The sequence below is a fragment of the Phalacrocorax aristotelis genome, chromosome Z (genome assembly GCF_949628215.1).
Source record: "Phalacrocorax aristotelis chromosome Z, bGulAri2.1, whole genome shotgun sequence".
NCBI lineage: Eukaryota > Metazoa > Chordata > Aves > Suliformes > Phalacrocoracidae > Phalacrocorax > Phalacrocorax aristotelis.
Genome location: NC_134311.1, coordinates 70,143,275 through 70,207,949, shown reverse-complemented (window position 1 = coordinate 70,207,949; position 64,675 = coordinate 70,143,275). Strand labels below are relative to the sequence as shown.

The 64,675-nt window shown below is 42.2% G+C and overlaps 1 protein-coding gene across 1 annotated transcript; it reads right to left on the bottom strand.

Moving 5' to 3' along the window:
• Positions 1 to 25,946: 25,946 nt before the first annotated feature.
• Positions 25,947 to 64,216, bottom strand: MTMR12 (myotubularin related protein 12). The gene is made up of 16 exons (XM_075078162.1): positions 64,043 to 64,216; positions 55,538 to 55,592; positions 54,192 to 54,331; positions 52,350 to 52,422; positions 50,972 to 51,102; positions 48,203 to 48,296; positions 45,535 to 45,658; positions 44,298 to 44,373; positions 42,402 to 42,508; positions 40,201 to 40,325; positions 34,591 to 34,669; positions 32,946 to 33,016; positions 31,753 to 31,925; positions 30,794 to 30,961; positions 29,731 to 29,892; positions 25,947 to 28,693 (listed from the first exon to the last, which is right to left on the bottom strand). Exons 1-16 carry the CDS (start codon positions 64,100 to 64,102, stop codon positions 28,118 to 28,120), a joined length of 2,214 nt encoding a protein of 737 aa, XP_074934263.1. The 5' UTR covers positions 64,103 to 64,216; the 3' UTR covers positions 25,947 to 28,117.
• Positions 64,217 to 64,675: the final 459 nt, after the last annotated feature.

The window sequence follows — 64,675 nt, the reverse complement described above, 5'->3', positions numbered from 1 at the left end:
CTCAAATGCTGAGTTCAGTTTTGGGCCCCTCAGTACAAGAAGGACACTGAGGTGCTGGAGCGTGTCCAGAGAAGGGCAACAAAGTTGGTGAAGGGTCTAGAGAACAAGTCTTATGAGGAGCGGCTGAGGGAGCTGGGGCTGTTTAGTCAGGAGAAGAGGAGGCTGAGGGGAGACCTTATTGCTCTCTGCAACTACCTGAAAGGAGGTTGTAGCGAGGTGGGTGTTGGTCTCTTCTCCCAAGTCGCTAGTGACAGGACGAGAGGAAATGGCCTCAAGCTGCACCAGGGGAGGTTTAGGCTGGATATTAGGAAAAATATCTTTACTGCAAGAGTGGTCAGGCATTGGCACAGGCTGCCCAGAGAGGTGGTGGAGTCACCATCCTTGGAGATGTTAAAAAAAAATGTGTAGACATGTCACCTCAGGGCATGGTTTAGGAGGCCTGGTGGTGTTGGGTTGATGGTTGGACTTGATGATCTCAGAGGTCTTTCCAACCTTAATGATTCTATGTTTCTATGATAATTTCATTTTTAGCCACGAAGCTGTGTCCCATTGCTAGTGCAGCCCCCCAGGAATAAATGTCCATGTATATGTACACACACACAGACATATACACTCACACCAGCATGTCCAACAGGGGAGTAAGTCAGGGCAAGCAGTGCGGTGATAAAGGTTCCTTAGCTGTCTCCCAAGAGGTGAAACAGAAGAATAATCACTTCAAGTGTATGTATACAAATGCACACAGTCTAGGTAACAAACAGGAGGAACAGGACCTCCATGCCCACTCAGAAGTGTATGACATCATAGGAGTAACGGAAACATGGTGGGACAACTCAAATGACTGGGGGATCGCAATGGACAGTTACAGGCTCTTTCGTAAGGACAGGCAAGGTAGAAGAGGTGAAGGAGTTGCACTCTACATCAAGGAACACCTTGAATGTATTGAAGTCAACTATGGTGATTGCGACTGCTCTATCAAATGTCTCTGGGTTAAAGTCAAAAGGGTCATCTCCAAGCAGGACCTCACAGTGGGCATCTGCTATAGACTTAACCACAATGACGAAGCTGATGAAGCAATATTTGGGGCACTAAAGCAAGCTTCTAGCCAACAGAACTTGGTCCTGATGGGGGACTTCAACTACCCAGACATCTGCTGGAAGAACAATATGGCAACTCTCATGTCATCCACCAAGTTCCTGGAATGTATAGAGGACTGTTTCCTGATACAAACGTGAGATGTACCAACCAGGAAGGAGGCGCTGTTGGACTTGCTATTCACAAACCGACAAAGCCTGCTTTGTAGTATCTTGGTCAGTGATAGCCTTGGCTGCAGTGACCACAATATTGTGGAGTTCGGGATCCTGCTGAGTGTGCTGAAGGTCAGCTCTAAGACAAGGGTTCTGGATTTTAGAAGGGCAAACTTCAGTTCACTCAGGGCTCACTTGGGAGGGATTCAATGGAAAGCTTCCATGGAAGACAAAGGAGCTAGTGAGTGCTGGGAATTCTTCAAGAACTCTCTATTGGGAGCACGAAGCCAATTTATCCCTGACAAAGGAAAGGGAAGTAAGCGGAGCAAGAGGCCCCTTGGATCAACCATAACCTCCTGGGTCTAGTCAAATCCAAAAGGGAAGTACACCAGAGATGGAGAAGTAGAGGATTATCCACTGAGAACTACAGGGGCATTGCCAGAGTGTGCAGAGATGCAGTTACAAAAGCAAAAGCCCAATTTGAATTGAAACTGGCTGTAGACATGAAAAGTAACAAGAAAGGTTTCTTCAGACATGTCAACCATAAGCAGAAAAAGAAGGAAAATGTAGGCCCACTGTTAAACGGAAAAGAAGAAACAATCACCAACAATGCAGAAAAGGCAGAGGTCCTCAACACCTTCTTCTCCTCTGTCTTTACCAACACTGTTGGGTCCCAGGCTTTGGGAACAAAATTGCCGATTGATCCAAACGCTGACCCACCATCAGTGAAGGAAGAGTTAGTATATGAACTACTACAGGAGCCTAACCCCCACAAATCAATGGGCCCTGACACCATCCACCCGAGGGTGTTGAGAGAGCTGGCTGACATCATTGCAAGGCCACTCTCCATAATCTTTGAGAAGTCATGGAGAACGGGGGATGTCCCAGAGGACTGGAGGAAGGCAAATGTTACCCCTATCTACAAGAAGGGCTCGAGGGAGGATCCGGGTAACTATAGGCCCATCAGCCTTACTTCAATCCCTGGGAAAGTTATGGAACAAATCCTCCTGGGGGCCATCACAAGTCAAATGAAGCACGTGATTGGGAAAAGCCAACATGGCTTCACTAAAGGCAGATCGTGCTTGACAAACCTGGTGGCCTTCTATGACAAAGTGACTTGCCTGGTTGACATGGGGCAGGCAGTGGACATTGTGTACCTGGACTTCTCCAAGGCCTTTGATATGGTCCCCCACAGTCTCTTCCTGGAGAAATTAATGTGTTATGACCTAGACAAGTCGTCTGTGCAGTGGGTGGGGAACTGGCTGACAGGCCGCACCCGAAGGGTGGTGGCAAATAGCTCCTTTTCCAAGTGGCAACCTGTCACTAGTGAAGTCTCCCAGGGATCAATATTGGGCCCAATGTTATTCAATATCTTTATAAGTGATCTGGATAACGGCATCAAGTGTAGCCTGATTAAGTTTGCTGACGACACCAAATTGAGTGGGGAAGCAGACACTCCAGAAGGGAGAGCTGCTCTGCAGGAAGATCTGGATAGACTGGAAGAGTGGGCCAGCAAGAACCTTATGAAGTTCAACAAGGACAAATGCAAGGTCTTGCACCTGGGAAAACATAATCCAGGAGTGCAGCACAGACTGGGATCCACCTGGCTGGAGAGCAGATCTGTGGAAAGGGACCTGGGGGTCCTGGTGGACGGAAAGCTCAACATGAGTGAACAGTGTGCTGCTGCGGCCAAGAAGGCCAACAGGATGCCGGGTTGCATCAAAAAGGGCATCACCAGCAGAGATACAGAAATCATTATCCATCTCTACTCAGCGCTGGTCAGGCCACACCTGGAGTACTGTGTACAGTTCTGGTCCCCGCTATACAAAAAGGATGTGGACAGGCTGGAAGGGGTCCAGAGAAGGGCCACCAAGATGATCAAAGGGCTGGAAAGCCTGTCATACAAGAATAGGCTGGGAGATCTGGGTTCGTTCAGCCTTGAGAAAAGGAGGCTCAGAGGGGATCTCATCACCATGTACCAGTACTTAAGGGGCAGCTACAAAGAAGATGGAGACTCCCTTTTTACACGGAGTCACATGGAGAGGGCAAGGGGAAATGGACACAAGTTGCTCTTGGGTAGATTCTGTTTGGACATGAGAGGGAAAGTTTTCACAGTGAGGACAGTCACCACTGGAATAATCTCCCCAGGGAAGTGGTTGACTTGGACACATTGGACACCTTTAAGAGTCATCTGGACAGGGTGCTGGGCCATCTTGTCTAGACTGTGCTGTTCCTAGAAATGTTGGACTAGATGATCCCTGAGGTCCCTTCCAACCTGTGATTCTGTGATTCTGTGTGATTCTGTGATATATATATATATATATATATATACATATACACATATATATATATATATATACACACACACACACACACACTCATCAGCTAATCTCAGGTGAGCTTTCAACAGTCTCAACTTCCCACTGAGGAGATGGAGTCCCTTGGCTCTGCCGTCACTGAGCGCCTTTCCAACCTTTATCCCTTTTGAATGCAGAACACCAAGAACTCAGAAAACTACCCATTGAGGCTAAATCACACATATGTTTCCAAACAGAGTATTTTATTCTAGAAGAAAGATGCTTACGATGCAAGGATGTTTTGTCCATTTTAGTCCACAATAAATATATTGCATTTGGCCATATTGAGATATATAGAAGCATACATGTACATTTTATGTAAAATATATAAAATACATGTATCTAATATATAAATAAAATATTTCTATATATAAAAATAGAAAAAATATTTTATATATATGGTTGGGGGGTTTTTTAGGTGTTTACCAAGAGCTCCAAGTCACTGTGTAGGTGACTTTAGCCTCCATTGTTTCCCACACCCCGAATTCTTGCATCATCTGCTGATGTGACTTGGTAACAATTCATTATGGCTTCTTCAAGATCACTGATAAAGAAGGATAGCAGATGTACAAAACTGACCCCAGGAGGTTCTGAAATGCTCACTCAAGTGTTTGCTGATCATTCCTCTTCTGTGTTTTGAGGCCTGCCAATCACAGTCCACTTACTGAGTGACATTCTGATTTTTTTTTTTACCTTTCTGGGTTTTTTAATTAAAATTTTAGCTGTACCAGGTCAAATGCCAAACCAAAGCTTAGGATATAACACCACTGTTACTTTTGCCGAATAAGCATTTGCATAAAGAAAAGATACCATAGTAGCATTACAAGAACTATTTTCTGGAAATGTCTTTTCTGACAAGTAATTGTACTCAAATCTTTGCTAATTTAGTCCTATGTGAGCCACTTGGATATTTTGCTGAGGATTAGAATCAAGATGACAGGTGTGTAATTAACCTGGGTCATCCCTTTTGCCTTCTTTCGACATAGTCACTCTGTTAACTTTCTGTTCTTTGGAACTCCCAAGATTTACCAAGAGTCATAATTAGAGATCAAAAAGAGGTTCAAAAAAGCTCTTTTAAAAACCTGTATGCAGGTCATCCTGGCTTACTTATACAAATTACCTAGATTTACTACTGCTGTTTAAATTTCTCTTAAAGTACACTGTTAATGGAAAGTATTTAATCTTTGCCCTGCATGATAATATTTACCTATTTCCCCAGAATACAAAGCTATTTATTGGACATATTTTTTAAAGGACTCTTAACAATTCTTACATTTCTCTTCAGTAACATCATTGTTAGAACTCACCTTGCACCTACATTCAGTTCCCTATTTTTTTTCTGTTGGCAAATATTTCTCATTGCCAATTACTTTTTCTTTAATTCCTATATTTAATTAACAGAGCAATATTATCTTCTTTCTTCTCAATACAAAGCACTGTTCAGGCTATTAAATTTATTTTCCCTTTCTCACTACACTAGCATGGCATTTTTACTACATTTGGGTTTTGTCCTGATGGCATTTTAAGGGTTAACTGATTGAAATTAGCAATTCTTAATTTATTTTTTTTTGGTTTGGGTCTTTTCCTTAAGGCCCTCAAAGGACTCATAAATATTTTCAGGTTTGTGAAGTTCACTTCTTAAAAGTAGTAGCTAGTTATATTATTGTTGATTTGTCCACTTTTCTGTTTTTTTGTTATGAAAGTGATTAAATTAGGATCATTTGTAGATTAATAAGAATTCTTAATTTTGTTGATCGATTTCACTTTTATTAGGATGAGGTATACTGTGAAGTTCATTATATTTGACAGTCACTTTTCTGACTTAGAAACTCAGGCTTGTGTGTTTACACAGACAGAATGGTATAATTTCAAACAAATACATTTTTTCATTACTAATTTCAGTTCTAATTCTTCACCTAATGAACCTAAACTGATAAGCTCAGTATGAATCAAATTAAAAATGCCTATAATTGAATTTTGAGCCAATTATTTTTTTTCACCAGTGTGATGCTGATAGACAAAACCAAAAATTGAATGAAGAGATCTCAAACAAGACACATTTCAGCACATGATTTCATTTGGTGTTCATCCCTTCTAGGCAACTGAGAGCTGGTGTGTTAGCGGGGACTGCTCGGCTTGTTGGGTCTCCACCTAGGAGATCCTCATGTACCAAGTCACAACCTTCTTACCCGCCATTTGTTTTACAGTACCAAGCTGCAGTTGAAAAATATTTCTGAGTCATATATGGCTTTAAGGAGTTCAGAAAGCTGTAAGCCCCAACACTGTGGTTTGTCACTGGCTGGTACAATGCGTGCATCGTGTCATTTGTGTTGTCACTGGGCTTCTCGCTGGGTACAGGCCCCCCTGCCTCCCCCCATCCCAATGCCAGTGGCATCCAGCCTGAAAGCTGAGGCACTAAGTCTTTGAAACATTCTGTTAAGAAGTAATAATGCAAAAGAAGGCCCTGTAGTCTATAAATAATTTTTGTTTGGCACGCAGTAAATTGACTTTGTAACGCGTCCTTGTTTGTTCTCAAGCCCACATCTGGCAGACTTTCTATTAACAGTTGTGGACAAGTCTAAGTTATCTTTACTAAATGCAGTAGACTTCAAAAGTAGCTAGGTTTTTTTGAACTGCTGCTAGCCCACTGGCAAGTTGAAATAAAAGGGAAAATAGCAAAGGCATGAATCTTAGGCTCTTATTTTGTGTTGTGCTAGTTGCAGTTGCCATGATTTACTTCACCATGGGAGCAGGGGTTACCTCAGTGACGTCAGCAGAAAAAGTGATTGACAAACCAAGCTCAAATGTCTGTTGGGACAGCATCTCAAGCAAAGAGTAACTTTATTTAACAGGTAAAGCAGGAGGTTGCATGCTATTAACTGTTGACAAATGTATTGTAACTTGAACATCACAAGCATGACATACAGCTGGTTAAAGCAAGAAGTTGTAGAAGTCTCAACCTAACAGATGTGCCAGGCTCTGAAACTTAAGAGGTAGTGGATGAATCCTAGTGCTGCTGCCACAGCATCATATCAAGATACTGCTGGGCAGATTTTACTTTTGAAGGACAATTAGATTAATAGCATGAGTATGTTTTGAATTTGACAGCAAGAATACAGGAGTTGTTTTCTAGACAAAGGCTACTGACTCTGTTACAGCCTCACCATCCCGTGGTTTCAACAGTCAATCTTGTTTACATTCCTGCCTGTGTCTCCCATTCCCTCCCAGTGAAAGTTTGCCACTCCCAATTATTCCACTAAAAACAAGTGTCAGGTGGAGCTGTGGCCTGAATCCCTCTAAGGATCTGACTTAAAAACAACAGTCAAAAAAAAGTCGTGTTTTACGTGTGTCATTTCAGGAATCTATTGAGAGGGCAGCCTCAGAAATAGGTGCCGTATTGTTACTGAAGCAGCACTGAGCTGGAGTAGAAAACATGGAAACCCAATGGTCAGGAGCAAAGGGAGACAGGAATTTCTTATGGCCAAACCGCCTTTAAAACCATACTGATTACAAACACGCTGCTGGAGTTCTAGAGTAGACATTAATGCCAGAAAGCAACTAGAAGGAACAAACGATCTTGAGATTCACTCTGTCCGATATTATCAGTGTGATCTCCAAGAACAGGATTTTCATGTCCAGTAAGAATCCAGATGCTGAAAGGGGCAGACTGATGAGAGGAGGAGGACCTAACACATATGGGACAAGAGAACTGAGCGGACTCATGTGTGATACCTGTAAGTAGGAAGAATCTAGAATCAATGATCAACTGACTGAACAAATCGTGTCTAGTACACGATGTAATATTCTCTTCCGGTTTCAGCTGCACCTGTTTTACCATACTGTTGTTCTGGTTACTAAATAAACCATTCACTAGCTAGTTCAGCCCACCTGGGACTTTCTTGTTGGTATTAGGGATGAACTTTGCCACACCAGCGGCAAATTTTTCTAAGTAAAAAGCACTTACTGGCACAGCTCCTTCTGCCCATACAACAATCCTTTGCTCTGTCAGCTTTTAATGCCCAATTTTAATGCCAGACATTGTTTAAATTATCAGTTTAGAAAACCAAAGTGTGCCAATATATCTTTTCCAATAAGCCTCTTTCTAAGTTTCTCCTTTGGGATGATTTAAGGATAATGTTTTAGGATTCTCAAAAACAGGAAGAATTACTACTTTCAGTGGCATAGTGCCAGCTGTTAACACGTAGCTCATGCAAGACCAGGTGCAGCCACTAAGTAATCAGATTTAACTTCAAGGGGCTTTAGGTTAAAAATTTAGTGCTGCTTTTCATTTTTGTATATACAAAACCAATAAATTCTGTCTTTTTAGAGACAGAGTGACAGGCATTTTAGGAAGACATGCAAATGCGTTATTCACATTTGCTCATTTCAAAAAGTTTTTCTTTATTTCAGGTATTTCCAGATCTTATTTACTCACCTCCTGCAGAGTTCAAATGATTGCTAGCTCCTAAAATCTTTGTATTATAGCAGCATCTTCCTCCTTATATCTGAGTCATAATGTTCAGTAGCAAGAATCTGTACTGGTAATTTTAATATTATAATTATAGTACTGAAATCATAAGGACAAATGCATCAGTCAAGGTGCTGTTTATAATGAAAATGAGCTTTAACTTCTACACAGAGGTCCAGTTCAACCAGCATCACTAAGAAAAGTGTGCAGCTTCCTTAACAGATATTAATTGAGTAAAGTGAATCCCATGAAGCCTCCACCAAAACTGCCCGTTATTCTGGCAAAATTTAAAAAGTTTTATGCAGTGAATTTTATACAAATTCATTTTTGAAAAACCTTTATTTCACTTCCTAATGTAACAAATGCTTTACTCTCTGTTCCTTATAAAGTATATAAATACTCATCAACTCATTAAAAAAATACATAAAGCCAGATGGTGCAAAGAAAATGTTTCCATGGGGTTGAAATTTACAAGATGAATGGTGATTAGAAGAATATTCTTGTTGTCTAATTAGAGAGTACTTGTGTTCATTCAGAAGTGCGTGCAGAATAAATGTCAATTACATTTGGTAGGTTTGCATCCTCTCGTTATGACCAAAGACCCACGCACAGAGAATCAAATAATAAGTGGTAATTTTAGAACAGTAAATGTGAGGAAAACAGAGCCATGGGGTCAGTCAGAGAGAAAAATAATGATTCCAGAAACCACTGGTTGTATCAACTCAGCAAAGTTGTGTTAATAGCTGGGCCAGGCAAAATGGAAGAAAAATCTATAAATATTTAACAGCAGCCACCTCTGAGCCTCTATAAAGACTGTTACAAAGGAGATAAAGCTGCATTTTTGAGTTACCTTATCATAGAATCATAGAATCATTTAGGTTGGAAAGACCTCTGAGATCAAGTCCAAATGTTAACCTAACACTGCCAGTTCACCACCAAACCATGTCCCTAAGCACCACATCTACATGTCTTTTAAATACCTCCAGGGATGGTGACTCCACCACCTCTCTGGGCAGCCTGTTCCAATGCCTGACCACTCTTGCAGTAAAGATATTTTTCCTAATATCCAGCCTAAACCTCCCCTGGTGCAGCTTGAGGCCATTTCCTCTCGTCCTGTCACTAGCGACTTGGGAGAAGAGACCAACACCCACCTCGCTACAACCTCCTTTCAGGTAGTTGCAGAGAGCAATAAGGTCTCCCCTCAGCCTCCTCTTCTCCTGACTAAACAGCCCCAGCTCCCTCAGCCGCTCCTCATAAGACTTGTTCTCTAGACCCTTCACCAACTTTGTTGCCCTTCTCTGGACACGCTCCAGCACCTCAGTGTCCTTCTTGTACTGAGGGGCCCAAAACTGAACTCAGCATTTGAGGTGCGGCCTCACCAGTGCCGAGTACAGGGACACGATCACCTCCCTGCTCCTGCTGGCCACACTATTGCTGATACAAGCCAGGATGCTGTTGGCCTCCTTGGCTGCCTGGGCACACTGCTGGCGCATGTTCAGCTGACTGTCAACCAACACCCCCAGGGCCTTCTCTGCTGGGCAGCTCTCCAGCCACTCCTCCCCAAGCCTGTAGCGCTGCATGGGGTTGTTGTGACCCAAGTGCAGGACCCGACACTGAGCCTTGTTGAACCCTGTAGAGTTTGCCTTGGCCCATCGATCCAGCCTGTCCAGATCCCTCTGCAGAAACTTCCTACCCTCAGCAGATCAACACTCCCGCCCAAATTGCTGTAACCTGCAAACGGGCTGAGGGTGCACTCAATTCCCTCATCGAGATCATTGATAAAGATACTAAACAGGATTGGCCCCAGCACTGACCCCTGGGGAACATGGCTTGTGACCGGCCACCAACTGAATTTAGCTCCATTCACCACAATTGTCTGGGCTCAGCCACCCAGGCAGTTCTTTACCCAGGAAAGTGTACACCTGTCCAAGCCATGAGCAGCCAGTTTCTCCAGGAGAATGCTGTGGGAAATGGTGTCAAAGGCTTGTTTCTTGCTCCTGAGAAATCAGCCAAGTGCATTGCAATGTCTGTTCTGCTCCTGGCAGAGGTTGCATACTCTGCTTGTACTGGATGGTTTGTACTTCTGAAGGCAGCCAGGAGGTTGTGATCGCAGTGAACACCAGAGGTTTTTAAGTTTGGCGCAGATGATAATACCTTCCATAATATCTTCTATCTAGGGAGCAAAAAACATTGATAAACATTTGTGAATTAAAAATGCAGACATCTCTGGGTTACGCCTCTCCCCAATTCATTCAGGAGTCAGAATGGAAGCAAGTCTGTGTTTGTTACATTTAAAGTTGGCTTTGAAAACATTGAATAATAAAATCTTGTGCAAGTCAAGTGTTAGGGGCCACTGTCTATCTTGCTATGAACTTCCTTGCACAGTTGTTGCCACCATGACCTGCTACACACCAAACACAGATTTGATTATGACAGAAGGAGAAAATTCCAAAAGACCTTTTTTGGAGGGGACACACTTGCTCTTAACTGTGGGAGTTCAGCAGTGATACGTCTCGCTTAGCAGCAAAGCACCCCACCAGCACTGGCATTTTTCTGTTTTGACCTGCATTCCAGGTGCCTCTGCTGACAGCAAGGCGGAAAGCTTGAGAATATTGTCCTGTGAATGTTTTCCCATAGGGTTAAAACAAGACAAATGCAGATTGACATTTTGGGGTTAATTCTGCACTGGATTATATCTGTGCAACGACATCTGTCTTTGGTACTGTAAAATATGTTATCACTAGATTATTTCGACGTGATGGGTATTAAAGAGATTTCACTGGCTAGCACTTTACTATCCATGCAAATATTTATTAATATATTTGATGCAAAAGAGTTGTTATTCAAATGGAAATCTCTTCATAGGGGATATGCAAGGAATTTTTTATTTAAATCTACATTGCAGACTACATTCTTAGTTTAAATTAAAGTAATAATTTGAATTTTTGGGACAAAGGCCGCTTAGGACATTACCTGCATAGTATAGATCAACAAGCATTTGAGGATTAAACACAACATTGTCTCTAAGGTTGGCCAGTTACTTAAAAACTTGTTGCTGTCCAGTTGAATAAGTACATTTTCAAAAGTACTGATTTTATTTAGGAGTTCATTAATGATCTGTAAATACATAAGAACTCCTGCTATGTACTTGTGTAGCATCAAATGCAAGGCTACCTGTACACGGCTAAGATGATGTACAATATCTAACCATGAGACACAGAGGGCTGTGATTCTAGAGTCTCCAGGTTTTTAATACTAGTATTTGTAGCAATCACAGTGGTGTCAAACAGAGCAGAAACCTGACTAGTAATCAGGAACTATAAGAAAACTCATGATAAAGCACTAAGTTTACAATCAGCCTTGTGGACCTAAAGCTTGCTCATATTTCTGCCTTTTAGTGGATTTTTTTTCTCCCTGAAGACTAGGCTGAGGAAGAAGAGAGGGCATTTGGGGCTTCGCTGTTGAAGCCAAAAAGAACTAAACCAACACCAGAAATACACAGTATAGCTGGAAGGTTATGTGGCTTTTTTTGTAGGCATCCTAGGCTGGGAAAGGGGGACTTACCAGGCAAAAACCTCACTGAGTCCAGGGTGAACCAGCAGCTGAGTACATTCCTCTGCATGCCCAGACATGCAGCAGCACTAGAAGAGAGCCAGTGAGCCTGACAAAAATAGCGTCAAAAAACTTGGCATAAGAAAAGTTCCCCAAAATACTTTCCTGTACCTGGGAGGAGAGGAAAAGAAAAGAGTGTAAAAAAAATGCTTGCATTGCTTATTCAGTTATATGAACTGCTGTCTTGCTGATGGCTTACTTTTGCATTATCATCTTTTTTTGTTTAAAGTACTAAGTTGCTGGAAAAGTTAGCTTTGAACAGGGCAGGAGAAGATTTCCTTTTCTCTTGAATCCATCTACCATATCAAGCCAAGACATTGATACCTGTCAGCCTCAAAGCCTCATGCTTAGACTAACAGCAATATGTGGCAAGTGCCCTTCGGATCGCTTTCCCATGCTGAGGCAGGTAGTTGCAAGACTAGCTACAGAACATAGCCTACCTTTTGGACCTCCCAGGAATCTCCCTCCACAACTACCGGAGGCGGTCTGATGCTCACAGCAATGAGCTTTGTCACTGGAGGCAGGATTAGACTTTCAGGACTCCAATACCTCCCCAGGGAGGAGAGATAAAAAGGATTACAGCTAAATTATCGCCATTTGCAATTTAAGATGGAGGTTAGAAAGAAAAACTTAGTGGAGAAACCCAGCTGATGTCTGGTAACAGAAATGCATCCTGCAGCCTAAGGAGGTGTCCCTGCTGTGGTCTAGGAACCTCCAAACAACACAAATGCATCTGCAAGGAAGGGCCTTGGCTGCAGCGGGGAATGAGAGAAGCTGCACAGTATATCAGTATTTTCACCTGCACAGACAGTAAGTCAAGATCTCTGTCTGGTTTATAAGTAATCTTTGGAAGAAAAAAGTAAATCTCCCTCTGATCTTGCTGAGACACAACAAATGACATCTGAGATTTCCATATTTAACACAGAATATGTCACACTGATCAGTCAGCCATCTGTATCAAGGTGTCCCACCTTGGTATGTATGGTCTTCTCTCACTAAATGTTTTCCTTAGTGTTTACTGAGGCACCAGCTTAATTCTCTTTGCCAAAGGATAAAACAATTACTTTACTTAACAGCTATTTACTACACAGTAAATGCTTCAGAGAGAAATAAAAAAAGAAATCCTTTAAAATCCCCCAAAACTAAACCTAGTAGTATTGTTCATAGCATAAGTTATGGAGCAGCAAATGCAGCTCTTGTGCTTCTGCAGAACAAACACACAAGCAGAAGACACTTAAGCTTTTACTGGACTTAAGTGCCAAAATGCACCTGTGGTTGAAATCCACCGAGGTGACGTCTCACTGCTTACAGGGCTAGGCACTGTGCCAAAGCAAAGAAAACACTCCCTATCCTGGAAGCATGGTCCCACTCTGAAACACAGCTCTGTAAAAGACAAATTTAGAACTTTCCCTCTTCTTTAAATCAAATGGGCTCTGTTCTCCTGGCTGCAAACTCTGCCTGGAACTGGAGAACCAACTTGGCCCTTCACTGTCAGTCATAAACATCCTGCAGCCAAAACCAAAGCATTACTTGCATCTGCATGACCAAAGGACTATAAATTGGCCTCAGATATGACCGTCATGTTCGAATATGTGTTTACGAGTCACTGTTAATATAAGGTTAATACAAGGTGCTAACTGTTTCTAACATCCTGTTTTGTGACAGGAGCTATTTCTCATCCTTTACTAGGCCACGTTGCTCTTAGCTATACTGCTGCAACTGAACTGAAAACTTCAGCAAATAATTTTTATGAAGGTGTACTCCAAGCTGACAGTCATAGGGACTTTATCGTGCCACTCACATCAGGAAATAGAGCATGGAATATACAGGAGGACCAAAACTGTTTAAGGAAGAAGATGCTTTTTTTACTACTCTCCATTGGCCGGATCATATTGGAAAGATACTGTTGCACAGAAGTAATTCTGAAGTTTGGAAATACATAGATAAATAAAACTACTTCAAAGTAGACTTTTTACTCTGTCTCTTCAGTACAGCTGACAAAAGTAAAAAAATGTTCAAGATTCCTAATTCTCCATCTGCCCGTTCCCCTTCTGCAGGAAGAGATCTTTCTTGATCTGGGCTGTTGGCCAGCTCTGAGTCTGATAGGTTACTCCAGTTAGGAAAAAAAGCACCTTTGATGCAGTTTGGTTTATTTACAAAAATATACAGACCTGCTTCTTTGAGTATACAGTATAAATCAAACTGCTGGAAACAATTTCTTTAAGCATAGCTCCTTCAACCAGCACTTGACCCAAGAACCCTTTTGTTATGCTTCTCTTACTAGTTATCCATCGAGTACATCTCAAAATCTGATCTAATTCACACACCAGAGTTACTGATGAGCAGCTGTGAAGCTATTGCCTGCCCCAGCATGGGACATACTGCTTAGACTTCCATAGTTCAGCAGTGAGGGTTTAGTGATAGCCATGGCAGGACTACTCACTTATTAACGCAACACACACCCTCTCACAGAAGGCCCAGGCTGATGTTCAGGAGACCTGGGAAACATGAATCAGTGGGTGATTTTAACTGAGCAAATTCTTCCTGCAAGTGTAGCTGTCTGGGGGGTACCTGCTGGCAAACCAGTAGTTAAGCTAATTGAACAAAAGCTAATATAGGTGCATGAAATACATTTTCTACACCTTTAAAACTCAGCCATACCTATAGGAACTGAAAATCCCACCATAAAAGCTTTCCAAAAAGTCACACAGCCAACAAGATGCTGTTAAAAGGTGCAACTATTTGTTTGTGGTGGGTTGACACTGGCTGGATGTCAGGTGTCCACTGAGCCACTCTACCACTCCCCTCCTCAACAGGGCAGGGGGAGAAAATATGATGAAGGGCTCACGGGTCAGGAGAGATAAGAACAGAGAGGTTGCTCACCAACTACCATCATGGGCAAAACAGACTCAACTTGAGGGAATTAATTTATTACCAATCAAATCAGAGCAGAATAATAAGAAATAAGAACCAAGCCTTAAAACACCTTCCCCCCACCCCTCCTTTCTTCCCGGACTCAACTTCACTCACAATTTTCTCCACCTCCTCCCCCTGAGCAGTGCAAGGGGGATGGGCAATGGGGGCTGTGGTCAGTTCATCGGTCAGTTCATCACATGCTGACTCTGCTGCTCCTTCCTCCTCAGGGGGGTCTCCTCACACTCTTCCCCTGCTCCAGCATGGGTCCCTCCCACGGGGTGCAGTCCCTCAGGAACAGACTGCTCCAGCGTGGGTCACCTGCAGGGTCACACGTCCTGCCAGCAAACCTGCTCCAGCGTGGGCTCTTCTCTCCAGGGGCCACAGGTCCTGCCAGGAGCCTGCTCCAGCATGGGCTTCCCACAGTGTCACAGCCTCCTTTGGGCATCCACCTGCTCCGGTGTGGGGTCCCCCATGGGCTGCAGGTGGATATCTGCACTACTGCTGACCTCCATGGCCTGTAGGGGGACAGCCTGCCATACCTAATGAAGAGTTTCTTTCTCCGCTGTGTCCATGGAAAGAAGAGCTAATCCTTGTTTCCTCGTTAAAAGAGTTCAAGCACATTAAACAATCTCTCTTCAGTCATGTGATTAAATTTACCTTTTCAACTGCAGTTCGGTACATTCAGATACTATGTAACTAACTGAATATAACTTTTCAAAATACATTTCTTGTTGCAGGTAACAGAACCTCTGAGAAATGCGAAGATATAAGTCAGCTTTTCCCTCTGGGTGCACTTTTCACCTGGAAAGACATTTCCCTTGTGAGGGTGGAGCTGGTAGGCAGCAGGTTGTGTATCAACAACTGAGAAGGAAAATGTTCAAGGGAATGAAGTCTACAAGTCTAGACAGACTATTAATGTCAACAGCCAGCACCAGCAGGGCTATTATTACTTTAATAAGATCCAAAGATTATGAAGAAACATTTATGTTTGGTCATTTCCTGCTGCCCAAGTGAGTCTGGGTCCCTGGTAATTATATTTCAGTTGTTTCCAGCATCCATTATTACCTGCAGAACTCCAGAGGCTTTGCATATTCATGAAGCCTCTACTTAATAGCAAGACATTAAGTAATGGTTTTACTATTACTGTATTTCATTTCAGTAACTAGCCCTTTTTATCATCATCTCTGCCAGATGGCTGTTCAGCTGCACTTTGAATCACAAAAAGGGCCACTGCCTTAGGAATAACACTAGGTGGATAAATATCCCTGAAAAATTATGGTCTCTCAGTCAGAATGGAGAGAGCTTCATCCTACACCTGAGACAGTTAATGGGCTGTGGATGGGCAAAGCACATCTCCCACATTAATTCTAAATAAAAATGAGAAGTAAATAAGTGAAATATGCTAAGGGGTGTGGGGTGTGGGGGATGTGATACTAACCAGTCAACTTACTATGTGTGGCTGAAACTAAAAAGAGAAAAGCAGGAATGCATCAAGAATCCAAAATCACTTTCCAAGGAATGGTTGTTTTCAGATCACAAGTCAGAACATGATTTTGTCTTTTCAACAGCTGCACTCAATCACTGCTTAATCACAGCCTGGGCAGCATGATGGTATTTAAAAACTCTGCCAGTCCAAACCAAATCACAGCCTAAGGAACTACAGGCCTGAAGGGCATCAAGGTGTGTTTGATGGCCATAGATTGAACTAACTGGTTTTGTTTACCTTCTTACTGTAGCAAAGAGGTCCGATCCAATGCAACTATACTTTAAATCACCTTTTGGGCTCTGTTTTTATTCCTTTGTTTTCTCAGAAGTGTTTGTGCATGTTATTTCCAACATTTCAGCTAGCTGCACGTTCAATGTGATTCCCAGGACTTCTCTACTTTTCAACAAGAGGGCAGCTCGAGAGCTAGGTTTAATGCACTTGTGGTTCCACCTTTCGCCTTGTCTGCTCTGAGAGTTCTCTATTGAAAGGGGTGTCCTTAAACAATCTGTTCCTGTTGCTTCCTTGTGCACCCCATGGGCTGATTTGGGTCAGCAAGCTAATCTGATAGAAAACAAATCCACAAAAGCCAAAATATGTATTTTCATTAAATTAGCTGGAGGCTACGTGAGACTAACAGCAAAGGTGGTGGGAGCGCACCACTGGGCACTGCACTCCCAACACAAAAGGAAGTGAATCCCACTGACTGCAAAGTGTGCTAGCTAGTGAGCCCAAAAAGCTCTGGCATTTAAGAGCTTACTAGTATTTATAAAATACTTGAAGATTTACACTCTTAATTAGCAAAGCTACACCTTAATTCTAGCTGTGTTATCTGTTCTTAATTGGAAATTTTCTTCACGTGGGAATAAAAAAAACAATTAGGATTATAAGTAACCTTTCAGAAGTCATACAAATGTCAGTTAATTTCCAGAAAAGACTGAATTTTGTCTCTTATGGTATAATGAAAAGTTTATTTCAGAACACAAAACCGAACATTACCCATACAGAAAAAAAGAAGGTGTGGCATTAAGAGAAAATTGGGATACCTGATCAACTCTAAATAAGCAGATTTTCCTATCTGGGAGTTACATTCCTTTTAGCCTGAAAAAAAGCAGATTTGATTCATGCCTGAGCTGCAGGTACAGGGGTTTTAGTTTCTTTCTCCCACCCTGATTTCCTTCATAACCACACAGGGCAGCTAACCAGCCACCTCTCCACCCACATGCACCAAAGCTTGAGAAACCAGTAGATAATTTTGATCGTATTTGACAGAAACAGATTTCAAAACTTACTAGATTCCAGCAGGCAGTCTGAAGATTATATGGCCTAACCACACCAAGTCACGTCTGTTTACCTGGTCCTGAGGAACAGAGACACCGAATTTGGTTTGTCCAGCACATTAGTAGCAATGACAAACCTATTAACTGCTGATGCAGCACATGACTTAAGAACAGGGAGGAACTGCATGGAGATGCTATAGTATGAGCAAGGGTAGGAAATGCTAGAAGAAAGGACTAAGCTGAGGGAACTTGTGGCAAGGCCAGACAAGACCATGGGAAAGCAGTCTTCACAGTTCTGCTGTTCACAAAATAAATTAACAAATGCACTTCCTAGGTATAATTATCTGCCTGCTTTAAGCATCCAGGCATAATGTTAAGGGAAGGACCTATTTAATTTTACTGGGTTGCTGAAATAAAAAACTGAGAAACCAAATGCACGCTGGAAGTGGAGCATCATGCTGCAATCGAGCAACAGCATTTACTATTGCATAGGGTTTCCACATGAGAACAAGGCTCCACAGTAGTCCTAAATGTAGCAGAAGCAAGCGTCCTTTGCCCATGCAAACACTTGCCAAGATGTTAGCACTCCTCTCTTAACATTGTCTCAGTCTCTATAACAAGTTCAAAGCTGATGCTCTCTAAAGTCAAACTTGCCTCCCAAGCAAGCCTCCCTGGGACTCGGAACTCTCTGCAGTCTCTACCACATTCTTCTAACACAGCCTGAACAACCCCCATTTCTACTGCCTTTGTACTCAACGTGGAGGTGCCCTCGCCACCAAACTCTGTGTCCACTCCTTTCCAAGACAACTCTGCTATCCCACCAGGTAAGCGTTCTGCCATCCTGCAAAAGGTGACAAAAAGCATTTGACACAAGTTAAGTTTACTACAAACCAAGATAAAAGGCCTGAGACCATAAGAAGGAGGGTTTTGACCCTCCCCCCCAGTTCCTCCTGGAAGAGCATGTTTAGCTCTGTATATAGAATGCTTTTTTTAGACTCAAAAGAGTTCAGCAATCCACCTCCTCCCGGTCCCAGAAAATAAAGTCCCTCCCACATAATTTCTAACTAGAATTTAGAGTTTACTCTCTTTTCAACAGAGTACCAGGTATTAAATACTGGATATGAAGTTTCCAGCTAAAGATTAGATTGAACGTAATCTCTGGTGTGACAAAACTAATCCATCATAAGACATCTAGAGCAGAAAGTATTCTGCTACCTCCTGAAGAAGTTACACTTCCATGCTTTGAGCAGGAATGGAAAAAGCTTTAACCAGAGCATTCCAATATTGTGTACATCTGTGCTGGTTTTGGCTGAGAAGGGATTAATTCTCCCCACCGCGGGGGCGGCTGCCCTTCCAGCTTCCCGCGCTCTGCCGCGTGGCGGGGGGGGGGGGGGGGCTGGGAGGGGCGGGGCCGTGGCGGGGGCGGCTGGCCCCGACTGGCCAATGGCAGGTTCATTCCGTACCACGTGACGCCGTGACCAGTACGTTAAGGGCGGGCAGTGGCGGCTGGGGGAGGGGCGGCGCGTGGTGAGCGGCTGCGGGGCCTGGGGTTTGTTTTGGCGGTTCGTTCCCTTCCCCCCCCCCTCCCCCGGGGCTTTGCGCCTCTCGTTGTTCTCCTTTACATTGTGTTTCTGTTGTTGTTGCTTTTAATTCTAATTATTAAACTGTTCTTATCCCAACCCACGAGCGTTACCCTTCTGATTCTCTCCCCCATCTACCGGTGGGGCAGTGAGCGAGCGGCTGTGTGGGGCTGAGCTGCCGGCTAAACTGCGACAGTCTTTTTGGTGCCCAACGTGGGGCTCAGGGGTTGGAGATAACAACAACTGCTGGTCAGAGCAACATGTTGTCCTTTTTGCAGTTGGTGTTAAAGATTGGTGTTGGTTTGTTTAGTCTGCTGTGTTCTGCTGTGACTAGTAACGTTTTGCTTACAAGATTTGTTATACAAACACTCGTTTTCAGCTTTATCTGGTATTTGGGGTTTTTGCTGAAACCTACTGTACTTTGGATACCAACTTGTTGAGGCAATTAGCAATTATACCTCCTCCTCGGAGAGATCTTATATGGAGGAAATACAGAATAGTACCTTTGCAACTTTGTTCTAGGATGTCTCTGCCTCTATTACAACAACCTTTTTGTATCTTGAACATCCTTGGGTGGTTAAGGTGCACTTATTGTTAGGTTTTGGGCATGTTGTTTTGTTTTGACTAAGCAACTTAAGAATATCACCCAGAAATCTGCCCCGAGGCTTGATAGTTACGAGTGGCAGGGCATGTGGGATAGCATGGGCAAATACCTAGGGCAGTGGGCACCCCCAGTGTTTGGAGTTTCACCCCCGAACAAGTGCAGAATCCTGAAAAACTAGTGGAATATTTGGAGAAAGTATGTTGTTACGCTGGGCACTCCAGAGAGACACAGATAACTGCAACGTGCTGGGGCCTGGCCCATGTGTGCCGAGCCCTGCTCAACAGTATTCAGTGCCCCCAGGGGGAAGAGAAGGTCTCTGGATTGAAATGCAAAGTGACTGGCACTGTAGACAATCCAGCCCTGAGGACAGGCACTGCAGCCACTCAAACCCCCAGGACAAGTACTGGAGCTGGCTCAGAGAATCAACCCGTACCAGTATCAGTTGCCCCCATACACAAGAAGAAACCTTGGAAGCGGGTGTCAACTCCTTTAGAACGGGATGATGAAAAAGCAGGGCTGTCACAGGGAGAGGAGGAAGAAGTCATAAATGAAATAGAGACCACCTGTCCTTGAGTGAGCTGCGAGATATGCAAACCGTCGTTCAGGTGAGCACATTGTCACCTGCCTGCTCCAGTGCTGGGATAACGGGGCCAGTAGCCTGGAATTAGAGGGAAAAGAAGCCAAACAACTGGGCTCCCTTTCTGGGGAAGGGGGCGTTGACAAAGCAATTGGGAAAAAACCACAAGCCCTCAGCCTCTGGAGGCGACTCCTGTCTGGAGTGAAGGAAAGGTATCCCTTTAAAGAAGATGTTACATATCGCCCAGGAAAATGGACAACTATGGAGAAAGTCATCCAGTATCTAAGGGAATTAGCTGTGCTTGAGGTGATTTATGGTGACCTGGATGACCAACAGTCATCCGAAGATCCAGATGAAGCCGAGTGCACACGACCCATGTGGTGGAAATTTGTATGGAGCGCACCATCCTCGTATGCAAACTCATTGGCAGTGATGTCCTGGAGAGGGGACGAGGCACCAATGGTGGCAGAGGTGGTTGGTAGACTCCAAGATTACAAAACAAATACCTCTTCCTCGCTCATCTCTGCTGTGGAGAAACTATCCCAAGAGGTCCAGCAACTCAAAGAAGGTAAGTCCTGCTCCCACCTCAACAGAGCAGTGTCTCAGCTGTTAGGAATAAGCATCCTTTGGCTCAAAGGAGAGGATACACACCACAGGCCACCCTATGGTTCTACCTGCGTGACCACGGAGAGGACATGAGGAGGTGGGATGGCAAGCCTACCTCGACCCTAGAGGCACAGGTACGTGAGCTGCAAGGAATAACAATCACTCAGGGAGGTTCTTCCAGGAAAGCTGCTCCTCCAATTTCCAGCGAGCAAGTCCCCAGACAGAGGAGTAGAAGTGCTGATTTTATTTCTGAGCTTAATAGAGAGACTCTTGGTTCACATTTATAGGAAGTCAGTTGTGACTGCCATGATCAGGACTAGAGGGGCCCTGCCTCCAGCCGGGTGGAGGAAAGGGATAACCGGGCTTACTGGACTGTGTGGATCCAATGGCCTGGCACGTCCAACCCACAGGAGTATAAAGCTTTAGTGGACACCGGCGCACAGTGCACCTTAATGCCATCGAACTATAACAGGGCAGAACCCGTCAGCATTGCTGGAGTGACAGGGGGATCCCAAGAGCTAACTGTATTGGAGGCCGAAGTGAGCCTAACTGGCAATGAGTGGCAAAAGCACCCCACTGTGACTGGCCCAGAGGCTCCGTGCATCCTTGGCACAGACTGTCTCAGGAGAGGGTATTTCAAGGACCCAAAAGGGTACAGGTGGGCTTTTGGTGTAGCTGCCTTGGAGACGGAGGAAACTAAACAGCTGTCTACCTTGCCTGGCCTCTCGAAGGACCCTCCTATTGTGGGGTTGCTGAGGGTCAAAGAACAACAGGTGCCAATCGCCACCACAACAGTGCACCGGCGGCAATATCGCACCAGCAGAGACTCTCTGATCCCCATCCATGAGCTCATTCACCAGCTGAGGAGCCAAGGAGTCATCAGCAAGACCCACTCACCCTTTAACAGTCCCATATGGCCAGTGTGGAAGTCTAACGGAGAGTGGAGGCTAACAGTAGACTATCGTGGCCTGAATGAAGTCACTCCACCGTTGAGTGCTGCCGTGCCAGACATGCTAGAACTTCAATACGAACTGGAGTCCAAGGCAGCCAAGTGGTATGCCACCGTTGACATTGCTAATGCATTCTTCTCAGTCCCTCTGGCAGCAGAGTGCAGGCCACAGTTTGCTTTGACATGGAGGGGCGTCCAGTACACCTGGAATCGACTGTCCCAGGGGTGGAAACACAGTCCTACCATTTGCCATGGACTGATTCAGACTGTACTGGAACAGGGAGAAGCTCCAGAACACCTTCAATACATTGATGACATCATCGTGTGGGGCAACACAGCAGCAGAAGTTTTTGAGAAAGGAGAGAAAATAGTCCAAATCCTTCTCAAAGCTGGTTTTGCCATAAAACAAAGTAAGGTGAAGAGACCCACAAAAGAGATCCAGTTCTTAGGAATCAAATGGCAAGATGGTCATCGTCAGATTCCAATGGATGTGATCAACAAAATAGCAGCCATGTCTCCACCAACTAGCAAAAAGGAAACACAAGCTTTCTTGGGCGTTGTGGGTTTTTGGAGAATGCATATTCCAAATTACAGTCTGATCATAAGCCCTCTCTATCAAGTGACCTGGAAAAAGAATGATTTCAAATGGGGCCCTGAGCAACAACAGGCCTTGAACAGATTAAACAGGAGACAGTTCATGCAGTAGCTCTTGGGCCAGTCGGGGCAGGACAAGATGTAAAGGACGTGCTCTACACCGCAGCCGGGGAGAATGGCCCTACTTGGAGCCTCCGGCAGAAAGCGCCAGGGGAGACCTGAGGTTGACCCCTGGGGTTTTGGAGTCGGGGATACAGAGGGTCCGAAGCCTGCTATGCTCCAGCTGAAAAAGAGATATTGGCAGCATAGGAAGGGGTTCGAGCTGCTTCAGAAGTGGTTGGGACTGAGGCACAGCTGCTCCTGGCACCCCGACTGCCGGTGCTGGGCTGGATGTTCAAAGGAAACATCCCCTCTACACACCATGTAACTGATGCTACGTGGAGTAAATGGGTTGCACTGATCACCCAGCGGGCTTGAGTAGGAAACCCCAGTCGCCCAGGAATCTTGGAAGTGATTATGGACTGGCCAGAAGGCAAAGATTTTGGAATATCACCAGAGGAGGTGACACGTGCTGAAGAAGCCCCACTCTATAACAAACTGCCAGAAGATGAAAAGCAGTATGTCCTGTTCACTGATGGGTCCTGTCGCCTTGTGGGAAAGCACTGGAGATGGAAGGCTGCTGTATGGACTCCTACACGACCAGTAGCAGAAACTGCTGAAGGAGAAGGTGAATCGAGCCAGTTTGCAGAGGTAAAGGCCATCCAGCTGGCCTTAGACATTGCTGAATGGGAAAATTGGCCAGTGCTCTGTCTCTATACTGACTCCTGGGTGGTGGCAAATGCCCTGTGGGGGTGGCTGCAGCAGTGGAAGCAGAACAACAGGCAGCGAAGAGGCAAACCCATCTGGGCTGCCGCACTGTGGCAAGATATTGCTGCCCGGGTAGAGAATCTGGTTGTAAAGGTACATCATGTGGATGCTCACGTCCCCAAGAGTCGGGCCACTGAAGAACACCGGAACAACCAGCAGGTGGATCAGGCTGCCAAGATTGAAGTGGCTGAGGTGGATCTGGACTGGCAGCATAAGGGTGAACTATTTCTAGCTCAGTGGGCCACTGACACCTCAGGCCATCAAGGGAGAGATGCAACATACAGGTCGGCTCGTGATCGAGGGGTGGACTTGACCATGGAGGTTATTGCACAGGTTATCCACGAATGTGAAACGTGCGCTGCAATCAAGCAAGCGAAGCGGGTAAAGCCTCTGTGGTATGGGGGATGATGGCTGAAATACAAATATGGGGAGGCCTGGCAAATTGACTATATCACACTCCCCCAAACCCGCCAAGGCAAGCGCCATGTGCTTACAATGGTAGAAACAACAACTGGCTGGCTGGAAACATACCCTGTCCCCCACGGCACTGCCCGGAACACTATCCTGGGTCTCGAAAAACAAGTCCTGTGGCGACATGGCACCCCAGAGAGGATTGAGTCAGACAACGGGACTCATTTCCGAAATAGCCTCATAGCCACCTGGGCCAAAGAGCACGGCACTGAGTGGGTGTATCACATCCCCTATCACGCACCAGCCTCTGGGAAAATTGAACGGTACAATGGACTGTTAAAAACTACACCAAGAGCAATGGGGGGTGGGACATTCAAGCACTGGGATACACATTTAGCAAAAGCCACGTGGTTAGTCAACACGAGGGGATCTGCCAACCGAGCTGGCCCTGCCCAGTCAGAAATCCTACATCCTGTGGAAGGGGACAGAGTCCCTGTAGTGCACACAAAAAGTATGCTGGGCAGAACAGTCTGGGTTCTTCCTGCCTCCGGCAAAGGCAAACCCATTCGTGGGACTGCTTTTGCTCGAGGACCTGGGTGCACTTGGTGGGTGATGTGGGAGGATGGAGAAATCCGATGTGTGCCTCAAGGGGATTTGACTTTGGTCCAAAACAGCCAATGAACCGAATGGCACAATGCGAACTGCTACATAATATTGTGTGTCACCTCTGTGTTGTATCAATGATATCAGAGTACGAGCCTCCCAACCCCTGGAAGATAGACTGTGAAACAAGCAAAGTGCAGCAGTGACGGAACGATGACTGACTCGGGATGCAGCAACCCAACGCCACACACACCACCTCTCCCACCCTGAAAGCCTGATACGGCAGATGGAGCCCAGAGCCACGGACTGGGTGAACTCAATGGGCATTTTAATGGACATTTTACAGGGAAGGTCCATGAAGTAAGGGAATGATGTCTGTGTGTTATGCTAAAGGATGGGAAGGATGTCTGGTGGTTGGTACGGTTGTATTGAGTGGTATGGGACCTGGGCATGGTGTAAATGGTATGGAATAAGGGGTGGAGAATGTGCTGTTTTGGCTGAGCAGGGGTTAATTCTCCCCACCGTGGGGGGCGGCTGCCCTTCCAGCTTCCCGCGCTCTGCCGCGTGGCGGGGGGGGGGGCTGGGAGGGGCGGGGCCGTGGCTGGGGCGGCTGGCCCCGACTGGCCAATGGCAGGTTCATTCCGTACCACGTGACACCGTGACCAGTACGTTAAGGGGGGGCAGTGGCGGCTGGGGGAGGGGCGGCGGCAGGGCAGCAGGTGGTGATCGGCTGCGGCGCGTGGGGTTTGTTTCAGCAGTTTGTTCCCCTCCCCGGGGCTTTGCGCCTCTCGTTGTTCTCCTTTACATTGCATTTCTGTTGTTGTTGCTTTTAATTCTAATCATTAAACTGTTCTTATCCCAACCCAGGAGCGTTACCCTTCTGATTCTCTCCCCCATCTACCAGCGGGGCAGTGAGCGAGCGGCTGTGTGGGGCTGAGCTGCCGCTAAACCATGACATCATTAGCCGAACACTTTCACTAGCGAACGCAGCCTTAAAGCAAAGCCAAGCAATCAAAGTACACATGCTGATCTTCAGGAAATTTAGGTGAGGCAGGGGTGCACCTGTGTTACAACATGACTTGGCATTTCATAGCTGCTGCTTAAGCTGTTAATGTATGAGACTTCAAGAACAAGTCTGTTGCAGTCTTCTAACATTCTCTTTAGGAAATACCTGAAGTGGCATGATTTTTGAATGTGTAATTTGCACTAGTGCTGGTTTTGTACAGAAGCCAGTAATTTGATTCCCTGGAAAAAATGGAAGTCTTAAATTTGTACTCTGTGACTCATGTATATGACTGATTTCCCAATCCATGCTCAATACACATTTGGTTGGAGAAATACCCTGCCATAGCGATCCCAAGAAGTTGCTTAGTTTAACACTAAAAGAACAATGTTCCCCCTTTAAATGGGGGAACACAAGTGCATTGCTAAGACCAAACTAACAGTGCTTCATAAAGCCCCAAATACTGACATTCTGCAGACACTTTCTAGAGCATGTTATTGACTTCCCATAGTCATCCTACTACACTACACTGAACCTTCCTCTTTCTTGAGCACCTTTCCAATAAGTGTAACCAGGTCAGAACTGCACAACTTCCTCCCCATAACAGTCTGTAAAAAGCCAGCATGTTACTAGAAAGGTCTTGTCACTGCAGATTGTCAAGTCTGCTATGATCTAAAGCATCATTTGCAAAATATGACCTTAAACATACTCATTTCAGGACAAATACAAAGTTTATTTTACTGACACTCTCCAAACAGCCCACCAGAGAGACATGACAGTATTAAAAAAAAAAACAAACAACAAAAAAACCTGTAAAGTTTCTAGCTCGCATTCAGTGTAAAACTTGGAGGTAAAAACAGAAGCCTGGAGTAAAAATATTAAGTACATTTCCAGTCCCACAGTGCAGAAAAGCAGTAGCAATGGTATTTACGCTACATTGGAAGTGTTCCCATGTTCAATTCCACATATATATTTCTCTTCTATATAAACATCTGATAACTTATGTACAAACAGGTTGTCCAACATCTCTTCTTTAATATAAATATGTATTCTTCATGACTGAAACATTACAACAGTTTGATCAAAGAACAGAAAACTCCATTTGATATTTTTTCAAATGGCAGTATTCAAAAAAACAAAACCTTGAACCCAAATGACCTTAAGATTATAGGTATTTCTTCACCATAAAAATGCATTACTTATTCAACATGCTAAGTACTATTGCGTACATAAGTCACTTGAACTATAACAATAAGGTCTGAAGGTAAGGTCTGAAGGACACGTGCTGGACAGCTTGTTCTAGCAAGTGCTAGCTGTAAGATCATGTTTCACAGAAGAATGCATAAGTACTAGTGTATTTTTAAATAAAACACTACAAACTCAAGTATTGTCCGCGCACTACTAAGACTTAAGGCAATCAAGAGTTGGGAAGCTTCAGTTTGGCATAGTTGTATTAAGCTCTCCCCCTTTCCCCACTAATACATTTTAATATGTGAAAAAAATGTATTTTTAGACGGCTGATGATAAAGTTTCACTATACATATTTACACAACTCAGTGTAAAGTGATTGATCAGTAAACCAGTTTAATATCCCCGATTACACTGAGCTGATCCAATTTAAGCAACAGTTTCTCCACCACCTAAGTTTTCCAGCATGGATTTCTAAATTGGTATGAGAACAGAGAAAATATTCAATATCTACCCTTCTCAGTGTAACTGATTTTATGACTTGCATCCATTCTTCAGGTATTCTAGAATTTAAGGGTTCAAAAGAGATTTTACAGTCAAATAATATTCAACTTTACAAACAGCAATTATTTGCAGCAAAATACTTCATATATAAACATACGCACAGTAGATCAAAGTCAACAGGTATTTCTTTATGGCTTTTTTTCACTGAGGTACTGTTATAATATCCAGCAACAGGATGCAAATGTTCATATGGTATGAACGCCACATTCATAAGCTGTGCTACCAACTCAGGACAAGTGGCAACAGACTGCAAATCCAGCTTCACTGCAGGACTACAGAAAAAGAGTCTTCCCTTCTATGTGGAAGGTCTCAGTGCAAGCAACATAAAGCCTCAAAGGCAACCGGCATAAATGGGAGAAGTCAAAATGAAAGCCTCACCCTATTAAAAGGAGAAAAATTAATCATCGCAAATTAGAATCTCACAGTCAGGCCATTTCTTACAATTAACAGCAAACATTTGGGACTTAATATTCTAAGGCAGCAAGGGCAGATAACACAGCAGCCACACAGTAAGTCTTGAAACATGTAGCTGAACTCTTGCATCTGATCCTTAATCTAAGCGCATGCACAGCCAGACTGCTATTGTAATACCACACAAGGTGAAGTGCTGGCAAGCCAAAGATGAACACTGTCAGAAAAGATGTTTACAAGCACATGACTTGAGCTGATGCCACAGTAGACATAAAACCCCTGGTGACCACAAGTTTATTCCTCAGCTGTAAATCATCTTCGTGAATGTACCTTTAGTTGCACCTTTCCCTGTTTATTTTGCACAGCAGGGAAATGCAGATGTGTTTAAGTTCTTAGTCACAGTACTTCCAATCCTAGAACTCTTAGCATAAGGGTTTTACATTAAGATAGCGATTGTTGCTGTATATATCTAGTATTCCACCTTTACATCAGAAAATAATGGGGTTTTGTTGTTTGTTTTTCTTTTTTAAATGAAGTGGCCATATGGCTACTCCAGCCTAGACTTATGTTTTTATTACACCTATGCTAAAAACACCTTTCTGCAATAAGCAGAGTGAAATGGAATTCAAATTATGCTCAGCTAATCATGGCAACTAGTTCCTTCCAACCAAGTTTTTTTTAACCCTACAAACCCATTGAACAGGCTGCAGATGCTTGAGTGAGTTCTTTATATGATACAGCACAACATTTAAAACTCAGAGCTTAGCTACATACAATTCATACTTTAATTTATACACACTTTATGACATATCACCACTTAGATCAACAAATTCATCATCCCTCTTGACCAGATCATCTTCATCTTCCAAGTCCTTCCAGGTGCTAGTGGGTAAAGCTGGTTTGATAGACTGTCTCTGAAGTAAAGCAAATGGAAACAAGGATGACAAACGGGCAGAATTTCTCAGCAGTGGAACAGAATGTACATCTCCAGAAAAAGCTTGACTATGTTCTTCATCCATTTTCACCTGCAAGCTTTGCACTTCTTCCATCAAGTCCAAAATCTTGGCAGCTGTGGCTATTGTACCACCACCATGAAGCTGGGCTTCAGGGATCCATCGTAAATACCGTTGTGCCCAGACTTTGATTTCAGGACCATCGATGCGAGGTAACAGAAGACCATGATAGTCAACAGGTTTACTATGCCAGCTATCATAAAATTCCCTGAAGCTACCCAGAGGTTCATATGAAGAATTTATGAACTTGCCAATTCTTTTACCCAGAATGTTTTTAATTAAGTGATCTGTTTCCTCCTTGAAGAATCCTCTCTTCGTGGAAGATTTTGTTTGTGTCAATGGCAAAGAAAGTTGTCGCTGATGCTTTAAGAGGAAAGAAAAGAAAAATATGCTGACAGAAATATTGATGGTACTTTAGAAAACATCTTAAGAGGAAGAAACATAACTTGTATTCAGAAAATACTGACAAGCAAAGTCACTTAAACACAGCAACTGCTTTGCTATATAGTATAAAACTGTTACTCTTCCATGGCTAATAAACCAAATACTTCACACAGCGTACTTAGTATTCCCAGATACCGTCCCTGCACTGTAACTATAGCAATGAATTAACACTGAATAAAACATTTTTCTTTTAAAAATGGAGAATACTTTCCATATTCAAGTATTAGACTTCCATGCTTAGTCTAAACTAGTGACACGAATCAAAGAGCGCTTGATTTAGAAGGATTTATCCAGTGGTTCCTCATTGCATCCCATGGCATAAGAGTTCCCCAATTAATACTGTAGATCATACTGACAGTATCTCACCTGAGAATGCTTTGTACTGAACAGAATTTAACCAGCAGGGATATTTCATTCAAAACAGGCTACCCCAAACAAACTTTTCTTACTGAATGTGTCCTACTTTCCAGTAATGAGGTCGCCAACCCATAATCCTCCGTACCCTAGACAGTTTTTGGTAGTGGTGGTCACTCTTCCCCTGCCTCCAAGTCCATGCACACTCTCCATTACACTCAGACAATATCAAGGAGGCAATTACAAACCTGCTATGTATTTCAGTTAGGTACTCCGTGGAACAACAAAATAAATTAACTTCAAACATGTCAGTGCAACTCACCTGGAAATTAAGTCCCACGAGTTACCACTACACTTGCACAAAAGTATGAAGAAAAAAACCCCCTAAGTTCACAGCTATGCACAGTAACTGTAAAATAGTGATTTATAACTGAGGTGGGTGCAAACTGTGTTCTTAAGATCCAGCTGAGTCTGAGGTATACATGTATTTTGTCATTTAAAAAACTTTGCCCCCAGTACTTCCACTGTGAACACATTTGAAATATCAGTTGAGAAAAATATTTTTATAATTTAAAAAAACAGTTAAGCAGCACATATCTTACTTTGAATCGTGTGGTTTTCCGTTGACTTTTATCCATTTTTGGCTTCTCTGCATAAAGAGGGTTGTTCAGGAAAGCCTGGGCCTTGGGGTCAAACTGCACAGACCAGTCCCACACAGTAAGAAATCTGAAAGGACCACTTTGTGACTTGAGGCTTTCACCACTCTGCCAAAACAAACAGGTCACAATACTGCTAGAAAGGAATTCAGACCAAGTCAAGGTGAAATTAAGAAACTGGCTTTTCACAGAAGAAACTGGAGTTGCATCAACACTTGCAATAGCTGACCATTATTAGATGCAAGTGAGTACAAACACAAAGACTATCTATACACTTCAGACAGCATTTCATTTCAACAATGCAATTAGACAGCACCAAGAATGCCTTTCACAGTTGAAAATGAGGTTAAATATCTAAGGAAAAAAAATAAAGTTTTGAAAATTGGGCAGGAAATACTTGAATTCTGCAAACACAGGGGCATGTTAGGAATGTGGAATAAACATCTCCAAACTTCAAAAGTTAACTGCAGTTATGCAGTGCTACCAGGTTAAATTTTATGATCAATGCTTTATATACAAGACAGTGATCTTTACTTTTTTTTAATAGTCTCTGTGCAACCTTGCAGAGGATACTCCCATTGCTTCAAGTTTCTTAGGCTAGAGAAAAGCATGAACCAAATGTAAATCAACATTCAGGACACGTTGATTTTTGAATAGGACAGAATATACTATACAAGAATTTTGTAGATAACTCATTCATCAGGACAGCAGGATGTTCCTCGTAGGTTAAGAAGCTCCATTTTAACTGAAGAGCAATAAACATGAACTTATAGCCACACATTAGAAGTAATTATTCCTGAGTTAATGTTCCTTTTGTCATCATAAACTCCTAAGCCCTGAACTTGACTCCTTACACCCAAAGTTGCACTCATGCACCCTTCAAGGCACCACCCTTCAAATAAGTATGGAAAAACATGCTGCTCAGGAATTTTTTCTTTTTTAGTGTTTGCTGCTTTTTGGTCAAACCTGCTCTCCAACGCATTGCATCCACAAAATAACAAACCCTTACCGTATTAATGTCTTTTTGATGTTGAGAGTTGAAGAAGAAAGTGCTAAAAATAGGCACATAGAGGCTGTCTGACAAGACAGTTAGGTAAGTTTCTGTGAACTCAAATGCTGGAGGATACTGTTGTACCAACTGCCAAACACAATTTAGGAGGAGCAGAAAAACAGGAGCCTAAGTAGAGAAGATATTGCATCAGTTTCAGAATAAAAGTATGTTACACTATGCAGACTATTTATTTTCTAGTGTTTAGTGTCTCCAAATACAAATCCTAAGGAAAGCAATCTGGTTCACTACAGAACTGCTGCATATAACTTTGGCTGAACTCTGAAGTATCATCTGAGCTACCCTTGGCCAATTGTTGACTGAAGAGATGGACACTTTCTAACCCGAATCTGCACACATTAACTTGCTATGAAAGTTGCTGTTATGCAGCCTGTTAAAGCTGGCAAAGCAAAACTAGTTTATAGCAATTCTTGATCAGAACTAGTAAGGTTACACTTTTGATTTCTATGCTGTATAGATATACATCTGTACATATCTGTATAGATAGATATCACAAATACATCTCATCTATTCCCAAAATATAAACAAAAATGGTAAACGTTGCAGTCTCACCACTCTAAGACAGTATAAAATTAAACTCTAGATGTGACAATAGGCAATGAACTTGCGTTATTTCTATGGACACTACCACCATTTAACACAGTTTAAAAGGACATAAGAAACATGCCTTTAGAAAGACTCCAAGATTGAAAGGGAAATTTTACATTTGTTCTCTTTAGTTATAAAGACATTGCTGAACTCTAAACGGCAAAAAGAGTGACACAATACAAAACATCAACCCACAAAACAACACAGAAAATTCAAGATCCTCAGAGTAACTGGTACTTCTGAACTGACATCTAAATCCCTCCTTATGCCGAGTAAACTTTTAAATACTAAATAAGTAAAAAAAATCATACCTCCTCTTTGCCACTTCTGTGTAAGTGGTTACAACGATCCAAAAAGCCATGTCCTCCAATTACCCACTCCTTCTGAATAAGGCTCTGAAACCCTGACTTTGTTCTGCTGTATGAATCCATCATCACTTGAACCAGACTAGATATTACGCAACACAGATCAGTAGCGCTCTCTTCTGCAGAAAAGCACAGAAACCACATTGTCTACTAAGCCATTCTTAAAACTTTGGGAAAGAAAGCAAAGTATTGCTAGCTTCACATAAACAAACTGTGTTTCAAGATCAGAGATACAAACAAATTCTTGCAAGTGTTATCGCAACAGAGAGAAGTTAATCCATGTTTCCAATATCTCTCTTTGTAAAAATGTAAGGTTTCTTGTACACTTACACTAGGGTAATACTTTGGCAATAAAACCTGAAAAAACCAAGCTTTTACTACTATAACTTTGACCTGTGTGCCCTTCAGTCTCCCACAATGCACATACTGCCCCTCCTGCTCTATGCTACCAGGCCAACTGTCTGCCCTTACCTCCTATTCTGCATGCATCTTTTCACAAGCTGTGAATTGCTTCTTCATGCAACATATATTCTTCACCCTTCAGTTGCTTTCTAGAAACATCTCTTCCCCATGCTAGGTTCCTCAAATGGCAGGGTGTGGCAAAAACAACAACTAAACTACTAATCCAAAAATAGCTTAATGGTTAACACTGAGTTTGGTTTTCCATGTGATTACTCAATCTAGGAAAACATGATGTGTACAGTAAGTGTATTCTTTCATGTATTTTTAATAAAGAGGCTACATAGTAATCAGTGTGTATCTAGAACATAAAAACATCCTTTTTCAAAGATTTTATATTCCATGTTCTTTGTGTAGGTGTGACCTCCTGCCCCCTTAAGTACAGCAAAAGGTCTAAGAGACATTTAATAAAATACATTAGGAAACAGGAACGCATAAACAATTTATCAGCAGATTTCTCATTCACAACATTTCTCAAAATCTGGAACTAAGCTTACCATGTTTTTTTAACTACAGGAAGCATTTCCATGAGTGTGAAAGATTCAGGTGTCTGGTACTTTGAATACTCTGGATTTTACCAGCCTCTACCATAATTATAAACTTACAGCTTAAGCTACATCTAAAGAAATTAAAAAGAAAATTTAAAAAAAATACATAGATAAATTTCATTAAATTCTTACCTATAAGGAGAACATTCGTATGCTGCCTTTCCAAACACTCAGCAACTTCTATTGCTTTCTTCAAGACTCGCCTGTTGTGGTACAGGAAAAGGTAAGTGAACTTTTTCATAGCATTTTTACAATGAAGTTTCCCCTAAAAGGGGTTAAAACATCATACTACTGAATCTTGACTAGTCTTTTAAAACAACAAAACCCATCCTCAACTTGTGTAAATAAAGAACTGTTTAGCCTCAAGAGCAAACTTTCAAGAGGTGTCTTAATTTGGACCTTGGTCATGCATTTGCAGTTATCTTTGTACTTTTGTAATATAACACTTTATTCTGGATTAATAGCACCCATCACACACACACACACTCTGAAGTATTACATTTGCTAAAAGCCAGATCTGTATCCTGGAAAGAGTCAATATCACCACACTTATGTTCTAACCTACTACATCTCTCCCATAACCTGGTTTTAAGAGACAGAAGGATCAGCAATCGGATCTCGTAAACATGCAGATGATGCTTATTCAGATATTATCATTACACAAGGAAGACTGAGTAGAATTAAAGATCATATAAAACCTGAATAACACTGTTGGTTTCTAGATCTAACTCTTAATAAAGTTGGTTATTTTCAGTAAAAGTCTGCACACGAATTAGGATTCTTGCAACTGCTTAGGTCACTAATAGAAGCTGATGGTTTATTTCCTAAGTGTGGAGTTGTCAGATTCTTTGTTCTAGCACTTAGAATAGCTGAGAAGGCATTCCTACTAGCTGCAAGAGCCAAGAACAGGCTGATTCAGGAAGCAACTGTATCCAAGTATGGAAATGACCAGTCTCAAAACAATGTAAGGATAGGAACTTCAGCTGGCATTTACCTTAAATTTGGTTATGTCAATGCATTTCTCAATATATGATCTTCACTAGAACCTCTCGTTCAACATACATTTAAATTCTGGATTAAGGAATGAATAACTCTCAGTATTTACTGATTGTTATCAAGACTAGAAAGAACTGAAGCTGACTGCAGAAGACTGCACAAGCTGATCACAGAATAAACTAGCAGACAACAGAGCTAGCACAAAGTAGCACTGAAAACAAATAAAACCCTCAACATTCCACTATAACAAGCCTTAAGTTAGCCAACACCATTCCAACACTTACTCACTGTGGACTGCTGAGAGAAGAAAAAAGAACTTGAGGAACAATCAGGAGAGGAAGGGGACAAAACTGAGAACAACTGTCATTTTATAAATCTTTGGTGGGCTAACATCTTGAATACTGCAGTTCATCCCGTCCTAAAGGATATTACAGAAGTAGAAAGTACAGAGAAGAATGGCAAGGCTAGTCAGAGACATGGAATAGGTTTCATGCAAGAAACAAATAGGATTCTTCAGTTTGGAAAGAAGGTGACTTAAGTGCAGGAGGGAAATTACTGGATCTATAGTTTTAATAGATTTGCCGGAAGAGTTGTAATTGGAATGATCTGCTGCTTCTCAAATCCTTTAATGTGGGAGGCTTAACACAAGCCTGCACTGTGAAAATACTGTCTCAAGTTGTAGAGGTAAGATACAAGTGGGACCATAAGTCTGTCTTAATTTTCTTTCCTACTGGCATTAAACAACAGTTTGAAACCCAGAACGTTAGCAGATATAGCAAACCTGATTATCTCTAGCCAGTTTGTGCTCTCCAGTAATGAAAACCATTTCACATCAGTTGCCCAGAAGTCTGTACTGTTATCTGCAAAAAAACAAAACGAAGAACTGATTTGTCCACATACATGTAGTACTAATTAACAGCCATCCATTGTATTACTCTTCAGCTATGAACTGTTACAAACCAACCAAGACTAAGGAGTCAGTAAATCCTAATCACTGTTAAAGTCAACACTCTACAACTAAATGAGGAAGTGAAGTAGTCCTGCAAACACCATTCAAGTTCTACAGCACCATAGGCTTTTAGAAGTATACTGTAGGTTCATAGCAACCAAACCAAGTAAATAAATCTGTTGACAAAATGGGAAAGGAAAAGAAGATCAATCAGAGGAGATGGTTCTTCCAAGTTCCAGTTGCCTTGACTCTAAAGCATGATCTATATAAAGCTTAACATAAGAAGGCTGGACGTTGAAAGTCACTACCATTAAAGACAGAAACACAAATGAGTTTTAGAAGGGGTTACATGAATTTATACAGTGTAAGACTACCTGGAAAAGGTTGTAAACAGTTTTCACTGCATCTGAAGAGACTTTGAAATACATCAACAGGGGAACAGGTACAATAAATCAGGAGGCCAAGTACAATACCACAAAGCCATTAAACTCTTACAAATTTCACTAGGGTCTTTGTTGCTGGTTAAACGCAACCTAAATCTCTATTGCTTTTATTTCTATCAAAGACAGTATTCAGAAACTGGAAAGCTCTCGCAAGCTGATAGAAGCAATTAGAACCAGAATAATTACCTTTCCTGTATAAGACACAAACCTTGAAGCCCAAGGTCTACAACAGCTCTGCTATTGAGAAACAACAGATATATACCACAGTCCCCCTCCTTCCCTATTTTCCCCCAGATAGCTTCAGTTCTGCATGTTTCTTTTCACCTTTCAATGTTTACTTCCAACATACACTCACTTCTGTCTTTTCTGCAGCTTGCAGAAACGTGCACAGGCATTTATCTTTTTGTTCCTGTAGCTGTTCTGCCTCCATGCCTGCTCATGCACCTCATTCTGTTCATTACACATTTAAAAAAAACATCTTTCTTCCCGTGATTCATTTCACACTGGCCATAGAATCTAGTTCTCCACAAAATAAGCATTAGAATGCATCTTCAAAGCTCCCTAAGTCAGTTCCATTCACATTAGATGTAGTTTTCTCCAATCTTTTCTGATTAACATCTTCAAATTCACTTCGAACCTTTAAGTATGATACCCTTTAAGGTACATATGCTACCATACTTCACGGTAGGTACACTTTAGTCCCCAGTTCACCTTCTTTCCACCTGAGTTTTAGAATATTCCCTTGCACCCAAATTTCGTGTTCCATTTAGCCTGCCATCACTATTTGAAAAACCTGTCCATTCTGAATCAAGGTAAAATAATAGTGCTAATATCCAGTCCTTTAAAACCCCCCAAAATACATGATCGCTAGGAAAAGGGATTTCTGTCTTTTTTCCTGCAGAAATAATAGGCTTTCATCTATGGCAGTAATATTTATATTCCATACTGAAGTTTTGTTTAGTTCTCTTACATTATGGACAGAAGAGTTTTACTCCAAGAAGTTAAGTAGCCACATTAAGAGGCTGTTTGTTTTGCTCAATTGAGCTCAACCACAATTAGACTCAACCACGTGTATACATACCTCTACAAACAACTGCTTGGTCTGGCAGTTCTCCCCCAGCCAAAGTCATCTCCAAGACAAAACAGGAACTTCTTTTTGAAGGCACAACAAAACACTTACAGCTTGTTTTACCCTTAAGTCAAGGTATTTTGCTTACTAACATCACAATAGACAGCCAGCTTTCCCTTTGTCCCTAATGAAGAAATACTCCACTAGGATTTGAGAACTGAACTGTTCCAAGATCTCATTTAAGGTATGTGGGGAAATGACATACAATGAGACTTGTGAGCAATCTAGCAAAACCAGCATCTGCCTTTGCAACATTTCAAGTAAGACAAAAAATTTAAGAGGATCCAAGCTTTCCCCATCAATATCCTTTTTCAAGCAGCTAACTACTATTGAGGTTTCTGCTTTACCTAATGAGAATTTTTGTAACTGAAACATCAGTCGGGGCATGTGTTCAGGAAGTTTGTTACATTGGAAGTTACCTAAATCAGGTTAACTAGGCAAGTATAGAATAAAAATAATGGTTAATGTGGTCAGACTTTGAAAAAAAATAGTAAGATAGTAAATTCCTCTAAGACATTAATACTTCTGCAAAAGTTACCTGAGTGGTTTTCTCACACTGCTGGTGCACAGTACTATATTCAGTGAGCTATAGTCTACTAACAAAAGCTTATTTAAAAAGCTCTCTGCTAGTTTTGGCTGAGAAGGGGTTAATTCTCTTCACTGTGGTGCCTGGGGGTCCTCCCCACCCCCCCAGGTTTTGCACCTCTAGTTATTTTCCATGTGGATGCTCACGTCCCCAAGAGTCGGGCCACTGAAGAACATCAGAACAACCAGCAAGTAGATCAGGCTGCCAAGATTGAAGTGGCTGAGGTGGATCTGGACTGGCAACATAAGGGTGAACTATTTCTAGCTCAGTGGGCCACTGACACCTCAGGCCATCAAGGGAGAGATGCAACATACAGGTGGGCTCGTGATCGAGGGGTGGACTTGACCATGGAGGTTATTGCACAGGTTATCCACGAATGTGAAACGTGCGCTGCAATCAAGCAAGCGAAGCGGGTAAAGCCTCTGTGGTATGGGGGACGATGGCTGAAATACAAATATGGGGAGGCCTGGCAAATTGACTATATCACACTCCCACAGGCCCGCCAAGGCAAGCGCCATGTGCTTACAATGGTAGAAACAACAACTGGCTGGCTGGAAACATACCCTGTCCCCTACGGCACTGCCCGGAACACTATCCTGGGTCTCGAAAAACAAGTCCTGTGGCGACATGGCACCCCAGAGAGAATTGAGTCAGACAACGGGACTCATTTCCGAAATAGCCTCATAGACACCTGGGCCAAAGAGCACGGCATTGAGTGGGTGTATCACATCCCCTATCACGCACCAGCCTCTGGGAAAATTGAACGGTACAATGGACTGTTAAAAACTACACCAAGAGCAATGGGGGGTGGGACGTTCAAGCACTGGGATACACATTTAGCAAAGGCCACGTGGTTAGTCAACACGAGGGGATCTGCCAACCGAGCTGGCCCTGCCCAGTCAGAAATCCTACATCCTGTGGAAGGGGACAGAGTCCCTGTAGTGCACACAAAAAGTATGCTGGGCAGAACAGTCTGGGTTCTTCCTGCCTCCGGCAAAGGCAAACCCATTCGTGGGACTGCTTTTGCTCGAGGACCTGGGTGCACTTGGTGGGTGATGTGGGAGGATGGAGAAATCCGATGTGTGCCTCAAGGGGATTTGACTTTGGTCCAAAACAGCCAATGAACTGAATGGCACAATGCGAACTGCTACATAATATTGTGTGTCACCTCTGTGTTGTATCAATGATATCAGAGTACGAGCCTCCCAACCCCTGGAAGATAGACTGTGAAACAAGCAAAGTGCAGCAGTGACGGAACAATGACTGACTCAGGATGCAGCAACCCAACGCCACACACACCACCTCTCCCACCCTGAAAGCCTGATACGGCAGATGGAGCCCAGAGCCACGGACTGGGTGAACTCAATGGGCATTTTAATGGACATTTTACAGGCAAGGTCCATGAAGTAAGGGAATGATGTCTGTGTGTTATGCTAAAGGATGGGAAGGATGTCTGGTGGTTGGTACGGTTGTATTGAGTGGTATGGGACCTGGGCATGGTGTAAATGGTATGGAATAAGGGGTGGAGAATGTGCTGTTTTGGCTGAGAAGGGGTTAATTCTCCCCACCGCGGGGGGGCAGCTGCCTTTCCAGCTTCCCACGCTCTGCCACGTGGCAGGTGGGGGGGCTGGGAGGGGCGGGGCCGTGGCAGGGGCAGCTGGCCCCGGCTGGCCAATGGCAGGTTCATTCCGTACCACGTGACGCCGTGACCAGTACGTTAAGGGGGGGCAGTGGCGGCTGGGGGAGGGGCGGCGGGGCAGCGAGCAGCTGCGGCACATGGGGTTTGTTTTGGCGGTTCGTTCCCCTTCCTCCTCCCTTCCCCCCTCCCCCGGGGCTTTGCGCCTCTCGTTGTTCTCCTTTACATTGCGTTTCTGTTGTTGTTGCTTTTAATTCTAATCATTAAACTGTTCTTATCCCAACCCAGGAGCGTTACCCTTCTGATTCTCTCCCCCATCTACTGGTGGGGCAGTGAGTGAATGGCTGTGTGGGGCTGAGTTGCTGGCTGAACCACAACAAGCTCCAAGACAAAAATACTTACTGGAATGCAGTTTTAACATATTCCCTTTTGCTTCAAGTAATATAAGACAATGATACAATTACATGATTGAACTATGCAATGCTTCCTAAGAGATGCTAAATGACTTAAATTCAAGCGTTCGCTTTTTTCCTATAGGAGGGTAAGTTACCAGAAACTATATGAAAATACAAGTAATTTTTTTTAGCTCCTAAGATTCACTGTGGATTTGACATTGTATTCCAGACAAAATCTTCAATGTGAAACTCTGCCAAGTATCTTGTACATCTTAACCTTCCCTTCAGATTGTCACTGAAATCTTCACTACATATTTACCAGAAACCATTCATTCTAATTTGCAATCAATAGCAACTTACCAGCTAAATTCCATGTACAAAACAAATAGGACTTGGATACTGTCTGTAGGCTACACTGCAAATATACAGTTCCTCAATGAAGATAATTCAGTTATGTCCAACACCAATAGCCACAGATGAACTGCCCCAGTGTTCAGCAAACCACCAGACAGAGGTTATTGCAACATTTACCCTCATTATCTTGTTGAAGACCCACTGTCCGAAATGGCCCAGTGGCACATTGCAGTTACAGTGGAACTTTTTTACGTCAAGAGGTAAGGTCAAGGTACTGTTTCATGACAGCAAAGTAGTTAGAGTCCCAGAAAAAGTCTGAAAGCCTAGACTGTACTTTGACATGGCTCCCATTTTTACTCCATTCAAGTGGACTTATTCTTTAAGTCTTTATTCTTTATTATTCTTTACAGTAGTTGTGTTTAGCCCTACAGCCAGAGTGACAGCATTCTAAGCAAGCTCATGCTTCCTATGTTTTGAGGTATGACTAGTTTGTAACAAAATCTAGGGCAAAAATTGATTAGCCTGTAGACTCAACTCTTGACATAGCCCAAAGGCGTCAAAGGTTAACACTTAACATTTAATTTCAGTGGACCACAGAAGACTGAAAAATCTCAGAAGTTTGAATCGAACTAACATTTAAACTCCATAGTCACTCTAAAAATAATTATCAGATACTGTGACTGCTTAGCAAGAGGCAATAAGTCTAAGAATTACAAATCTCCATTAACATGCCATTCAAGCACATTCTTCAGTTACCTATTTAAAAGTCTGCTTTTAACCACTGTCAAAAGCATGACACCAGTCAAGACAAGGACAGCACTCACGAGACAAAGTGTAACAGCATTGTTATGCTTTGCATCTCAGTCACATTAGAGACAAAAGACTAAAGTTTGACTTACCTATCAAAAACAGCTGTTTAAATCTTGTATATGCAGTCTGGATATCTTGCAGAGATGGAAGGCTGCTTGACAAGTCATCCATCTTCAGGAGCTCATAGGGAGGTTTGCTAATTGTCTTATAGATTCTAAATCAAATCATCAAGAGATTAAAGCCTTCTGCTTCACAAGTCAAATAATGCACCAACCATTATCACTGAAGGCAAAGTTAAGTGCCATGGTTTGGGAAACAGCTGTAAGATGTAAAGATACATAAACTGGAAAGCTAATGGCCTCCATGCATTTTTAAATACTGGCTGGAAACTTGCCTACAAGCTTATGACATGTTTTGCTGCTCTTAACTCTTACACCAATGAAATTATATTTTTGCATTTTAGTGCAGTTACGAATATTACAGGCATTACTTGATTTTTACTACTGCTTCTTTAGTATTATCTTCACTAGAAACAAAAAAATTTACTTTACTAACAGGCTATTTAGAGGTGAATCCAGAAAGAGAAGATGACAGAAACACCCAAACTTCCCAGCAGATACTTACAATTTTTCTTGACTTTTACCAACTGAATTACATTCTGATGCCTAGCTGCCAGGTCTGCTAATGAAACACATGAGTAAAAGAAAGGAGCAACCATTTGGATTCAAACAAGACAGTATACCTGTCTTGCCAGAACATCCCCTCTCATTCAGGTTCCAGAGCTCAGGTAAACATCAGCTTAGCAAATACCTCTGTTGACATGTTGGCTTTTTATTGTCAAGATTTGGGAAAAGCTGCTGTAGCTCATACTTCACAAGTGAAGCCTTGCAGGCACTTGCCCAGACAGGGAAGAGTACTTTGTTTCCTGTATGTTGTCACACAGAAGCCTGCTTTAAGTGAGAACTACAGGAGTCCACATCAGAAATGCATCAGATAAAATAACTGAGGGAAAGCCATAATTTGTCAGTTACAATACTTCTTCCACATAAGTAAAGAATTTGTGCTAGATCTGGCTCTAAACAACTTTTCAGTAAAAGAAGCTGTTTATTGTAAACATCTGCTGTGTGCTTGAGTTCAGACTACTATGATGAAGGCATGTTAGCACACCCTTATAGACAATTTGTAGATATATTTTTAAATATTAATGGTTAACCATCATTACTCCATAGCAAAGCAAACTGCCAATACTGCCCCATGTCCAGATGGCCTCAGACAAGATCAAAATACCAGTTGATACCTTGTTACAGCTTACCACTAGTTTTACTTACTTTCACACTATGAAACAGCATTACAAAGAGCTGTAAGTCACGTAAACTTCCCCATTTCAGGGGAGAAACAGAGGATCTGCAGGAAGGGTCAAAAGCCTTTCCCATGCAAGTATAATTTTAAAAACAAAAGAGGTTAAAAGCTTTATCAAGCTACTTTGTTAGTTCTGTGTGATTAACAGGTTCTCCATCTATGAGGAGAAAGGTGAGCGGTGAAGCAATACAAATGGTACATACTAGCCTGATCTAATAGCTTACTGCTAAGAGAAGTTCTTTCCAGGGCACCCAATAGGTTAAAAAAAAAAAAAAGACAGAAGAGTGAGAAAAGTGCAACAAGTCATTGCTGTAACTCTCAGCCAGGCAGCTGTGCTCTTCCCCTGTTAACTCTGGCATTTTTTGGACTGCTGAGCTACTTCAGCTCACTTAACTCAGCTGAAGCAAAGGGCTGCCTGCCACCACATCTGAAAGTAGCTGTAGCAAATGGCTAGATCGTCTTAGTCATTTCAGGTCACTTTAAAGGTTATTTAAGAACACAAATCTAGTTCTGAAAAGACAATAGAGTTCAGAGAGATTAAAACTTGTCTTGCAAATTCATGTTTAGAGATGGAGTCTAGACTTCATTTACTTGCAAACACAGTTGAGCCCATCAGTTAATGATACATTGACTGTACCTAAGACCTACAGGCTTTAGTCCTGCTTTACCTGATAACAAGCCACATTTTCTACAGAGATTCAGACATATATATATGTATTTCCACGAATAAGCCTTCATTGATGTTACAATCCTACACAACTGACCAATGCTATTAGGCCAAGGACTTAAACCTATTCCACTACAGAAAACTACTTTTAGATCTACAACTTTTTTCCTGATGCGTGCAAGCCTAAAGATATAGCATATATGGAAAAAGAGAAGCAAGGTCCATACCAAGCAAAGCGTTGTGGACAGAATAGCTATTACTGACCCATCCAAGAAGGCTTTTTGCATTTGCGAAGTGTTGTCATCCTGGTCTTTAGGAAATGCAGACATTTTGAGGAGAGCAGCACCGTTATGGCAAGACCAACACCAAATCTGCAAAAAGACATTTACCAGGTGATAAAAATAGGTAAACGCTCCCTTACAAAGTATTTGCTTAAGTGACTGAGTGATTACAAGAAATTTCTCTGTTGTGCTTTATTGAATTTTTGGTATATTCAACAAACCAACTGGTAGAAGCAAACTTCTACATTGACACCAAAACTACGTGCCTCAGTACACTGTTATCACTTGCAAGTTTTAAGTTTAAAGCTTTATACAGGCACAGGGAAATATAAAATGTCAGATTATATCAGAACATTACTTTCTCAACTGTGTGTAAAGGTGAAAAAACATTGATCAAAATGTCTATGGCCAAATCATGTTGGAAGATACACCAGAGCAAGACAGTTCTTATAAGTAACTCCTATATTAGCCTCAGTTTCTCCACACAGATATAGTAGTGTTTTTCTTGTAGTTCAGCCTTCAGAAAACTCACAATAGATATGCTGTCATGCGTTTCCACATGAGCTACACATAAAGGGTCATCTAGGCATATGAAATAAGATATTAAACAAGATAAATCAGGTTGCATAGTTACAGGTATTCCTTGTGGGAAGTCAGTCCTCAAAAGCTTCTTACTTCACTTTACACATAATTTCTTGACTCACACTTACTGCTTAGAGCTCTGAAGTTAATATTTAAACTTGCTTTGAAACTGGGGATGAAAATAATTTTCATCAGGAACATTACACAAGTCAAATCAAGAAGTTCAGGGTTCTGCGACCAATTTAGAGTAGCCAGGAGTTGCACCTCAGAAGGATGCAGAAACCTCAATCGTCAAGAGTGGAAAAATTGACTATATTGTCCTTTCACTACCACCTCAAACTGATTTAATATGGTCAAGCTATTTTGACAGTAGCTCCCCAAAAAGGATTCAGAAATAATTAGAAGACTTATACAAGGCCTCTGAACAACGCAAGATGCAATTAAAAAACCCAAACTTCTGTTTCTCTAACAGCCACTGTAATATGTCTGGTTGACTATCTGAGAAAAAGTGAACAAAACTATTTCGGAATTCACTGTCTGAACGGGCAAATTGGGCAGGACAGTACAGCACTGTCTTCTCAATGGACTGATTAACTTCAGAGCATCAAGGGAATACGGTTTTCCTTGGCAAACTTGATGGACATGCAGCAACTAAGGTGAGACCTCATAAGTGAGATACTTTGCTCGTTGTTTCTCTCTACTCTGCCTTACTGGTTCTTTACCTGTGGAATGAGGTAGGAAGCCACAGCCAGCTTGCTACAGGGTGCAAAACAGTATATTGAACTTTGTTTTCTGCTGAGACTGGTAGAACTAGTTTTTCAGCCAGGCTACTTCACTTTGTAAAAATGCTGCATCATCACAACCATACTACTTACCAGTACCCAAGTTAGGCAACTGAAGGCATTCAACTCTATCTGCACATTCATGATGTTCACTTCAATAACCAAACAGCAGTTCAAGCCCTACATCCTGCTCCAGCTGGATGCTAGGTAGTACTCAGTCTCATGAAAAACAGGCTGGTGGATAGACAGACTAGCAATATATGAAGACTATAGGACATAAGACATCTGATAAAAATGGGGCTGTGAAACCCCATTTTGCTTTACACTGTTTAAGGGGAATACAGAATACTTGGAGCACTTCTTACAGCACCTATTTCCCCTTCTACAGATGACTAGGTGTAACTGAACTGCTAAACTCAAGTTTTGAAAATAATATGCAGTAACATTTAAAATGCTTGATGAAATTATGCCTTCTCAGTAAGATTTCTTACTCTCAGTCGTGCATATATACTTACAGGAATGCCTCTGCCTTCATACTTCAAGATACTCTCTTCAGAAACGCATATGGGAACAACAAAATACAAAGGCAGCCTAAGATGACAAAAACAAGTTTCTTGTACTTAAAAACTGAACAATCTCCAAGCTCATTTTAATTATGTTCTAGCCCACGTGCTAATTATATATTCACTCTTACAGCTACAATAATCCTTCCTACTAGAGAATTATTTTGTCCTCAACACCCTCCCTTTGTTTTCAGCTAGATAAGGTATTTTCTTCCAATCTTGAGCTGTTCATTACTTTCACTGCAACATTCCCCTGCCTTTCCAAGGCTGCAATTAAGTCCTACATTTAATTGTAACATCTAAGACTGTCAAGACTGCTTTTGTTCTCTCACACTTCGTTGTTTCAAAATATAGCCTTGTACTATTAGATAACTAGTTGTTTCCAGGCCTTCTAAGTAGTTCACATCACAGTTCAAGGATATCATTTAATATACCATGAATTTCCAGAATCAGCCAACACTATTCACGCTCAAGGCCCATAGAAGCAACAAAGATAAGTACTTAACCTCAGCTTGGGTTTCGCAAGACAGTTCTAGAATAAATAGTTAAGACTCCTTTAAAAATTGGTGTTTGTTCCAAGGTCTGTAAACGTTTCAGGATTTGACTTTTAAACAACAGTAGTACACAAAGTACACACAGTAAAGAGTTCACCAATAGATACTACTTCACTAAACCAGTAGAAGTATGCATCTGTAACTTTCCACCAAAGGCAATGCATCAGCACATTTTGCAGACAGACTTTAATCCAGTTACTCTTTCCCACCCAGCCCCATAACCAAAACAATAGAAAATCTCAAGTGCTTGTAATTTGAAGTTTTACTAGAGTAAAGGTACATGACTGAGAAAATCTCATCCTAACCAGTAAGTATGACAAAAGCGTAGGTACCAGATTTACATATTTTCTATTCCATTTTAAGGTGGCATTCTCCACCACTACAGCTATTCAAAGCTTGACTGACCAAGATCCTGAATAGCCTGACCTAGTATTGAAGGCAACCTGGTTTGAGCAGGGGCTGTTAAGATGACCTCCAGAGGTCCTAAATCAAAGTATCTCATTAAACAAAATGGAAACCAGGTCCTAAAAAATCCTACACAACTGTCTAATGCTCAGCATCAAAGGTATCAAGATTTGCAAAAATCAGTGCTGAAATATATATCCAAAGTTCACTATTAACCAGGGCAAGCTTACTTTTCAGAGACTCTGTAGCCTTCATTAGTAGTCACTGCTTTGTATTTCACATTCCCTTTGGTCCGCTCCAACTCATCACGCCAGTCCTCAAGAGTATCAAACATCACAGTTTGGTTTCTTCCATCTGTCAGACACCAATAATGTTAACTTTGCAGACTACCAGTAATTCTAACATGAAAGCTTTCCTAAATCAAGCATTTACTTTTCATTAAAGTAAGCAAGCAAAACCTCTTGTGTACAGAAAGTCTTGAGTCAAAAATAAAACTCCTTTGTACAAAACACTGCTTCTGTCTGATCTTTAACAAGTCTTCCATCAAGTACTGCTTTAACTAATAACTTCAGGAATGGTTTCTCTTACAGAAACTAATCAGATCTTACAGAACTCCCATACAGTTGAGGCTGTCCTCACATCCAGCCTAAAACCCAGGACACTGTGCAACAAATACTATTGTATACTAGTGCAGCTCACTGGCATCTAATAATGTAGACTTAAATGAAGAATTAACAGTCATACCAAAAGCCTTTCTGCAATTTAGATATTGCATTTCATTTAAAAGTCATTCTTTCATCATGTGAGTTTTGCACAAATAGAACATTTTGGGCAAAAAGAGCAGAAAATTGATTATAGAAATTCAGCCTTAATCATTTCAGCTGAGAACTTTTCCTGTATTTCTCTTTAGCCACCTCAGCAACAGTTACAACAGCAGGTTGATTTAGCCTCTGCTCCTGTACAATAACCATATAATTTATGGAGTAAGGCCAATTGTTTTAGACACTTGTGATAATTAAGTATCCCAAAACATCAGCTAACACAAACACCAAACAGAGCTAGAATTTCTGCAGAAGATACAATGGCAAGTTGGAACTCTCCCCTTTAAGACAATAAGGTAGATGAAATATTTACAGCTGGAAACAGAACATTAGCAATGAACTCTAAGGAACAAGTTAAGATTGGACCATAAGAGGCATAAAACCCAATTTCTAAAGTCTACTTTGTTTGTCCTGTAACAACTTAATAAATAATGAGACCTAGGTATTTGTTATTTAAGATAGTTATTAAAATATGAAAGAGTTCTGGCACAACACTTCAAAGTTTCTATAAAGACTAGGCTTCTCCTGCATTTGCTGAGGCTGTACCTGGAAAAGTTAACAGTGTTTCTGATGTTTGTAGTTCAAACTGAACACCAGTTACAGATGAAGCCTGCAGAAACTACCTGAGCCAGCAATGTGCCCTTGCAGCAAAGGTGGCCAACATATTCTTGGGCTGCATTAGGAAAACCATTGCCTACAGGCTGAATGAGGTAATCTTTGTTCTCAGCTCCGCACTGGTGAGGCCATGCCTGGAGTGCTGTGTCCAGTGGTGGACTCCTCAGTACAAGACAGGCACAAGCCTGCTGGACTAAGTCCAGTGAAGGCCCATTAAGAACATTAAAAGGCTTGAAGCACCTGATGTAAGGAGAGACTGAGAGCTGGGATCATTCAGCCTGGAGAAGAGAAGGCTCAGCAGGGGTGCAAAGGGACAAGAAATGTTTCCAGTATGTATAAACACCTGTTTGGGGGCAGAAGCAGGGGAGGGGAGTAAAGATGACTGAGCTAGACTCAGTGGTATCCAATGCCATGCAAAAAGGCAGTGTGCACAAGCTGAGTTACAGCAAATCCCATTTAAATGTAATTATTAACGTTTTCACTATGAGCATAGTCAAACAATGGAAAAAGCTGTCCAGAAGGGTTCTGAAGTTTCACATACTCACACCTTTGAGATATTCAAAGCCCAACTAGACATGACCCCGGTAAGCTTGCTGTAGTTAACCCTACTCTAAACATGGGGAGATGAACAGGAACACAACTAAATCTCCAGAGGTTTCTTATAACCTCAATGATTCCATAATCCCATGACATAATTTGTTAAGTGCCCAACTAATAACTTGGGTACATCAAAACTTCCCTCTGTGAAAGGGACATGTATTCCTAAGAATCAGGTTCCTAATTCAAAACAGCACTGTTACTTCATTTTAAGTCTGAACTGTGAAATGCTAGAAAGTGTGCTGACAACTTTTTATTTTTAATTTTGCAGTTTAATATATTATTCAGCCAAGTTTGACCAAGTGGGAAGATTATGTACTAAGTTAGCTATAAGAGGAAGTCAGATGTCCACCGGGATCTTGCTATGCAAACCTATGCTTTTCTGCAGTTGCCTGGGAGAAGCAGATTGCATGCAAATAAGAGCAAAAAGGGAAATACTTTGTCAGATGCCACTGAAAATGTAATAATTTGAGAATTGAGAGCAGGAAGTTCACTGCAATAGTACAATAAAAACACATTGATAAGATCGGCAAAATATTTTCTAGATAAGAGCACTCTAGTCAGAGGCATATGAAAAGCATTTGCACATATTAATCACAGTAAGTTTTCAATCCAGTGATGCTACTCTTGCTTGGAAAATTTCTGTGCAGCTACACTGAGGGACACAGAAACCTGTAGCAGACAGCTACACATTTCTAGCAACAAGCCTAACAATGCATAATAAGAGAAAAATGATTCTTCTGAGGCTGTCTGCCAACAGGGCAGAGTCATAAGCTGACTAGAAACTCAGCTACTAAGTGTCCCAGACTGCTTAACGAGCTAACAGTATGCAACAATTACAACTCAAAAATAGAAAAACATTTACCTGTGTTGTTTGGGGCAGCTGATGCATAAGAGAACAGAAACAAGCGCTTAAGCAGCTTAGGAGTCTGGCTATGATGAACTATACCACTGACAATCTAGGAAAGGACCAAAAATTAACACCCAAACACAGACTGTCAGTGTAAAAAACATCATTCTTTTTACACACCCACCCACCCCCCAACACAAGTTTTAAACAAAACTGTTCAATGGGTTCTATCCCCAACAGATGAAAACTGACTTTTAGAAAGCTGCTTCTGTTTTCTGTAAGAGACTACACCTACTTGGTGTCCTGGTTTCGGCTGGGATAGAGTCAATTCTCTTCACTGTAGCTAGAACGGGGCTATGTTTTGGATTTGTGCTAAAAACAGTGTTGATAGTCCTAGAACTCAAGAAAAAAAAGGAGAGCTTACCACCTTTGGAGGAAGGGGCAGGTGACTCAGGAGGACTACAAGGATGTTGTGAGGTTATGCAGGGAAAAGATTAGGAAGGCGAAGGCCCAGCTGGAACTTAAACTGGCCGCCACCATTAAAGATAAAAAATGTTTTTATAAATACATCAGTGACAAAAGGAGGGCCAGGGAGAATCTCCCTCCTTTGTTGGATACGGAAGGTAACCTTGCCAGGAAAGATGAGAAGGCTGAGGTCCTTAATGCTTTCTTTGCCTCAGTCTTTAATAGTCAGACTGGTCATCCTCGGGGTTGTCAGGCCCCTGGGCTGGGAGATGGAGATAGTATGCAGAATGAAGTCCCAGCTGTTGAAGACGTGGCAGTCACCGACCTGCTCCTTCACTTGGATGTTCACAAGTGCATGGGGCCAGATGGGATCCACCCGAGGGTACTGAGGGAGCTGGCAGAGAGGCTTGCAAAGCCACTCTCCATCATTTGTCAGCAGTCCTGGTCAACCGGGGAGGTCCTAGATGACTGGAAGCCAGCGAATGTGACACCCCTCTATAAGAAGGGTCAGAAGGAGGATCCAGGGAACTACAGGCCTGTCAGCCTGACCTCAGTGCTGGGAAAGGTCATGGGGCAGATCATCCTGAATGCCATTATGTGGCATGTGTGGGACAACCAGGGGATCAGGCTCAGCCAGCATGGGTTTATGAAAGGGAGGTCCTGCCTCACTAACCTGGTCTCCCTCTATAAGGTGACCTGCTTAGTGGATGAGGGGAAGGCTGTGGACATTGTCTACTTGGACTTTAGTAAGGCCTTTGACACTGTCTCCCACAGCATTCTCCTGGAGAAGCTGGCTGCTCACCACTTGGACAAGTGCACTCTGCACTGGGTTAAAAACTGGCTGGACGGCCGAGCCCAGGGAGTGGTGGTGAATGGAGTCAAACAGTTGGCATCCGGTCATGAGCGGTGTTTCCCAGGGCTCAGTGTTGGGGCTGGTCCTGTTCAATCTCTTCATTGATGATCTGGATGAGGGGATTGAGTGCACCCTCAGTAAGTTTGCAGGTTACACCAAGCTGGGTGGAAGTGTCGATCTGCTGGAGGGCAGGAAGGCCCTACAGAGGGACCTGGACAGGCTGGATCATTGGGCTGGAGCCAACAGTGTGATATTCAACAAGGCTCAGTGCCGGGTCCTGCACTTGGGTCACAACAACACCATGCAATGCTACAGGCTTGGGGAGGAGTGGCTGGAGAGCTGCCTGGAGGAAAAGGCCCTGGGGGTGTTGGTTGACAGCTGGCTGAGCATGAGCCAGCAGTGTGCCCGGGTGGCCAAGAAGGCCAATGGCATCCTGGCTTGTATCAGCAATAGTGTGGCCAGCAGGAGCAGGGCAGTGATTGTGTCCCTGTACTGGGCACTGGTGAGGCCGCACCTTGAATGCGGTGTGCAGTTTTGGGCCCCTCAGTACAAGAAGGACATTGAGGTGCTGGAGCGTGTCCAGAGAAGGGCAACAAAGTTGCTCTGCCAGGTGCACAAGAAGCTGGGAGGGGACATGGCTGGGACAGCTGACCCCAGCTGACCAAAGGGATATTCCAAACCATATGACATCATGCTGAGCCTATAAAGCTGGGGGGAAAAGGAGGAAGGGAGGGACATTCAGAGCGACGGCGTTTGTCTTCCCAAGTAACTATTAGATGTGATGGAGCCCTGCACCTGCCTGCCCATGGGAAGGAGTTGATGAATTCCATGTTTTGCTTCTCTTGCAGGTGTAGCTTTTGCTTTACTTACTAAACTGTCTTTATCTGAACCCACCGGTTTTCTCACTTTTACTCCTCAGATTCTCTCCCCCGTGCCAATGGGGGAAGCGAGCGAGCAGCTGTGTGATGTTTAGCTGCCTGCCAGGTTAAACCATGACACTTGGCTTAAAAGTATTATATCTGTTCAACTTCCAGAATTACTCATTATTTAAATACAGGTAGCAGATTTGTAGTTTGGAGTTCAAATTAACCTGTCAAAAGGACCCAAGTTATCAGGAAAATAACTAGTTTCATATGAAAAAAGCTGAAGTCTAACATGTAATAAAATTGTGTCATAACCAGAAGAGCTTTGCATGTTTGCCTGAGCTGAAGCTAATTTCATGTAGTACTCTCAAGCTCCAGTCTTATTCAAAGAGCCAGTGAATCTGATCTTTTTAACTGCTATACATAATGATGTTTAAGTGAGGCTAGCTAGAAATCAGTCTTACTTCCTCTCAGTTGGGAATGATCAGAAAACACTTCAAGTTTAAGGGATCTTTCAGGGTGAATTTCATCCTTCCCTCATCCCCAACTAAACACCCAATGCTAAGCTTAAAAAAGGAAAACAAATTAAACTGCTATACTTACTCTTTTCACTTCCTCTTCTTTTGTGTATCTCAGGCAGAAATTAAATACTCTAAGGTCCTTACAGTAGATAATTAGCTTCTCCGGATATTTTCTCAGTTGTCCAGTTAGAAGTTTCTTTTTTTCATCATAAACTGCAAAATTAAAAGGTCTAACTTAAAGAACTTTGCCATCAGTTGATAAAGCTATCATGCTTAACTTTCAAAATTCTTAAGAAACTAACACAAGCCCAAGATTTAGCAAGTCAAAACAAGGATCCTACAGACTGGGAAGCTCTTGTGCTAATACACTCAACTTTTTTGGTTTGGTTTTTTGTTGTTGTTTTTTTTTACCCAGTCAAACTACTTACTGCAAGGTAGAAACCAAACTTGCAGCAGGCCAGCTGCTCAGTGATTATTTCTGTTCACCTTCTGACTTCACACGAAGTTCAAAGTTTTGAGATGCATAAAGAACAATTTAGCAGTTTTGCCTGACGGAAAGTCCCCAAACAACTGAGATAGAATTCTAAGTTCCTAAAAAATTTTTTTTTTTTTAGCTACCATAAATCCCTCAAGAGAGCCCTTTGTTCAGTTCTGTTTGAGGATGTATCATTTCACAGCTTCAGGTGCTGCCAGCTAGGCCATTTTATATGAAACTAAAACCACACTCCACTAGTCTCCCCCGGTCCACTCCTTCATGAATCCACACCACCATTCATAAATACTCTGAATACTCTAACATTAGTCCAAAGTCAAGCTTCTCAATGAAGCCTTCCCTACTACTTACAAGTTACCAGCCCCTTTCTCATTTACCTTTTTAGCAATACAGGCGTCTCCTTAAGCCCTGTTGCAACACTCATGATTGTACTTAATAGAAAGTGAGGTTTTCTAGCTCCTTTGATATTTTGAAGACATAATGAATATCGTAAAACAAAGTTCCCTTACACAAACAAAAGTTATTGTTTGGCAATTTGGTACCTGTACTGCTCTGCAGTGCTATTGCTGAAATGAAGTGAATACCTTCATATTTATAGAAATAGTTAATACACTGGAATATCCTTGTGCACCAATCTTAATCAGAGACTTTTCACAGTATGCTCTTCTTTGCTTTGAATCATGGCATTTGAAGGAATTGTTCTGTCTGTCCCAGCAAGAAAATTAATCAAAATGTAGCTTTGACAAGCTTGAGGGATAAGATTAGATTCTGATAGATCTCTTATCTGTCATTTCATCATTGACTATAATTGCAGGTGGTTTTGCCAGACTACCCAATCCTAGTTTCCAAAGTGACAACTCTATCAGTTTTCTAAAAAGGATGTATGTGTACAGACAAAAGAGCACCAGCACTGTAAGAGACTGGGAAGTGTGGCACATGTTAAACCAAGAGGAGAAACCTGACCTACCTCCGTAGATTTGGTCTACACATTGCAGGGTTATGTCATTTTCTCCTACGATCTTATTCTTAAATTGTGGCTCCTAGAACAAGAAAAGAATCCTTAGAAATCACACTACTAAGCAGTAGCACCTTCTCACAAGTAAAGGATGTATTCACTACCTATTTTAATATCAGCATTACTTCTTATAAGCTGTGTAAGGTGGAACTCTGAAGAACACTTATACAGATGGATGCAGGTTGCACAGGCATAGTTTATAAACTGCGGATCCAGTTTTATTTAAATGTCAACCATGCTTGAAATGTAGATAGAATTTTTACTTTTCAAATAGCTTCAATGCATGCGTTTCTACTGAGAGTCACTTTTCAAACTAGAATCATGGCAGTAAACAGGAAACACAGTAACTTGATGTAATCCAAGCCCTTTTATGGTGTTTCCTTGCTATGGGAACCTGGCAGGAAATAGAAAGTCTCTTAAAAGAAGTAGTATCCCAAGCATATTCCAACATAACAGCCAGATTTTTCACTGGGTAAAATGAAGACACACAAGCCAATTCTCTTATCTACTGTTTTGCCAGGCTTGAAGTGATTTGGGGCTCCCTTGCTTTTCACATTTAAGTGAGGCTACAATTAAATGTTGTTATCTTAAATATTACCACCAGAAGGCTGATCTACACCACATCAGCAAATTACGTTTTACATTAAGAGAACTGTGAACAGAGTTAACCTCACTCCAGTTATTTCCAGGTCTGCACTACTCTGCATCAGGTGGCTAATACCTAACTTTTGCTAAGAGAAATATAGTTGACTTGGCACGTAGTAACCCCAAGATTTAAAGCTAGTGATGGAAAAGAAATTAGCATGGTCACTATAAACTTTAGCGTAAATCTCATGTCATCTGTGCTCTGCAGCCTTGTCCCAATTCCGGAAGGTCCAAAAAGCTGTATTTTGCTGAAGAATCTTTCATTTAATATTTAAACTCCCTGAAATTTCACCCAAGAAACTTCCAATTACAGCCAACATGTGTCAAATCATATTCTTCTTCAACACCAAGATCACCTGGCAGTCAAGAGCCATTAACTAGGCTCTCCTTCACTTTTATCACCTAAATGGGCCAGACCATTTTAGATGCTTAAGCACAACAAAAAAGGTGTGGTGTTACCACTCCCCTTTGGCAGCTCAATTTGAGCACCTAAACCAAAGGAAACAGGATTCAACTAATTTCTAAGATTTGGGGACTTTTTAGCTTTTTTAATATTTGCCAGCTCGATAGTACGAGCTTTTTAAATCTTTGCCGTCAACACCTGACTTTGAATTGAATAATTGAAGCCTTACTGAGCCACACAAACAATTATCTAGAGCATTTCCACTGAATATCAGCTTACTCAGTCTTGTGCAGCCCTGAAATGGTTCTGTAGATGACTTTGGGCAACAAGTCAGAAATATGTTGCACAACATTAGAAGTATGTTTGACATTAACACTTCTGCAATTGCCACTAGACAAGCGGTCAGAAATCAGGTTCAAACAAACTATTTAATTTTCAAGGCAATTCATTCTTTTAACTTGAGCTTCACAAAATTACCAACTCACAAGACACAAAGAGTTATAAACTATGTCTAACGGACATGTCCACATACAGGCTTGCACCATTTTTACTTAAATAGTCATTAGAGCTTGAGGATGATCTGTATAGACCAAGCAGATGGAGACTGATTAAAATTAGCCTGCAGCCATTAAGACTTATAAATCTATACTCATTCTGTATCCTTATATAAGGGTAAGACACGATGTCAGAGACACTGTATATCTTCAGATCCTGTTTGGTCATAATTAGAAGACTTGTCTTCCTACATTATGATCTGAAGCAGAATCGTCTTCAAGGAAAGCAATCTTGAAGTTTGTGCACACAAGTTTCCCATAGGTGCCTCGATTTGACCCATCTTCTTGTATATACTTGTATACTGTGCTTGCCTCGCAAAGCAGCAGTTCACCTGTATAAAGAAACACTGATATGCAACATAACTGACATTTGTAATTGAAATATTTTAACTGTTATCTTAAACTCAGCATTAACTTCCTGAACAGCTTTTCATAACTGTAGGCCTGAAGATATTTTATCACTGTTACGCAAAAACACTAAGAGGCACCTCCTGGAATCATTACATTGAGAGCCTTCCAGGTTATTAACAATACTCAAGATGGACTGAACACTGTTCAACTGCACATGTTTAGGAGCTCTGTAACCAGAGGTACCTGTATCATGGCTGACTCTATGAAGTAGGGGAACAGCATGTGGAGTTGGAAAGAGCAACCATATGAGTGTGTACTTGGAAAAAAAACCAAAGCCCACCAAAGAGTAGTTAATAGAGTCAATAAACAAGTAGAAAACTGTTTCAGTTTTCCTTACTGCTAAACTCTAAGAATGCTGAAACGTTTGAGTTGATTTTTCAAGTTCATCACAGTTAATTTTTCATAGCTTTGACAGAAGATGTTGCATATTTTACAGGTCCCAGAGTATTTTATAGTTCTCAAACACAAGTTTGCATAAATAATGGTCAATGAAGTTCTAATATGAAAATTAGCAGGAACTGAACTTCAAGTTTAAGAAAGTAAAAACATGTTTTAATAGGTATAATCTGCCAGACTCTCGGTCTTTCCTATGAAATGCAGAAAACCCAACAAGAACATTACCAGTTTATTCCAAGCTTTTGCTTGTATTTTATCTTAGTAAAATAATCTTTCCTGATCTTGGAAAACATTTTTCAAAAAGAAACGATTGTAAATAAAAAATCATAACAGTGAATGAGGTAACAAAAAGGCCTACATAACTCATAGTAGAAGCAAAGCAACTAAAAGTAAGTTTCCACTGGTTCTTGGTCTTCTGTTCCCAAACAAAAAAAACACCCAAATTTATCTTCTAAGAAATAGCAAACTGAAGTATAGACAGCTCTCCATATGCACCTTATCTGAAGACACTGTATAAAAATTGAAATTTGTATGTAGTAGAGTTTTTCAACAACCAATGAAGATACAGATATTTAAAACTTTTCAACCTGTGTGGGTTGTTAAACCAAACCTTAATTTTACTACTTGGGACACTGATGTCACATGAGTGTTTGCTGCAGAGATGGGAATATTTAAATATTGTTTACATTATTAATTTATTTAATTCTAATGATACAATATACAAAAGTTACCTGGTAATAAGTACGGATTTACTTCCTTTTCTATGGGTTCCTTTATGTGTATTTCCTAAAGAGAGAAAGAGTAATTATTACTTTGTAAAGATAGTACCTTCAACACATGCTGTAAACAGCACCCTCCCTCTTAAACTCCTCACATTCTAGCAAACAGGAAAATTAAAATTAAGGAGAAAACTTCCTAAATTAAGAAGAATAAGTTTGCCATGTGCTCCTTCCACTACAGGTCAGCAGTCTGCTAGCTAAATAATTAAGTCAGTGGTTCGATACCCACAGTGTCAGTTACATGCAGTTGTGGACAAAAAAAAAAGGAAGTGAATAATTTGTATAAGTAACAGACAGATAAAGCATTACCAATACTTTTTAAGTTCTCTCAGCCAGATTCTTGGTCTGTCCTGTGAAGTGCAGAAAACCCAACAAGAACAATACTAGTTTTTCCAAGCTTTTACTTTTATTTTATCTCCCAGAGTTCGTTCATAAGCTTTTCCATGTATGACTTAATATTTGTTTCTAATGTACCCTTCACGGTTTTGCAAGCTTCATCCTTCACTATCTGTTTCTGATTTTCTTGCATGTATTATTGCAATCAAAGTACGAAAGTTTCTTAAACAGTACTACCGAGATTATAGGGAAAGGGATTTCAGAATATCAAAGCCAAGAAGTAAAACCAGTCACAGGATATCCTTTAGTTTGAACCCAATTTGCTCAAAACAAACCTATTAAATTCTCAGTATCACTTATTCTAGCCTTGCGACACTGACAGTTGGGCTAAAACGTCCAGCTGAGATACTATTAAACTAGAGGACATGCTACACCCTTCCTGCTCAGCCAGTTCAGGACTTCCTCCTCTGAGTCCGAATCACTTCACAATCATCGGAGTCTTTCTGGAAAATTATTAGTTAACTGGACCCACCCCACAGCCCCCTCCCCAGGCCACAGCAGTAAGCAGGCTAATTTTAGTTTGTCACCAGCATCCAGAGTCAGATAATGCAAATCAAGGCAAGCAATCTAAAGGAGACATAAGCAATAACGGTTTTGCTGGATTAAATACAGAGAAACAAAAGCCCTTGAGAGCATAAAAATAATTCGCCTTTGCCATTCATATAAACACTTGCTCTCAACACTCGTAAGACCCAAAACAAAGCTTGAAGGCTGCATAGCAAAACTAAAACCATCAGGAAACCACATCATGAAAACAGAAGTTACTGAAGTCAGGTCGAAAAGAGGCAAAGGTTATAAAATAAGTGGTGGTGGTGTGAAGACAGAAATCTAACAACAGCTGGGCATTAATGCAGAAAACAACACACAATTTGCTGCCTTTGACATCTAAGCCTGGATGTTGTACAAGTAAATTTTAACCAAAGTTCACTCTTGGCAGCTAAATAAGTTACTATGCAAACATGGCTCAAGCTGAACACTGCTGCATTCAGAGAAGAAATGCATACACATTTTCCCAATGTTGTCTCTTCACCACTGGTAGCTCTAAGCTAAACTTTGGGTTTAATAGTGCCTTTATAGCCGTGCCTTCTACTACCACTACTTGTGTGCAACCAAAAGCAACACTGTTTGCTCACAAACCATATGCCAACAATCACTGCTACAGAACAGTAAAGCAGTATACTAACTAGGTGTTTTCCCAGTAACTTTTATTTTGGGAGATATGAGGCATGTAATAACTGCTGCTCACGTATACACACTCATTGAGCGTTCATACTTATTGCTATGAGTACCAGTGTTATACTAGTGTTGGCAGATAAGACCTGAGCAAAAAAACCACAATTTGACCCTAAAGAAGTTCTTTGAGCTTACACATTTGTTAAAATGTAGAAGCTTTTGTAACAGGCATCATAGAGGCAAATAATTTTGAACAAGTGGTTTGCGGTTTGGTTACAAGGTAAATTGGTTATATTCTGAAAGGAATCAGAATTTTAATTACATAGTATCCCAGCAGTATAGAGACCTCAGTCAAACACTGAAATTGACTTCTAAACTCCAGTTTTACTCTTCCATTTTCTTACTATAGGCAGAACTCCTATGATATACAACAGCTTCCAAGAGCTGAGCCTCCAGAAGAGTTCCATTTGAAAGTCAATATCTATATTCCTGTAGTAAAATCATAAATATTTTAAAGGCAGTTTTTGTACATATACACTAGGGATAGCTAGAATCCAAGCCATGACCATTGCTGAAGAATCCATACTGCTGGACTCATTTTCCAATGGAGGATATTAAAATACATTAAATTCTAATGTCATATTTTGCATTTGCTCTCTCAAGAGAGAAGGCAAAGATGTTTATGAAGAAAAGTTATTAACTCACCGTAAGTCAGTTAAAGTTGCGTACAAACCCTTAAGTTTAGCTCTATATCCATTCTGTTTCAATTTTATTTTTCTAACAGGTTTCAGTTTTGGGGGAACAGTCTTAGTCCTCACTTTAGAGCCTGCTGACACTAAAATGCATGTTCCTCAACACCCCTTTAATCAGTCATACAGTTCATGTTCACCCACCCACTCCTTTTATCCCTGGGTTTGTCTGACTACATAGTGAGGTAATGTGGTTCATAAGATCAGCTGGGAAGTCTATAATTGTGCTACATTTGGTTTTGTTGTTACTGCCTATTAGCAGAACTGGCTCATCAATAGGTCAGGTGAGCACAGAAACTAAAGAAAGGGAAGTAGCAGAAGCAAGACTCTCCCTTTCCACAAGATATTAAATCCACTCAGACCTCAGGAAACTTCACCCTCTGACCATCTGTTGAAGTTAAGCATGCAAGCAGTTTCCATATATGACCACTGAAACCCACACACACCTCTAGATAGATCCTTCATCTGTAGCTTCCCCATTCTGAATGCCCCAAGGAGTATCTTGGCACTTCTTAAGATGTAACACAGGAAACCCTACTACCAGCAATAGCTAAAAGCAGATACCCTCAGGACACCATGCAAATGAGGAAAGTTAACTTTGGATTCCCTCAGAAATTACAGAAACAAAGACCAAAGCTTTGCTGAAGGTTTTAGAAACTTCTTACTCAGAGATGCTTCCCACCTATGCACTTATCTTGTGCTACACTCCTTTTCCCAGATTATGAGAGTAAACAGTGGTAGGCAATACAGCAACACCCCAAAATTATCAATTATAACAGTACAGAGTACCAGACCATACCAAAACCGCAGACTGACATGTCACACCATACTAATACATAACACATCATCCTTCTTGATAGTTTAAGCCAACTTCAGCTGACAGGACTACGAAACCATGAGGTGCCAGGGAAAAGAGATCCCATGCTCCTCGCATATTCTCTGCTTCAATAGTGGGGGACAGCACAGAGGCTGTTTATCCTAAGGAAAGGCTCACCTCTTCTTCCCTTCTTATTGGTTTTTACCCAAGTATAGGGAAAAACTGCACAGTCTGCAATACCCAGGGACTACATTCATCTCTCCCCCCAAAATACATTTAAAGGGGCTAAAATATATCCCGCAAGTGTGTCTGGGAACACAGGTCTTCCCCAAGTGCTGAAGCATAGAAGAGCCACAACATGTGAGGCAGAGTCAATTTCTAAGCAGTAAGGTCAAGTAGCAGTTATGCTATATTAACAGGGTCCTAACAGTTAGGGCAGGAGAGGGATCTCTAACGATTCCAGCTTTGTGTCCTAGAGCCTCACCACAACTGAGAGCAATTCCTTGCCTCCCACCCCACAGGGAGGTAATCACCTGTGGCCAGAAAATGAGTAAAAATGTTAGAATCCAGATTACTCTGATCTTGTCAGAGAATTTTGATTTATTTTTTAATCAGTGTTGCAAAGTACATATATAGCCCTATTGATACTGGATGTTGCTCACAGTCTGCTGCTGTAGAGTATATGCTGTAAGCTCTGAACCTACCTTTCCTCATGGTAACATTTCTGTTTATCCATAGCCAGAGGACATCTGTGCTAGAGGCAATCCCAACAACAGAAAACAATATTTTTAGTAAAGATATTGGGAAGAACATTGTTTATTAGATTCAAGTAATGAAGGAAGCAGTTATCACTTCCAGGGTTTTAGAGCGCTGGCTGAAACATATATCCTTTCAAGGCTGACAGCAAATAATAGTGCTGTGAGAACATAAGATATTTTAATGTTATGATATAGTTTTCCACAAGTAATGTCTCTACAGGAAAGCTCTACATCAAGGTGAGGTTTGCTGTGAACATCCATTTTTTCTTATTTACTTATAATTCAGTAAAAGACTAAGAGGTCTGAGATAGCTTTCTTAAATAAATATTTATCTTTGCCAGTTGTAAAAGTCGAGCTGTATACTGGATATTTGCAAGTTAGTTGTGGTGCTCCAACAGGTGAATACAGTGTTCCTAAGTAAAATAAATCAAACTTATGTCTAACAGTTCCACTGGAATTTCATGCAAAAGAGGAAATAAATACCTGTACACATGCTTAGCATGCACTTTGTATTCAGAAATGAACCAGAATACATACTTGGTATTTTCTGAAATACAACTTCTTGGTCAAACAAGCCTAATCCTACATTGTATGCCAATACAGTCCAGAGGAGATACTTTAACTAAATAACAGTGCTGAAAACAATCTCTAAACACCCGTTTTCCTTCCTTTCACAGCTCCATTATCTAATAGCCTGTTAGATCATAGCGCATGTTTTCCATGTCCATTTCATCTTTTATCCTTTCCTCTTTCCTTACATTGTCCTGTCCATCTCCTCTGACTTCAATGCCCGGCTTCCCCCACGTCAGCCCAGAGCACAGCTGTCCACTTTTAGTAACTCCTATTCCTTACACCACTCTTCAATTCCATCACTCCAATTTTGAAGGAGCACCATACTGTTTTAAAAGCAATCACTACAGAACACACAACCTTGTACCAAGATTCACAAGCAACAAGTATTCATAGTGGTTATGAGATAACAGCAATGCACAATCTCAGAGACAAAGCACAAGAGATATAAAAGTTACTCTCACAACTCAGCAGCCTGAGGCGCATTCCAGATTTCAGGGACAAGCAGAATAAAGCAGAGCAAACTCTTAAAAGTTTAAGGGCTAATACAAGAACTAATACTCTATAAGAATTAATATGAAGGATTTAACTTTTAAAATGCATGCACAAAAAATAACATTAAGCTTCAAACCAAGTTTAATATCTACATTTCTATTCAAAATAAGACTTAAGGAAAATATGATCCAGCTTGTTAGCCTTGTAAATGTTTTCAGTTTCAAAATATTAGAGTTAGAAATCATGAAGTAATTCACTGGTTCTTGTTCCTATGTCTCCATAGACAAATATTCCTGGTCTATGATCAGACATGTCAAAACATTGACTTTATACCCTAGTATTCACCCCATTTCCTGCAGGGTAGCCAAGTCTGTCCTGAGGGGAAGTATGTCATTAATATCAACATCCTACAGTCTCACTCTCAACAGACCATTGATTGATCTGTGGTTCCATGTAGCAGAGCATAACTAGGGTTATACGTCAGATATCAAAAAGGCTGCTCTTCCAGACATTCTGGGGTTTCACAGCAGAAATAACTTCTGTTCCTTTAAATAAACATAATTTTCTGTTCAATTCTATCTTGCCATTTATTATTAACACAAAAACAGTTCCTGTTTCTGCTCATATTCAGACAAACTCCAAAAGCAGTTTAAAGCTACCTTCATTTTATTTTTCTAAACATTACCTAGCATGTCCCTCAGGTATCTGAGCATGGACTAAATGAGCTAGGGATAGAGCAAAATCGAGCTGTGCCTGTTGCATTTACTTACTGTAGGGCTGCCCTAACCTAGAAGCAGCAGCTTAAGGTCTCAAACAACTTTCCAGGCAAACAAGGACAAGCACAGTTTCAAGGCATGGCTCTGTAAGTTCACAGGCAAGTCCATCATTAACTCAAATGCTATCTAGATGTAACCTCTAGATGTACTCAAGCTCAACAAGTCCCTGAACTGCTCTTTCCCACCTTTTGACAGGTCTTACTAGAAGAAGCATCACACTGAACATACCTGTGTCCTATACTCTTCCCCCAGTCACCTGATACTAAAAAAGACAGGATATTAGTCTTTCCTAGCATGGCACTTGCACTACCTTGATGAAAGGAAAGTTCCCAATTAATGAAACTATTTTCCTCATTAGAGGGATTGAGGTATTTCCACTGTTTTATCAGTCTAACCCCAATTTTAAAACTCAACTACACAAAATTTAACAGGTACATGAAATTTGTGTTCAGAAAGTTATTTTTCTCATGTACATAGGGAATACAGTTCCTTGCGGCATGCTCACTTCTGCTTATTTTAGGATGTCTAATCAACATGCTTCTTCCAGGTGCCCAAACAGATTCACAGGCTTCATCATATATCTGAAGTTTTATTAAGTATTTTAAATCCTTGTAAAAGCTACTAAAGTCTTCAGCTTCCTGTGTAACCATTCCATTAAGGTGGATATAGGCTGCCAAAAAGACAGCAATACCCAACAGAGCAAAGAGTTAAACTTGCTTTACTTGCTACTGGAATCAGACCTTCGTTTCACCAGTCTTTTGAAGCTGCAAAAGAGACACCAATTCTGTGGCAGAAGTCAGGTCTATATTTCAAAGCTTCTGCTGCAAGGGCCCAAGAAATTCTTAAATTTAAGTACATCAAGGAGATGGCTAAAAGCAGCATGGATAAATAAAGAGTAAATCACTGCAAGCTCTGGTCCATGAGGATATTTCATCAAGAGCTTCATCTTCCAATATTAAATACCTTTGTTATTCTTCCTGCAGCCATCAGGATGGTATTTGAAGAGTTACATTACTGTAGTTATAATCACGTGAAAGGACTTTTTGTTATTTGGTATCTTACTGGCCTACATATATAGATTTGTACCTTTTCCCACCGGCCGTTTTTTCCAGCGAGGTTTAATCATCCAGGATCCTTGTTTAAATGGTGAAGCCTCTTTCAGCAAGTCCAATAAGTGAAATTCTTACCTTCACAAAACTCAGTACCCTGAGCACACACTTTTTAACATATTTGTACAACATACTTTCCTAAGGTGAAAGACTGATGTCACCCAGAGATCATGGAACAGTTTGGGTTGGAAGGGACCTTTACAGGTCAACTAGTCCAACTCCCCAGCAATGGGCAGGGACATCTTCAACTCAATCAGGTTGCTCAGAGCCCCGTCCAACCTGACCTTGAATGCCTCCAGGGATGGGGCATCAGCCACCTCTCTGGGCAATAAAATACCTCCATTTCCCTGGGAAATACAAGGAAGATAGACAGCTTGTAAAGTAAGCTGCTAAAACTACAAGTCACCGGGCTAAACAACGTCTAAAAACGGAGTTGCTACTACAAAATAAGGATGTAAGTTTTAAACAGCACAGTTGACTTAAACTGTAATTTGCTACATAACTAATACATTTACTAATACCTACATTGTTATTTCAGATTCAGTGAAAAATAAAACCAGACGATTCTCAAGGGTCCTATCAGTGAAAAACTCTATAGTACTTAACCAGATAGCTTCTTAAGGAAGACATTTTTGTCTATCAAGGGAACTGCACAATCAAAAACAAAAAGTTTGATGCAGATTACAAAGAACTGTGGCGAGGGGCGAAAAAGCCCAAACCCACAAATAGCTAGTTTTCACAAAGATTGGTCTTCCTAGAAAACAGCTGCTTACTGCAAATAAGAATGAAGGAATAACTTAAAACTATACCAACCTACTACCATGCACTAACAACATGACCTCAGTAAATGGAGTCTAAAGCCTCTTCAACCAAACCGCCAACAGAAATTTCAATGATTAAGTGAAAGGACAACAGGAAGAACAATACGAAAGATATGCACAGCCAGGAGTTCAACATCGGGCTGCTGAGGAAGACCCAGGGCTGTGCAGCGACAGACTGCCAGGAGGGGTTTGCAAAGAGAGAGCGCAGAGTGGGCGTGAGGTTATACTGAGGCACATTAAGAAAAACAGGTTTGGAAAGTCCCACCTTGCAAGCTCAACAGTCACAGTGACATCTGGCCGCTGCTTACAAAAAACAATTCAAGTGAAGCACCAGAAAAACAATCAGCTTCAAACTGACCAACCAACTACATTTTTTTTTTTTTTAAGGTTTCTCAGGAAGGAACCAGCAACACGTTTCCCCCCCCCGGTCTCGGGGAAGCACCTTCGAGGCACCGGCCGCGCGATCCCCGAGGCGGCACACCGAACCGCACTCGCCCCAGCCCCGCTCCGGCCACATTCCCGCCCCACGGAGCTCTCCACAGCTCCCCGCCGGCACCTCCCGCTGCCAGACCCGGGAGAGGTGCGGGGGGAGCGGCGGCACGGCAGGACACGCACCCCTCCCCCGCGCGGCGGCGCCCTGAGGGCCACCCCTACAGCTGCCCTCCGCCGCCGCCCCGCGGGACGTGGCCGCCGTAGCCCCGCGGCCCCTCCGCCCGCACCTCCCGCGGCCCCTTCCGTCACGCCACCGCCCCCTCTCACAGGGCGGCCGCGCCCAGCCCCGCCAGCCCCGTACCTCCGGGCTGATGTACGACACGAAGGAAGGCTTGGTCGCCTTAGCGCCGCCACCCAACATGGCTCCGGCTGCCTCTGGAGCCCGCAGCGGCACCGGCCGGCGGCAGCACCGCTCCCCGGGATCCTCCTCGGCGGGGCGGCGGTATCCGGCGCACACAGCTGACCCCACCCCAGCTCGCCTGCCCCGCCGCCGGCCATTTCAAGGGCGCCGCCTGCCGCGCCCCCTCTCACTGGACACAGCCGCTGTCAGTCATGGCGTTCCCTCCTCTTATTGGCTGCGAGGGGAGGTGAGGGTGTGGCCGTAGCGCGGACCCGACCTCTGGGGACTCTGTTCCCGGTGCCCGTCCCGCCCACCCCGGGCGGGCGGGGCGTGGGGGGCCGGCGGCGGGCGCGGCGCAGGGCCCCGCGGCACCGGGCGCTGTGGGGGCGCCGGTGCAGGTGACGAGCGCCCGCGTTTCGGCGCTTCGCACCCGCGCGGGGTGGCGGCGGCAGCAGGCGAGCGGCCGTGGGGCCGCAGCCGCCCGGCCGGGTTTGTCCCCACCGCTTTGCACGCCGCCGGCCGCCTGCGTGTGACCACAGCCCGTCCTGCTCGGCTCTTCCTTGTGCGTGCGGTGCGCGGCTCGAGCCGGCTGCT

What these genes read in the sequence shown, in the direction of transcription:
- MTMR12 (XM_075078162.1), bottom strand. Translation starts at nt 64,102, where the DNA reads ATGTTGGGTGGCGGCGCTAAGGCGACCAAGCCTTCCTTCGTGTCGTAC. An exon ending in AGCTGCCCCAAACAACACAG is followed by an intron (nt 45,659 to 48,202) that starts GTAAATGTTTTT and finishes GGTGTCTGACAG; the next exon opens with ATGGAAGAAACCAAACTGTG. An exon ending in AACTGGCTAGAGATAATCAG is followed by an intron (nt 33,017 to 34,590) that starts GTTTGCTATATC and finishes GTACCACAACAG; the next exon opens with GCGAGTCTTGAAGAAAGCAA.